At 36.1% G+C, this 72089-nt stretch overlaps 2 protein-coding genes across 4 annotated transcripts in view; one reads left to right on the forward strand and one right to left on the reverse strand.

Moving 5' to 3' along the window:
• Positions 1 to 7705: 7705 nt before the first annotated feature.
• On the forward strand, positions 7706 to 50811 carry WDR17 (WD repeat domain 17). Of its 2 annotated transcripts, XM_009865298.1 has the most exons (30): positions 7706 to 7771; positions 16282 to 16410; positions 17459 to 17642; positions 19392 to 19622; positions 22699 to 22950; positions 23676 to 23798; positions 24138 to 24325; positions 25181 to 25349; positions 27220 to 27311; positions 28483 to 28565; positions 29487 to 29573; positions 30284 to 30448; positions 30749 to 30951; positions 31086 to 31235; positions 31360 to 31490; positions 33425 to 33550; positions 35668 to 35823; positions 36108 to 36172; positions 36563 to 36695; positions 38128 to 38219; positions 39258 to 39357; positions 40462 to 40601; positions 42976 to 42996; positions 44138 to 44270; positions 44960 to 45101; positions 45190 to 45292; positions 46142 to 46243; positions 48614 to 48709; positions 48900 to 49083; positions 50692 to 50811. In XM_009865298.1, exons 1-30 carry the CDS (start codon positions 7706 to 7708, stop codon positions 50809 to 50811), a joined length of 3966 nt encoding a protein of 1321 aa, XP_009863600.1. The 2 variants fall into 2 exon arrangements, with proteins under 2 accessions (XP_009863600.1, XP_009863601.1); XM_009865299.1 differs by lacking the exons at positions 7706 to 7771; positions 42976 to 42996 and having other exon boundaries at positions 16288 to 16410; positions 44159 to 44270.
• Positions 50812 to 60022: 9211 nt separating this feature from the next.
• The window catches only part of ASB5 (ankyrin repeat and SOCS box containing 5), a 28826-nt gene continuing 16759 nt past the window's right edge, over positions 60023 to 72089 (reverse strand). For both annotated transcript variants that reach the window (XM_009865300.1, XM_009865301.1), the window contains exons 2-7: positions 67247 to 67326; positions 66077 to 66184; positions 64508 to 64658; positions 64238 to 64372; positions 62015 to 62206; positions 60023 to 60638 (exon numbers count right to left, since the gene is read on the reverse strand). In XM_009865300.1, the coding sequence (XP_009863602.1) occupies positions 60511 to 60638; positions 62015 to 62206; positions 64238 to 64372; positions 64508 to 64658; positions 66077 to 66184; positions 67247 to 67326 (794 nt within the window). In that variant the 3' untranslated portion in view covers positions 60023 to 60510. The remainder of the gene's footprint in view (positions 60639 to 62014; positions 62207 to 64237; positions 64373 to 64507; positions 64659 to 66076; positions 66185 to 67246; positions 67327 to 72089) is intronic.

Consider the following 72089-nt stretch of genomic DNA (forward strand, 5'->3'; position numbering starts at 1 on the left):
ATCAAGTTAAATACACTTAGAAGTTGTTTTTATTTCTTTTATTTGCCACAGAAATGTACTTAAATATAAAACTGAAATAACAGGTACTGTTACCTTAATATCCAAATCAATAAAATAGCATTTAGAGGTTATTAAAATATTTATTTTAGAAAAATGTTTGTTATCATTCCACATGGGGGTTTGTGCTATTATGATCTAAATTTATTATTTTCTAAAATTTTTCTGAAGAGCGTATTAGGGTGGAATTACTTAGATTTAGATAAATCATATAAGCAGATACAAAAAATACATGCAATATCTTTCTTACCATTTTAACTGTTTTGTTTGCCTATTTTACAGAAACAGGAGCACCTCAGCTTTCAGTACATTCACATTTTACACATACAGTGATTATTAAATTAAGTCAAACATTTCAATAGGGATACTGTTTTGACCAAGGAATTTGAAAATAAAAATTATTTACCTCTCCCTTTTCTTAAATATTATATGTATTCTTCACAGAACTTGAATGGAAGCATCTACTATGCCATAGTAACAATAGTACTGTACATAAAAATGTACTCTTTTTTTTTTTCTTAGGAGATATTAATTTATTTTCCGTAAAAGAAAAAAAGACTATAGATCTAGTTATGGAACATCCTTAGGAAGATGCACGATCAAGTCCAATCCACTGCTATTGTTGGCAGCTAGAGCCTAATCTCTTCCATAAACTGATAAAGCTCAGTCTTAAAAATAGCCATGCTTTTGTCCTTGTACTCTTGTGGGAGGGTTGTTCTAAAGTCTTATCCCAGTGCAGATCTGGTGGTGATGATGGTGTTGCACATGTGTTACTAACAGCTTATTCTAATCACTGTGAGGTGGCCTGACTATCCTGTAAGTCATCTTGCCCTGATAAATCCGTGCAGCTTGGTGGGGAAGTACAAATGTGGGGTGAAATAAAGAGGATAAATATTTAGAGTCCTGCTTATGTTTGTGCCATTAGTAGCTTGAGAATAGTGGAAATCTGATTCTTAACTGACCTCATATGACGTAAGATCACTGAGACCTAGGTTTGCTTTGTCATTATTGTATGATTGCATATTGCACAGCTTTACTGTAAACACTGCATTTTAGGATTTATTTTAGGATATTTAGGACCATCACATGCTTCATATCCTCAGTGTAAATGTTCTTAAAGCACTAATTAATAAATAAAACCTGAGACTTTTTATCGGACTTCTTTACCATAGGTATTGATGTAACGAATATACAAAATGACACAGAAATTAGGGAAGTAAGGAATTTTTATACTCTTGTAATTTAAGGAATTTTAAGGTATTTTTTTCTTGGGAGATTTTGGTGTATAAGTTTTTTTTATGAAGATATTAATTCCTGTAATGAATTTTGTGTCTTCAAAATGTGTTGAATAAGAAAATGCAAAGTTTTAGCATGTTAATCTTCAATATATAGTAATTTGGTAGATAATTTTTAGAGCCATGATGGGACATATGAAATAATGTCTACATGGATTGACAGAGAATGAATTTTGTCACAGGATTGGGTAGAGTGAATCTGGAGACAAGCTTACAAAAATATCAATTTCTATGATGTGTAGATATAACCAATTAATTTAAAATCATTCTTAATTTCAAAATATACTTAATGCTACTCATTTATGGCAAGAATACATCAAATCTGACTTTTAAAGAAATTACACAGACAAATGTCTAAATATTTTTCTATATAAGATTTAAGCATAAACATAAACAGCAGTTAGAAATGTATTTGGAAATAAATGCATGATTGATTTGGTATGTCAACTACAGATTATTAAATAGTAGCAAATTTGGTGGCAAAAGTGGAAGATCAAGTTAGAGAGGTTTCTTACCTCTCTTCCATTTGTGAAGATCTTTCTTCGTAACTTAAATGCATTGCTGACTTCAAGTATTGCCAGATAACATGGGAGAATAGTATCAGTTTGTTCATTCCAGTGGCATGTAAATGATTATTTTCAGATCTTTTATCCTTTGTTTTCTAGGTAAATTATATATGTATGTTCTGTTTAGGTAATTTGTCTAATGTGTAGAGATTGAGACCGCTATGCTCTTTAGTGTATCCTTTCAGACTCCTTTAAGGTCATGCCTTGGTAGAAAGCAAGGAGGTAGCTCACTCTCATAATAAAGATGTCTTTACTGGAGTGTCCAGAAGTAAGATCAACTTTCATATCAAATACAAATAGAAGATAAACATTGATATTTTGTTTGTTTGCTTGCTTGTAATTCTTCAACTTAGTAGTGCCAAACTTTAACCACTTGTAACGTTCTTACTGCAAAGTATCGTAATTTGCAACATCACTTCCACTCAATACATTTGACTCTTTTAAGGTTTTTTTTTGTATTCCTGCCTAGTCAAGCAAACTTCAGGGCCAAGTATTCAGCTGTTTTTTATGAGGTACTGGAAGTAGTAACCTCCACTAACTGTCACTATTCTCAGATTGTACATCCTTCCTTATTACTATATAAGGCAGAATCATTAAAAGCAGTTGGCAAAACCTGATTGCTAGCTTTTTCCTGCTGGATCGTATCATAGAGGAAATCTCATAGTGTTTGGGTCCTGCCTAATGTCCTCACTTTTAAGGTGGTTGAAGGTTGTCATTGTCGATGAAGTAAGCCTTTGCTTGGAATGAAATCCTCTCTCTCATACTTGAGGCTAGAAGAAGTTTCTGATCCTGAAATCCCGTTGAACAGTTCAATGTTCAACTTCTTTGAGAATAATTTGATTTGGGAATTTGAATAAAGTTTAAAAAAACTTGGTGACTGGATTGATCAGTTGCCACTTCACACAGGTCTTTTGTGAATATGTACAGTTTCTGTTATCCTTGATAGATGATGCTCATAAACTTCAGAATAAATTTCCTCTGCAATCTCAGTATCTCTGAGACTAGATATACTACCAACTGGTTTAGTTGAAAAAAAATGATGTATTTTTTTAATGTTTAGCATAGTGTGTAGACCTTTTTTTCCCCACTATCAGCACTTTATGCGAAGGATTCCCAAACTTATTTGTCTAGTCACTATATTCTACAGTGCTACATAGCTCTTTATCATAGCAGATCCTAAAACTGTGCTGGCTACATGCATTACAACCCTTATAGGAGTTATTTGTATGTATAAGTGGAAATACATTATGAACAGCATTACCTTCTGTATGACCTATCAAGCTAATAAAATACATACTCCATACATCTCCTTCATCTGACTAGTTTGTGCTTTTCCTCATTAGTCCCAGTAACTCATGGTTTCAGAGCTCACAGTTGTGGGATACAGTGCCTCTGCCATTTACTTAGTGTTCAGCTGGCAGACTTGGCTCACTGGCAGGCAGCTGTTGGTGTACTCTCGAGCTCCCCATTCTCAGTTGCTCCCCATCTCTGAAGTGTAGCTTTCATCTTAAGAACATCTTTTGTTCCACCTCCGTCTGTCCTACCTGCTCGAACTCACTTGGGGTTGTGAAGTTTATCAAGCAGAGCAATACAGGACAAACCTGAAAAACAGTCTTCTAGAATAATGTTTTCTGTCTTCTGCTGTCATGGTAACAAGATACAGGTTTTCATTCCACTGTTGGAATGGAGGACACCAGAGAGTTAGTGAGCAGAGGAAGTTTTCAGAACCCGTAGCTAGTTGAACATGCTAGATTTTCAGAGGTAAAACTGCCAGCAACAACTGCTTCCCACTACTGAGTGTTATGCTGTGAGAAGATGAAATTGGCTATAGGCATTCAGACTGAGGCTCTTTCTAGATCAGAATGCCACTGTAGAGACCCCTTGTGAGATTACAAGACTCTCTGACCTGATGATGATACGGCATCAAGAGCACTGCTCTGCATGTTCTGTTCCACCAGTGCACCAGTTGGCCTGAGCAGCCCGTAACTCTTGCTCTGCATTCTCCACATTTACCCTCCTTCTTCCCCATACTAGGGGTTTAACAGTCTGTGTGCAAGGACAACGCTGTTGCAGTGCAACTGTCAGACTGCATGAAAACAGTGAAGTTGGGAGCAGGAGCTATACGGAAACCTTGTCTGGGGCCTCCATCCATGCACCTTCTGCCCCTTGGCTCTAGAGCAGCACTGGAGCTCATATCTTTGGCTTAGCCTTTGCCTGAACTATGCTACAGCCACACTGTGCCTGGCCTTAACACCTTGCTCTTCCTGACCTTGCCGTGCTGAATTCCTCCCTTGATCTTGGATTTGCTTTGGCGCCGTGAACTTGTCTGGTAATCACCGGGCTGTGAGCTGCTGGTCTTGAGTACTGAGAGGCTGTGCCCGTCATCAGTGAGGTCAGCCCCCAGCTGTGTTGCTGTCACTTTTGGCTTCTGTCGTTCATACTTTGCAACATAGCCTATTTGTGCTGCTCCCAGTTGGTCTTATCACAGGCAGATGAGAGCCCTGTGTGTAATGGAATGTCTCCCTTGTAGTCCAGGCTGAGAGACAGAGAACAAAAACTTCACAGTTATATGAAGAGAGTCTATGGTCCTAGATTGTCCAGCTCCCTCTGTGAGAGTTGTAGAAGCTGGACTTCTCCTGAGCGCACTGGCTCATTCAGAACCCTTGAGACACAACTCGAGTGTGACAATGAGACTTGGCGAGGGCTGTGGACAGTCTGGACAATGCACTTTAACATATGCTAATATGACCATGGGTGCAGGAGGTGCTGAGCATTGTGAAATGGTGCAGAACAGTGTTAAGTCTGGAATACAATTTTTGTATGTGTTTAGTTGCCTTACTTGGTGTATTTCACTTGCCTTTTAAAATGCACATGGCAGTGTAAAAAAGCTGAAGTGCTGAGCCTGGCAAGTTCTCTTGGGTTTCTCTATAGTTTGTACTCAAAATTGTATGTTTTTCTCTATAATTCTTACATTACAACATTGGTAGCAATTGCTATTTCCACCTGAAGTGATGAGAAGTTTATGCTTGCAAGTGCTTTTTGACTTGTAACATACACTGATAATATTATTCTTGTATATTCTTGTATATACGTACGTATTTGTCATTACATATGCATAACAACTTTAGTATTTAAAATGAAGTTGCTTTACCAGAATTACTCCTTCTAGGAGTTAAGTCCTGACTGTGAACAGTGTAAAATGCTTCTTTCACTTGCAGAAATGAAAGTACCTAGTTCCAAAGGGCAGATTGTGAAATATCTGCAACATAGGCGTGACCATAGAATTGTAGCTGAAATGGAGCCATAAGGACCATCAAGTCCAACTCACTATTCCTCGCAAGACTACCTCATACTAAACCATATGAGTAAGAGCATTGCTCAGATGCTCCTTGAACAGTCACAGGCCTGGTGCCATGACCACTTCCCTGGGGAGTCTGTTGCAGTGACTGACCAACCTCTCAAAGAACAAACTTTTCCTAATGTCCAACCTGAACTTCCCCTTTCCTCATGTTAGCTCAAGAATTAAACAGTTGCTTCTGCATGAAATTAATAGGATCTATTTTATCTTTTTATTCCCTCTGGAGTATTCTGAATACATTTATTGGGCAATCTATTGCAAGACTGTATACACCTTAAAGATGTCTTTATTGGTCTTATCTATTAAAATTCTTTATTAACATTCAACGCTTGAACAAAAATTATTTTTTTTTTACTTTGACATCATAGTACATTTTGATGTCCTTAAAAGCGAGAACAAGGAATACTTAACTAGATGTACCAAGTGGACATTGTGGAATAGCCATATGTGGAAAAAAGAAAAAAAAATTACTGTTGAACTACTTACAATGCTTTGCTAAAGATACTGAATGACACTATGTGCCCTTATAAAGAAACAGAGTAACCTGAAAGCAAAGGCTTTCCTAAATGCCCTAAAATTAATTTATTTGAAACCATGATTTTGGGGTGTAACAAATAGTAATAATGTAGATATGACTTGTTTAACAAATAATAACATTTTTGTTCATAGGAGTGGTACGTCAGTGACATGTTAATCATTTAGTTGTGGACCATGGATGTGGTCAGGCATTATTTCTTCAGCCATATGACTAGAGGTGTCTGAATTAATCCTATATTTCTCATATAATTTATGAGACCATGCAATTTGGTGTACTTTGCATTGTTTATGTTTGAGCTGGAGTCTCAAAGGGCAAATAAATCTGGAAAATTTCAGCTGTACAGTAAGAAGTTCCTCTCCATGTACTTGTACATATATCCATTTATCTGGAGTACTGTATAACTACAAAAAACCTGCTAATCTGGGAATGCTACTTCCCATAAACATAGTGGTGGATGTCTTGATTTAAATTTTTATTATTTTGGATAGGTGGTTTGATTTATTTTTTTTTAAAATATTTTTTCACTTCCTTTAGATGTCATAATTTCCAAGTAAAAGATTGGAAAGCAAAAGTGTTGCTGCTTTTCTTTGTTTCTTTGCTGTATGTTTGAGAATGTAGCTTGTTTATATAGTAGCCTTAATGGAAACTAGGTGTGCTAGAGAGTAGGGCTGGAACGACACTGAATTGCTCCTTGGAAATGGTAAATAAGATTAACCATTAACTCCAGGTTACTATCTGGTACTTTCAGCTGTTCTTTTCCTACTGTGCTGTGTTTATTTCTTGACTGAGCAATTGATTTCCTAGTCTAGTTTTTGCATTTATTATATTAGAGACTTTGCGAAACAGTTTGTTAATCCAGTACAGGAAGGCAGAGGTTGTCTGGGTTCTGAATTTCTTAAGAAACTGGATTTTTTTTAGGTCTCTGTAATCTCTGCTCAGGATTTGATAGTTGCTGCAACCATGCAGTCAGGAAGATTGGTATGATGATGGTTTCTAAACAGCACAGCTGATCAAGTGTGCTGCTGCTGTACTGAATTATGGTGTGAGCAATACAGCTTTTTATTCTTTTTACCTCTTGTTTTTGTTGGTATAATGCACTGTGAAATCTGATGTGAAACTTGGAAGCATACCAGAAAAGAATAACTAGTTGCAGAAGGAATAAATACAGTCAGATAGGTGAAACTCTGTGGAAAGAGAGAAAAGCAGCAGATGGATTTTGATGACTTAGTGAAAATTAGGCTTTTTAAAGTTCCCAGCCAATGCTGGTGGCTGTGACTGAGCCCTTCAGACTCTGCTGGCTGCGAACAATGGAGATGCAGATCTTTCTTTCTTTCTCTTTCTTCCCTTTTTAAAAAAAATGTTAAACATAAGATGTTCGGCACTTGTGATAATCGTGGCCCCTCCTACTGTGCTGGTTGAAACCACTCCCTACATAACCAAAACATATCACTCCCTCTGATTCTGAAGGCATTTTGCATTTCAGTACAAGCTTTTGTGCACTGAACCACACTTCTTACAGACAGTACTTTTGAAAAAAAGGAAAATAATTTTTTGGGAGGCAAATAAGAATGACTCAAACAACATTTTCAGAGCTCAGAAGCACTGTAAAATTGAGCTTGAAGCACTAACTGGCTTTAATTTAAAATACTGGAATATATAATCTGGTGTTGATTTGAATTTTCCAATTTGGAATGCAATACATATAATATTTAAATTGCTGCTAAAAGTATTACAGCTTATGTATTTATGAATATATAGCTTATTACTGTAGAATTATATCACAGAGTTCTGATCTTTGGGTAGCTTTGTGTTGAGTAAATTTTAGCACATGACTTATTGTACTTATATGTGTTCAGGTTCTGTATTTTTTATTTCAACTGTGCCTTCTGTCATGGCTTGGATGACTTATATTTCCCACTGGTTTGATGAAGATGATTGGTATGAAGGACAACAACGAGTAAGAATTGTTTAAATTAATATTTTCTCTTTTAGCTTCTTTATATTTTTCTTCTTTAAGTTGCTGTTTATTATGTTAAGAATACCAAAAATAATATTCCCATAGTGGCATTAAGAAGAGATTTTTGGTAGTTTTAATGAGATTTTGAGTCACAGATAAGCACATCTAAAACGAGTTTTTTGATAATTAATGTTACTAGCTTGATAAATGATACTGGAAGTTTGATGGCCACCTACGTGCATTTTTTTTATGTTGCGTAATTTAATGAATAGTAATTCTTTAATATGTAATAAGATAGCAATCAAACCCTTAATTTGAATTTATTAGGAGGAATTAATATACTGTACATGGAATAAACTAAAATAATTACAGGCAGTAACTGAGTAAAAAAAAGGTATTTGGGATATATTAAATTCACCAAGTGTCATTTCCAAGTTATATCTTGGATATTTGTATATTTTTAATTTACATTTTTCCAAGGAGGAGGAGTTGTTACTATAGCAACATTTGCAGGATATCTTGGATTTTTTTTAATGTTCATTGACTGCATGCCTTGGTCAAGCTTGATCTACTGCTACTTTCATAAATTTATAGTAGGAAGTGAATATGTCACATTTCTTTCACTGTATCAAGCTCCTTTATGTAACCATATATTTCTGTCATTTCTATTTCTGATTTTGATAGTATATTCTTAGCTAATGAATCACAATGCAGGAGATGCTGCTGAAATGTAAGAGCCAGCAGCTGCTTTGAATTTATTATTTTGTATTGATAATGCCAGTTACATGCTCATAAGTATTAAAAACTAACAGATTTTAAAATTCCAGTATTTTTCCACTCATTTTACATGTTACTCATTATACGAATATTTTGGATGTGGAGTTATCTTTTAATAGCTGCTCATCAGGGATTCAGGTGTAACAATATTAGGAGGTAACTATCTGAAATCAGAAGTGTCTTGGCAGTTTGTCAGCAGAAAAGCAATCGTCTGGTGATTATGGTGCTTCCGGGTTAGAAGATGAGAACGAAATTCTAATGGAGGCTCTCACATGCTTTCTACTGAGATCAGACATGGTTGTATGTATTTTTTTGTATTATGTACAGTATCTGAGGACTAGATTCTGGTACCATATGACTAATCAATGTTCTAGAGATGATGATTTTGTTAGCACTGCTAGATATGACATCTCAGGTTGATGAGGTGATGTATTGTTAGAAAGACCAGCACTTCTCCATGCGCTGTTTTAAACTTTGGGATTGCTCTTTAGATTATCTTGGTAGCGTCGCACAATAAAGGATTCTAGTTCAACTGTACAAGTAGTCTAGTCAAGACAATCAGAAATACTCCTTTGTCAGACATCACACAGAATCACAGAATGTCAGGGGTTGGAAGGGACCTCAAAAGATCATCTAGTCCAGCCCCCCTTCCAGAGCAGGATCACCTGCAGTAGGTCGCACAGGAACGTGTCCAGACGGCGTTTGAATGTCTCCAGAGAAGGAGACTCCACAACATCCCTGGGCAGCCTGTGCCAGTGCTCTGTCACCCTCAGAGTGAAAAAGTTTTTTCTAATATTTTCATGGAACCTCCTATGTTCCAGCTTAAACCCATTGCCCCTTGTCCTGTCATTGGACGTCACAGAGAAGAGCCTGGCTCCGTCCTCCTGACACTCCCCCTTGACGTATTTTATAAACATTTATGAGGTCACCCCTCAGCCTCCTTTTCTCCAAACTAAAGAGACCCAGCTCCTTCAGCCTTTCCTCATAAGGGAGATGTTCCACTCCCTTCATCATCTCTGTGGCTCTGTGCTGGACTCTCTCAAGCAGTTCCCTGTCTCTCTTGAGCTGAGGGGCCCAGCACTGGACACAATATTCCAGATGTGGCCTCTCCAGGGCAGAGTAGAGGGGCAGGAGGACCTCTCTTGACTTACTAGCTACTCCCCTTCTAATACACCCCAGGATGCCATTGGCCTTCTTGGCCACAAGGGCACATTGCTGGCTCATGGTCATCCTGCTGTCCTCTAGAACCCCAGATTATAATTTTTTTAATGTTAAATTGTTGGCCTTAGGTTTTCTAAGCAGGATATCTATCTTGGATTGATATATTTGTGTTTAATTTCAAATAACCATTTGTTTCTATAAAATACAGACTCAGGCTGTGATTTCAAACCCAAACTTTTCCCAAGCTTCAGTGAGAGATCCACGTCTTCTTCCCTTGTAGAATTTTTAAAACATACTAACTTCCTAAATGTTCCTTCCAGAAACATTGAAGTCTGTGAAAATTTCATTGCTCTATTTGGTCTTAGTAAATTTAATTTGCCTATTGGCTTTTAAGCTGCATATGTGCCAGAGAATTTCTAATTGTCCTTTATTTGATGGGTCTGGACATAATAATCAGAATTTAATCTATTAACATGATTTTAGTGTGCTCAGTGTTTTCCAGTCCCAATGGAAGAAGGCTAGTACTACTTATGCATGTTCTTACTTGAGATGCTGTGCTACTGAGGCAGGCGCCGTCAGGAAGAAATTGGTTTCTGCTATGTCTTGCAGACACACAGAAGTTTTTTAGTTGAAGACCTTCACGTTTTTGACAAGATAAGTTCATTATCTATTTTCTGGTGCTCCAGACTGATCCCATTGGATATGGCAATTTGAAACTCTGGTTGACAGGTCACATTTTAACCTCAAATGTATTTTCCCACAAAGATGTGTAAATATACCCAGTACCTTTAAGGAGACATCATTTTTATGTCACTAAAGAGGATCTGTCTTTGTTATATTATCATTGACGTATGGAGAAAATTACTGATAGCTGAGGATAGTAGTCTCAATGAGATTTGAGAGTTTTTCTATGTCAAACATACAGGAGTGCCAGCCAGCTTTCCACGTAAGAAAGCATACAGACTTAATTGGAAGACAGTGCCAATAGAATGAACAGAAGCAGAGGACACCCACACTTTACGGCACATATGTGTTTCGAAACCAGGGGGTTTTATATGCAGGAGCATATTGATTAACGTAAGGCTACTGTCTGTTTTCTGTTGTGTACATGCCATATTGCACATCTACTCATTTGGACAGGTCATAAACCATGTGGACCACAATCATTAACAACATAAGCACGTTATTGGTTGTCCTTGTTGGTTATAAATTTATGAATACTTTTAACATGCAAGCACCCCTCTTGATAATTGAAGGGTACTAAGCAATGGATTTAAGGAGCCATTATTATTGTGTAAAAATCGTTGTAGTACAATTTGGGAAGTAAAACGAGCAGTGAACTGCATTTAGTAGCCAAAGCAGAGAAAGAGGAGTTAGGTTGAAATTAAAATGGTGCCTGTTAAAGAGCTGCAGTTGCCAGGCTACTGACACTGCCGTTTTGTCTCTGTGGTGCGACACAGTGCTCAGTCTTTTCTCCTGCATCCTCTAGTAACTGCATTTTTCTGTGAACATCAAGGTTCAGTTCCTTCATCTGTCAAGTAAAGTGATTTAATTCAACAACTAGAGCAAGATTTTGTGGCTTTGGAAGCAGCAAGTTATTAGAATGAACATGGAAATACTTAAGTGGTTTACAAAAAAATGATACCTATTGCAAGGTAGGGATTTTTAGGCATTTACCTTTATTGATATATAGCCATGTCTATGTATCTAGTCCATTCAGTTATTATTTTAAAATAATATTAACTCTGTGGTATATAACATTTCAGTTTAGTGGATTGTTTCCTCCATTTAGCAACGAGGAAGGACTTAATGTTGTTGCTCATGGCAGGTGAAAAGAAAGGGTTTTTTTGTTGTCCTCTGTCTTCCTTTCATCTCCTTGGAAACTGGGCATCCTTTGATACCTTTCCCAGTGTGGTATACATTTTTTACATGCACATTTTTTTTCAGTATATATTTAGGAGTCCCATATAATTACTTGTATGAAAAATCTGCACTGTATAAAAATACAGCATGTGTGAAATCATACATATATGTTTATTCAGTTAGACTACATTTCTAGTTTTCTGCCATTTTATTCAGGCTGTTCTGATGAATTGCTACTTTCTCACATGCCCTATAAGTATGCTCAACAGAGATTTATAATGCGTTTAAAAGATCTGCAGGAAACTGCTTTAATGCATGATACTTAGAGGAGAATAACAGTATGCCACACAAATATAATTTCTTCCTCTAGATATTATTGTTTTGAATTTCAAAGGAAATGCTTCTTAATTACTTGTTTTTGTAAAACAGTGTATAACTCATTACAAGGAGCAGGAATTATTAATAAGTTTAAACAAGCAAATAATAGTGAATAAAATACAAATTACTTTCTGTAATACAGCTCAATATATTTTACATATGTAATTTTATACATATATAGGAAAAATTATATGAATAATCAAAGTTTAATGCTTCTTAAGCATCAGTTATTCATACAGTGAAATAATATATCAAAAAGCAACATTTTTTATCTAAATGTTGATTCATTTAGAAGAAAATTTCAGTTGATTATCAGGCTTTAAAGAAGATAGTACATTATAAAAAATGTATTGGTTTAAATTAAACTTGTGACTGAGGCTTCTGTTAGTCAATTTCTTCAAAAAACAAACTAAACTTGCCTTTTGTCTTTAATGTAAATGTAGAACAACGAGAAGACAAATGTGTTCTATTTGAAATACAGTAGTTAATATGACATATCCAGTAATGTCACAGACTTACATTTAGAAAGATAGTCATTTTTGGTCGTGATTAATCTAGCCTGAATTCTCATCAGTGACATATGGATTTGGAAATCATCAAAATACCCCAAACTAAACAGATGTTCTGCATGAAAAAAAATACATTAAAGCCTCTTCATTGTTAATCAGCTGCATGGAAAAGATGGAAGTAATAGAGCTAGTAGTGAAACTGTCTGCAAACCCAAAGCACTAGTCTTTTTTTTTGTGATCATGGTAATTGTAAAACCAGCGTAGAGGTCCTTTGTTGTTTTGTTCTAGATTTCGGCACTTAGCCTTGGAATTCTCCATGTTCCCAGGCACTTAGAATGGTATTTTCCTATAGTCTAGATTTCATGTAATCAGGAATAACTTCTCCATGTCAGATCAAGGCAAAAATGAAGATCTATCAAATATATGTCTATCAAAGATATTAACAGGTTTATTTATATATATATATATATACAGGTTACTGCAGAATCTTAAAAGACAAATCTGCTGTTACTCTGAAAGAAACATTTGTGGAATTGTGTTTTAGCATCTGTAAGAGATCATAACTTTACAGTTGATTTTGCTTGTAATTAACATGCAAATTAACCAAGATTTAAGATAATATTTTCTTACAGATTAAACTTCTTCAAATCAGGAACCTTAGCTCCAATATGAGAATGTAAAACGAGGATCTGTAGGAAATGAGAGAAATCTGTTATTGCTATGAAATTAATATTTGTGCATTCTTAGTATCTAAAGAGATGTTAACTTTTAATCAATCTTACAGGTGGTAAAACTACAAACTAAACTTATAATTAGCCAGTATTGTACATCTAATTCTCTTCTGCTTCACCATGACTGGTTTAATGGTCCTTATTTGATCATTGACACATCTAGTATTTTAACCATCATTTTCCCTGGAATCAAGAGCAGAACCCATAGTTCCAGCTATTATTCTATATTTTAGTAAACTGTTATGTAGTCAACTCAGTGACTTTATTTTTGAAAAAAGTTGGTTTTAATGGTGCGGTTTTTTTTTCATTGTGACTAGGAAAATGTCTACGTTGTGTTTCTGAATGCCTCAAATTCAAATATTTCTTAATACATGTGGTTGATACTTTAATTGCACAGAATGGACTTCTGGAATTTGCAGTTTTACTAAACAGTAAAAGGAGACTAAATGGAAAAATCAGAAATTTGGAGTCTATTTTTGGTGGCTTTATGGTGATGATGATGATTCTTTAAATAATAAGATAAATTTCTTAATATGGGACTCGCCATTTGTGGATTCCAAATGAACTGAAAGGTGATGCGATTTATTAAACTGTTCTCTCTAGAATCTCTAATTGCTGCAGAAGTCACAAGTAATATTGTTGGTAGAGCTGAAAAGGAAGTCTAGTAGCCAAAATGTTAGTCTGCAGCAGAGCTGTATCCTGTAATTTGTTTTTCTGTGTATTTCTCTTCGCTTGTTGTACAGTGTCCTTTCCCAAAATTTTCATAGGTTAAACATGAGTACTTCATTTTCTTTAGATACTTAGAACTCAGTCAAAACCTTTAAGCACTGTAACTAGTCAGTGATATCCTTGAGATGATTAGTCTTAAACATACCATCTGATCCAGATCTTTTGCTAAAGAAGCACCCACAATAGGTCTCTCTTTTTCTTTCACGCTTTCCAAAGTGAAAGCGAGAGACTTGTAATCTCATGGAGATTCCTTCTTATATTTTAGCATTAGTATTTATCTGCCAAGTAGATAACCCAAACAGATAAGAAAAATGGACGGTGGAATTGATAATTCAACTTTGTATTTGTCCCCTGTATATATGCATTACAGTTACATTTTGTAATATTTATATAGTCTTTTCATCAATATAGACTGATAGGCTCCCTTGGCTAGTATAGGCTGCTGTTACCATACCTATACGAAGTGTTTTCCTTATTCACCTTAATGCTATTCGTCCTCCTTACAGTTGCTATCAAGTAGGTGAAGAGTGATCTGCAGACAACATACCTCTCCTAAAGCTGTTACTCGGCAATGCACTGGACACTTAATCAACAGTTGTTCCCTCAAAACACCTGATTGTGTTCGGAGTCTTCTTTTTTTCTTTTTAATTCCATTGCCTTTGTGGATCTTGGAAATGTACCTAACGCTTGGCAAATTGAACATAACTCTCCTTATTTTTATAGTCTCAGCTCTTTGACCTAGAGATTCCATCCTCCATACTCTGTGTAACATTTTTCCACACAATGTCCCTCAGTCCGTTAATCCATCCAGAGTATGAATGTGTCCTTAAATAAGGCATTCTATAAAATAGTTGGAGAAGTAAATTTTTGTGTCTGGACCTTATGTTAGCCCTTACTGAAGCACTCGGTGGTATCACAGAATGAGTTGGATTGGAAGGGATCTTTAAAGGTCATCTAGTCCAACCCCTCTGCAGTAAGCAGGGACATCTTTAACTAGATTAGTCTGGTCGAACTTGGCAGAGTTGTCCACTTCACCAGTCTGCACAGAGCCTTGTTTGGATTGATTTAATTTCCCTGCAGAAATGGTGAAACCTTTTTGCAGATATTTGGACCTTGTTCTGCCTCTTGCAAGCTGTGATCCACCTAGTCACCCTTGTCAACCTCAGTTGGCAGTTGTTTTGCTACTGGAGCCTTCCATAGAGGTGGTAAAGCCACAATTATTTCTGCAGGTTGATGCAGCAGACATCACATCAGTTGACAGTTGGCTTGAACCTGGGACGTTTGTATCACATGAAGACTGTTTTCTAACTGAATTCATGGATTCTGTAAAAACTGATGGCCTTACCTATTTGTCTGCTCTAAATAAATGCAACAAGGCTCATTCTGAATGTTTTCTTTATCACAGAACAATTGAGGTTGGAAGGGACCTCTGGAGGTCGTCTTGCACAACTCACTCAAGAGTTAAGTTTTAACAATACCTTTGCAAATGTGTGCATTATTGGTTATAGTAGAGTATGTAAATGGATCATATAAAACTGGCCTTGCTTATGTGCTCCAAGAAACATTTTGACATTATTGTGAATCCAATGTGGTCTAGGTGGATAATTGGACTGGCCCACCAAAGCACTTCTTGTGGGTTTTGTGCTGCAGTCAGCTATTGCCTCATTCTGAGCAGAGCTGGAAGTTTGAGACTTGTTCTGGGCCGTGAAGGCATAGTTTGCTATACAGTAATGGTACACTAAACTCTTCTTTTTGTTTTCCACAGTTTACTGCAGCTTTTTTATTAAACAGTGATTACTAAGAAAATTTAGAAAGCTTCTCCAAAAGGGATGATGATAATAAGTAACCCAGGGTTGTTCTATGCAAGTAGTTTGAAGAACTTTTTAGACACATTGCTTAACCTACTTAAAGTAAAAGTATTAGCATATGGTTTACTTTGTCCAGCTGTCTTGGGAGGGGAGCGAGGGGAGAGGATAAAGGGAAGAAGAGAGCAAAGAGGGCATTACATTGTAAAACAGAGAAGTTCTGAACTAGACTCCAGAAGAAAATGAAAATTATGAAAACCAGCTTCAGCTAGTATGAATCAAGAACTATTCAAGTTTTCATGTGCTGTCCCCTCCCTTTTTTCTTCCAAATGGATTCCAGTGAGTGGTTTTAAAATCCCTTTCCTGTGTAGCATGGAAGACTCTGAACATCTGCTTGGCTTTATTTCAGATATATTAATTTGTATGTCATAAACACAAGATATCGCTGTTAAAACATAAAGGGTAGATACATATGTGTACATTACGGGAACAAAAATGTAGTATTCTGTTCTTTAATATTCTGCCTTTTTGTAGTCTAATGAATTTCTGTTTTAAAGGCAAAAATGTCACAGGTTAAACAAGTGGGACTTTTAGCTGCTGGATGTCAGCCATGGAACAAGGATGTATGTGCTGCCAGTGGGGACAGATTTGCCTACTGTGCTACCCTCGCTGTTTATATATATCAGGTAAGATTATTTTTGTTTAACAGACTAATCTGATTTCTACATTGCTGTCTGCCTCACTCTGAACCCTTTCAATAAATCTTTCTGTGATGCTTTTGGAAGTATGATTGCTGCTGAGGTGTCTATGTAAAGCTCAATCTTCCATTCAAGATAGCGCTTCCAGACTATTTTTTCTCCTTGCTACATCTGGTGCAAAAGATTGATGTAAACTTCATATTTAAAGTTGTACATGTCAGGTATTATCCTTAAAAGACAGATTCGCAATCCAGCAGATACTTGAGATGAATGAAGTGCAGTGGTAGAAGAACAAGTTTTGAGAGAGAAATGAAGCAATTCCATGGCCTCGTTTGAAGCTGTAGAATAAAAGTAGTCTTCTGAAGTTCTTTAATTCATTGTGCAAGGTTGGGATTCAGTGGCCTACCTTTCTTTGATATGGACCAAGTTATTACTTTATTAATTTCTAAACTGCTCAGCACCATGGTCTTCTGAAGTTCACAGTTGCTATACAGCAACATCTAACAAAAAAGTAGAAGTGCTGTGATGTGGAATTTTTGGACTGAGAAATAGATCAAGAAATAAAGGATACACTTATTTTAACTTCAGGAGTTATACCTCTCGTAGGATTAAAATAAAAAAAAATAATGCGGCAGGGTTGGGGTTTGTTTTTTTTTTTCCTCAATTTTGATTTAAGAAATGAGAAGGATTTCAGATTCTGTGTTCTATTGTGTTTAACCACTTGCAGATTACTAAATGTTTGTTAACATGCCTATAAATAAAACATTTTACAATTTTATTTGAGTGCAGTTATTAATGGAATATGGTCGTTTATAAGTGACAGGAGGATAGGCTATATTATTGCCGATTGGGCTAATTGAATATTTCATCCAAGTCAAGTGTATAAGAGTTTAATTTATTAGAGATATCAGATACTGACAATTGTTAAATCCATTGTAAGTTCATCTGTAAGTGTAATGCTATTCTTCAGCCCCACAGTACTTTAAGTGAGTTTCTGCAATATGTGTTTCTAAAATTAATTTCACTTTTTATTTAGCTGGATCACCGATACAATGAATTCAAGCTCCGGGCAATTATGTCTGAGCATAAGAAGACAATCACAGCCATATCTTGGTGTCCCCACAATCGTGACATTTTTGCAAGTGCCAGTGCAGATAGCTTAGTGATTATTTGGAATGTGACTGAGCAGAAAGTTGTGGCCAAGCTGGACAATACAAAAGGTATTTCAGACATGGATATCTGTTTGATCCATACAGCTTTTTCATCCACAGGTATTGGCAGCACTTGGTATAGTAAATACTTGATAGAGTAAAATCTAAGCAGTTGGTAGGCCAGAGGATTAACAATTGCATAACAACATTCTTGTCAGACTTGTTGCGCAATACATTTTACAAAAAAAACCTAGTAGGTTTTTGTAAATTGCTCTGAACAATCTGGTAATTGGTAAATAAAGAGATTATTCTTTTTTCTAAAGTATCTGACCAAGAATTTACTTTGCTGTTGATTTCTTTTCGAGCAGGAAAAAAGCCATTTTTTTCCATCACTGTATAAAAGGATAAACAATTAAATTTTAAGCCTTGGTTTTTTTCCTACAATAAATTAACAGAAGTGAAAGCAAGTAAAATATAGCTTTCAACAGATTCAAAAATCAATTATCCATGAATCTGAAAAACTGTTTTTGTTTGAATGCCAATGCTTGTCTATCTGAATCTTCTCTCAGGACTTGAAACTACTAATAATAAAAGTCTGAGGGATTAAAAGTCTGTCTGCCACCTTTCCCTGCCCAGTTCTGATGCGTTCCCTTCAGTTAAAACCAATACCTGTAGTCAGGTACTTGCAGTCATTCTCTATCAGGTGTCCTTGACTCCCACATTTGCATTCTTGGAAAACAGGTGCAACCCAAGAACAGTCAGTATCTCAGGATCTCATAAGACATTTCAGGAGCCCTTACTCTGTTCTTTCCAGTGCACTGAGAGTATCTGTGAAAATCTTGTATGTCTTGCATGTACTGCAAAAGGAATAGGTAGGAAAAAAAGCGCACTGATTTGATCTGTTATAAAAGGAATATTGTACCAGTTTACACATGATTATAAAGACTGAAACTTAATTTTCAGTATGTTGCTGAAAAAAAGTAATTCTGTCAATGGCTACATGTGAAAGAAGTGTTATTATTTTAAACTTTTTAAAAGCTAATTTACTTTTAGGATAATATGATTAAACCTACTATTAATGCTGCTTTTAGTTTCTTTGATACTGCCATATTAAAATGTCTGAATACAAACAGTTTTGAATTTTTGGCTTGAAAAGTTTGTCCTGCTGTCATTTGTTCCTTCAGACATATATTATTAAGTTATGGGGATAATGAGGGTTGGAGATGGTAAAGTCAAAATCCTGAAAAACCTACAGTTAGGTGTTAGGCAATTGAACTAAAATTGTCATATATCCAGAACGAAGCTACCAGGAGTTAGCTTTGATTACAGAGCTAGCTTTCCAGTTTTGTCACTACACCTCTGTTATATTTGTCCCTAAATTAAATTTCACTGTGTTTTGCAAAAATGGACTTTTACAAGTTTTTTAATATTTTACCAGCTTAGTAGCAAATAGGTTACAGTAAAAAAATAATGGTGAGTGGAATTTTGAATGAATGGAAGTATTGTTTGCAGGATCAGGCTTATCCTCTTTTCATGTGTGATTGTCTTTGGAGCTAAAGAAGCGTAGGTATCCTAAAATACAGCCCATCAAAGTAACATTGAAATAATGTGGGAAATAATTCTACTTCTGCTTATGAATATGTGTAGTTTACTTTTATACAGTAAGATATTCAAACAGTTGTCTACATTTCAGTCTAATCATTTCTATGTACACTAAATATTTCTGCAGTTTTTCCAGACAATTGCTGATACTGGGTGAAGTAGAATAACGCTGAATTTCATGTGCTGGTTCTTACAAGGTTTACCTGTATGTTTCAGGAATTCCTGCATCACTTAGCTGGTGCTGGAATGCAGGAGATGCAGTTGCATTTGTGTCCCACAGAGGTCCTTTGTACATTTGGACTATCTCAGGACCTGACAGCGGGGTCACCGTACATAGAGAAGCACATAGCTTCTTGTCAGATATCAGTCTGTTTAGATGGCATCCAAAGAAAAAAGGAAAAGTAGTCTTTGGACATACTGATGGAAGCCTGTCTATTTTTCAGCCAGGTAAAAACTGATATGGTAAAATACTTATTTTTACATATATGTAGCTCTTGTCTCTATATGCATGTAATTCTGCACTTTTTTCATTCAGGCTTTGTAATTTAGGTACATGTATAAAATCTGTTATTAGCTCGTAGCGTTCTTACTCTTTCTTAGATAAAGTGTGTAGAGCATTTCCTTTGTATCTCCTCCCTTTTGTGACCAAAATAACACTGCAATTTTCCACAAGTACAATGAACTTTTTTTTTAGGGAATGGTGACAGATACGTTGTTCTACTGGACTATATTTCCCAGCAAGTTCATTCTTTTGAATGGGCTGACTTGAATGTTTTCCTTAGTCCCTTACATTTGTTCTAAAGTCCTCTGCTTTGTATTTGAGAGTCCTCTGCACTTTTGTGGGTAGAATGTCATGTCACACTTTGTATTATCTTCATGATTCTGTTTTGTCAAAGACTATGTGGGAAAATACTTACCTCTTTCCATCTAAAATCCAACAAGCACATTTGTGCATACTTTATAAATTATACAGCACTCTTCTAATGAAGATGTCTTGTTGATAAGCTCATTTGAAGCTAAAATTTAGCGCTCTTTCATACATAGTTTTCTGCAAAGACAAATATCTGTATTGGATGGACTACTTTTTTCCTCCAGTAAAAATTGATTTTCAACTTTGGAAAAATTGTTCTTTATAAAAAAAAATGCAGTAATTTTACATAGTGTTATGCTTCAACAGCCATGCAAAATTTATTCCACTTTGGTTCACTCTAATAAATTGTCACTCAGGACATCACAGAAAATAGATTTCCTTGCTTATGTAGTACTGACTGAATTAATATTGGCATTGGGAGAAGAAAATCTATTTTAATATAACCTCTAAATATGTATCAAACAGACTTTTCATGAAGTTTGCCTAGAATAATTTTAATAAGAAAATATAAGTAATAGGAAATGGATTTACAATGTCAAAATTATGTTCTGCAAATGTAATATTGACTAAAGAATACATCAGCAGTGACAGTTTTGTGTGTTCCACAACTGAAGTTGCTATAAAAATTTGTTTATTAAAAGTTATTCTTTACTGCATCAGCTTGAAATTGAGTTTAGATTATCAAAAAATTTTGCCTGTCTTTGTATTTAGGATTCTTTTTGTTATTATTGTATAAGATATCCTACTAAACATTATTTTGAGAGAACTTGAACATACATGAGTTCCTTTTAATGGCTTGAAAGGTCAATGTGATTGACTTGTTGAAGACTCTAGTCTTTCCATTTAAGTGTGAGTAGCTGCCATGTAATTAGCAGACTACACAACTTTTTCATTATCTATTTATTTTTTTCTCTTGTGCTGTATTTCTTACTAACTCCAGACTGTCTGTTAATGTAGCTGAACATTTAGTGTGAAGAAAAAGTATGCAAGGATATATTCTTAAATACAGTGCAGTCATACAGAGCCAAATATTCTGAACTACTTACTTTTTATTTGTACTCAAAGTAAACACAGCTCACTTAACATGACCTGTGACTCAGTTGCACGATTCAGAATGCTGATGTCTTCTTTTAATAGAAAATATAATTTAAGAGTTATGGTTTCCATGAGCTTTGCTTCTGGACTCTTCCGTGAAGCACAGGTAAAACTGAATAGCTCTTAGATACCCATAGTCTCTCCCCAGTTGATTGTGCTTTCTCAAGACTGAAGTGCTTGAACGCAACTGGCTTTGATCACTCGAGGAGCCTCTGCCTTTAGTTTGGGTAAAGCTAACTGAAGAAACATAGTTCTGCTTTGCTGTCAGTTCTTGGTTTTCATTTGAATATTTATTTTCATTCAACAAAAACCCAACTGAAACGTAAGCAGAGGTCATTGCTAAAGAAAGTGGGATTCTCAAAGGTTTTGGGACATTTAAAGGAGTTATCTGATGATGTTATTCCTGTTATTATTCCTGACACTTCAAAAGAGAGAACTGCACCTTTGCAGTTTTATTATGTACAAACATAAATGGAATGGAGAAATCAGTTTATGCTATTAATTGTTGTGCAGTCTTAAATTATTTCCACCATTTCTGTTGTTTGATTTAAAAGGCTGCCCTAGATATAATATTCTTTGATAGCATTTTCCGTAGAAAATCATAATGAGTTATTTTAATATTCAGAATGTTCCCCAGTGAACAAAAACTTTTAAATATTTTTTTTTAGTATGTATAAGAATAGACTTTGTTTCACATCAATCATTAAGTACTATAGATAGGTCTTGGAATCATATGACAAAATAACTGTATTCTTCATTATCAAAATTTAAAATTAGATTAAAAACTGAATAATTGAAGATGTCAATTCCTTATTCCTAGCAAAGAGGTATGGAACTAATTTTTTTTTTTTAATATAAGTTCACAACTTCAGAAATACAGGTTTATGTTGTTCCTTATTCATTAGGACTGTACACTATCTTAGAAAAGTAAGAGCCAGCTCTCTGTGAAAACAAAAAATGAGAAATGACAATGGTGTTGAAAATTGTGGTTCTCGATAACGTGGATACCAGGTGAAATAAGTCTTCTGTTTTGTGGGTGTCAAAATAAATAGTTAGTGGCCTGTTCTGGCTTCAAAATTCATGAACACTTCATAATTGCATACATAGTTATGAAAAGGAAACAAATCTAAATGCAATTGGTCATAAAAAATTTTTTTTACAGTCATACTGCTTTTATTTTGCCTCTATTTGCTACGGCACACGGATTTTCTTGAACAACTTTTGTTTTAGGCGGTGAGGTAGGCCTTTACTCATGGAAATTGTTAGGTCAATGTATATGATTTAGTATATTTTTCCTTAGTATAAAATTACAATAATAAAACTGACAGCTGTTTGTATTTCTGCTGTATTAAAAACAAAGTTGCGTCTGATGAGCCAGAACTACTTTAAGTGAAATATTACGAAGCCAGCTTCATTGATTTCACGGGTGCAGACAGTCGAGCAGCCTCCTAAAAAATTCAGGGAGAGATAAAAATGACATTCGCAAACCTTGTAACTATTGAAGTGATATACTTGATTTGATTTTGAAACAATCTGCTTTTTCTTGTGCTCTTAAAGGTTCTAAAAATCAGAAGCATGTCTTAAGACCAGAATCTCTTGAAGGAACAGATGAAGAGGATCCAGTTACAGCGCTGGAGTGGGACCCTTTGTCAACCGACTACCTTCTTGTTGCTAATTTACATAATGGTATTCGACTAGTTGATTCTGAATCTCTGTCCTGTGTCACAACTTTTCGTTTTCCTAGTGCAGCAGCATCTGTTCAGTGTTTAGCCTGGGTTTCTAGTGCACCCGGAATGTTTATAACTGGAGGTAAGCCTTTTATTACCTGATTTATATAAAGATAATAAATACAGAGCTGAGTCTTCAAAACTGATACTTCAAGTCTGATCTTTCATTTTCTTAACATTTCTACAAAAAAAAGCATACATGCATTATACAAAAAAATACGTAGAACTGTAGAAAAGAACAGAAAACTACACTGAGCAGATTTTACTTATTTTGTAATGCTGGATACATAAGCAACTGACTTTAAACTATTTTTTGTACTAAATAATATTTTCCTCATGCACACTTTAGCCACAAATATAAGAGTTACCTTGGGAATAGGAATAAAAATGCATTGTCCTCCTGGATGTCACTTCTTGATTCCCTGCTTTTCTTGCTCTAATTTCAGAAGAATTAAAAAAAAAAAAATCTATTTCTTGCCTCTTTTCTACACCATAGATGTTACTGCTCAGGTTGAACTAAGGTGTAAGGAAAGTTAGACTGTGAGAGTATTTTATAATGAGAGGCTCCATAGAATTTTTCTACTGAAGTTTAAATAACTAATGTTAACAATTATTGTTGTTAATAGTGTTGTTACGATGAAGAAGACAGTGCCTGCTTATAAACTTCTCCTTAGGATTCTAAGTTTAATTCATTGTTGTTTTTTTGCCTGAATCAGTCCTTAAACTATATACCACTGTGTACAGTAAAAAAAAGTAAATGAAAAAAAAATGTTTATGTATGGTTTGTTGTTTTTGTTTAAACCTCAGATTCTCAGGTTGGTGTGTTACGTATTTGGAATGTTTCACGTACAACACCTATAGATAATTTTAAATTGAAGAAAACTGGTTTCCATGGTTTGCATGTGCTAAGTTCTCCTCCAAAGAAAAAACGTAAGTGTAATTTTGATTGTTATTCATTGCAATGGCTGCAAGTTAAGAAAATATTGTTTGTGAATCTTGTTATATCTGAGTTGATCTCTGTAAGGTTGTGTTGGCTCTCTAGTGCTGAATTAAACAAAATACCCTCTGGTGCCAGTGGACTAGGTGGAAGTGTAAAGGTTCAAGCACTTTGTAAGATCCTTCTCTATTTAGGCGGGACTTCTCCATTTCTTTTGGTTTTGATCTCATTGGAATACAAAACATTTCACTCGCTATAATTATTACTTAATATTAAATGAAAAAATAAAATATAATCTTATTTGTCAATATCTTTTGCTTTATTTTGTTAAGCACGTTCATCACAGTATCCTACTAAAAATCACCATACATCCTCAACAAGTGAGGCAGTTCCTCCTCCAACTTTAACTCAAAACCAAGCATTTTCACTTCCTCCTGGTCATGCTGTCTGTTGCTTCATGGACGGTGGAGTGGGGCTTTATGACATGGGAGCCAGAAAGTGGGATTTCCTGAGAGATATGGTAGGTTTCGTCTCCATCTTTGGAATGAGATTTATTTTTTTTTTGCTTATATACTTTCTTTTAATAGCAAAAGCTCTTTGCAGTACTGTTAAACAGTTTCTATCATTTAAGAGTTTTAAATTTCTAGGAAACACAAGGACGGTTCTGAAGTTGAAAGTAATTCTTTATTGCAAATGACTGAGTCCTGCCATAAGTATTCTGGCAGTTTGTTTTCATCCAGAAATAAAGATTTAAGGACTTGTGTTCTCGGGTTTTTTAACTGAAAATTTAATTTGATGGCATTCTCAGAAATAGTATCTGGATGGTTTTCTGTAATTCAGAATGAAAGTTCAAGTCAAATCAGAGAGAAAAATATATGCAAGTCAGATGGTGAAGTCACTCAGTTTAAAAGGACAAAGACTGAATTATTAAATCATCTTTGAGTTTAACACATATTAGACGAGATTATTCTTCAATGGGCTTTTGGTTATTCTTCAGGATTTTTCTCTTTTCCTCCTTCCACATTCACTTTTCATTGGAAAAACTTAAATAATTTTCGGCTGTACTCCCATACATGTTTGAATAGAGGCTGCTGGTTGGCGTTCTTTTTTCATTTTTAGGGCCCTGTCTTTGCATTACCTGTTATTTCAGGGCAGAATTTTTGTCATTGATAGTGATCTGAAGGGAGAAGTGTTATAGTCCAAGCTATTTTATGACTTTTAGTTTTGAATCTGAGCCATTGCATAATGGATTTTTGGAACTCATAATTGACCTGACAGGTTATAATACAATGTATTTTAGAGTTTGATCTAGAGTTGGACTTCTGAAAAAAAATCAAATGTAATAAAAATGGATTAAATATTTGTTTCATTTAAGGGACATGTTGAGACCATCTTTGATTGCAAATTCAAACCTGATAACCCTGATCTTCTTGCTACAGCTTCATTTGATGGCACAATAAAAGTTTGGGACATAAATACTTTAACAGCGGTTTACACATCTCCTGGTAATGAGGGGGTTATTTATTCCCTTTCTTGGGCTCCAGGTAAGAATATTTTGCTTTAGGTCTAAATATTCTTTGAATTAGCATTGACCTGCGGAATTTTTGTTATGAAAGAGTTATAGATAGAAGGATATCTCGCAAGCTTTAAACATAACTGAACTATTACCTTGAACCTGCCAAATACAATCCTTTAGACCTTGTTGAGTCTTACCCTTGTGAGGAATGATCTCAGTATTTCATACTGACTCAGGAGGGAGGAAAGTGCTGAGAACCTCTCTAGCATTACATGATGCAACTATGAAAAGGCTTTCTTTGCATGGGAAGCTGCTACTTCAAGGAATTCAGATTCTATTTTGAGCTGAAAAAGTGGAGCACGTGTGTTTAGTTCTTTATCTTCCTTTTCCATGTAAGATTCTAATCCCTAACGAGCTCTGCTTTTGCTTTATTAGACTATGGTATACCTTTTCTGCAAAGCATCTACTTTTTCTTAGAGAAGTCATTGAAGTGGGAAATTTTCATTTTAAAACTGTTCTGCAACCCACTTAGGTGAACTTGGGAGTACATTCTGATAGTTGCTAATATCAATAGTTGATGGTAGGAAGGCTTTCTTATTGTGTTCTATTTCTTTGGACAGCAGATGCATATTTTTTTTAAAGTCTAAATAATTCAGTTCACTGCCTTTTTCTCCCATGTTTTTAAACTCTAAGAAACAGTAGCTAACAAGAGAAAAAAGTTCTGATGGGAAGCTTAATGTAGTCTGTGTATGTGAAATTAATTTGCATTTTTTCATTTCAGAGAGTCTCTTGCACCTTATTCGTTCTCACAGATAATTTATCTGGCTCTGTGGAAAATATGACAATATGAAATATGTTTTTTTCTTTTTTTGTTATTTTGTTTTGAAATTTAAATCTAACTTGTAGTGATTAGAGTTGTTCGTTCACTGGGGGAGGGGATGCTTTTCAAGTTTTATATTCTGGGGTGGGTTTTTTGTTGTTTTTTTTTTTAAAAAAGTATATTTAAGGTAGTTAAAAGCACCTGCTTCAGCTTCCATTCCTTATCATCCTGTCCAAAAATTCCTGTCCATGCCAGATAGAACTTTTTGTGCTTCTTTCACATGCCTTAGTCCTAGAGAGTTCCTCTTTGCCTTGTACCTTATTCCTAATATATAATCCAGTGCCTGCCACCACGTTTTTTTTTCTTATCATTCTCCTACCTGATTCTCTTTCAGTCTTGTTTATGTACCTTTCTAGACTCCTCCTGCATAGACTGCCTTTTCTGCCTCTGAAGTGTGGTGTAAAATAACAGTCAAAATTTTATATAAATGTGCCATGTAGCTACTTAAGAAACATATAGCTGTATTGGGATAGGAGGTCGCTGTGTTGAGGGGAATTTGGATGCTTTTGGATTAGGCCTGAATTTAATTTTCAGATTCTCACTGTGGAGTCATATATTCAGATTTTCTGCCCTGTGGAGTGTGGTTACAGATTCAGATGGTTTTAAATGCTGTCGTGGTGCAATATTAAGAAAACAAAGTACTGTTCTTAGTAAGTAGGGAGCTTTAAAAGAAAATCCTCTGGTTGCTACAACTTTAAGCTTGAAACACTGAGAATGTATCTCTCTGTCAGTTTGAGTCATATGTACTACTTTCTTGTCACCTTAAGACTTTCAGCAGGCATTGAGAGTGCTTTTTACAACAGTGCAACTTTCATTTTGCCCTTTGCTCATAATAGCAGGTCAGGCTTTGTTGAAATTGGTATTTGTGACTTAGTATGAAATGCTGGCCTTAAACTGTGAAAAACTCTTGTGAGTCATTGATGTCTTCTGTTCATAGTACGTTTCTTGAATTTAAAGTAGAAACACTTAAGTAGGTCTTATATTTATTGTGAGATCTTACAAATATCTTTCTCTAAAGGAGATCTGAACTGCATAGCAGGTGCAACATCCCGAAATGGTGGCTTCATCTGGGATGTACTAAAAGGCAAAATGATAACCAGATTCAGTGAGGTAAGATGAGATTACTTTTTTTTTATCTGTATGGAATGTTAGTCATACCCTCTAGTGTCAACACAGAAAGATGGATCGAAATTCATACCTTTTGAACAGGTTCTATAATATAAAAATCTACAGAAAAAATTACGTGTATGCCAGTTTATCTCTGAGGCAGAAGTGTTTTTACTTCCACAGACTGAGTTTGTGACATGAGAAGGATAAAACATCAGATGGTCTCCATTTTCGTAAAATCAGTTCTGTAGTGATACACAGCAAAAGCATAGCTGATTCTTTTTAAAATGTGTAGCCATATAAGGACATATAGACTTTAAACTGGTTATCAAAATATAAAATTATGTTCTGTATTTTCAGATGTAAGGCCCAGGAACAATTTTCAGTCCTTGAGGTCTAGACCAATAGACCTCAATTTCACAGCACACTAAACAGTGTGTCTTATTTCGAACCTTGCCTGGGATTACCTGAAATCTATGCAGGCATTTGCAAGTTCTGAAACAGTAGCATACTTGTTACTGGGAGAAGGAGCTATTTAATACTATGTTGTAGTATTCCACACAATAGTGTATTTTGTGGTTTTTTGCTTGTATAGCTGTAATCTTCAGATTATACAGACATAATTAACTGTGGCATCTGCATCAGAAGACAAGAGATGCTCTTTAAGAAGTCAGAAAAGGACGGAGGCAGGAGAAAACAAATATACATATGTACATTCAGGAGTTCCCAAATTCTAGGACTCATAAGATTTGCACTTGTGCTACTAAACTTCTTTTTTCAAACACCTGTCCTGATACACTTCCCAATTAACTTTTTGTGTACCATAATTATTCATGCCCACCGACTTCATTGTTCCAACAAGTAGCTAAACTTTATTCAAGCTTCTGGTTTATTTAGTTATGGGTTGCTCATTCTTCAACTTGACCCACTTTTTTCTCTTGGATCCTGGAAAGTATGGTGGTTTTACTGTCTCTTCTCAGTCTCAGGTTTTTGGACTTGTATTCTCTAATATCCCAGCTGTATTTGGGTCTCATAATCAGTTTTGTACAGTATACTTTACTGGGAGAAAAGGGCTGAAGCCCACAGGAGAATAAAATAAAAAAAGGTGAGTCAATAGATGAGAAAAAAAGGGGTGAATTATTTCTTATTGATAGGTATTTTGCATTTTTTGAAGCATGGAAAGAATGGAATCTTCTGCATTGCCTGGAGTCATAAAGATTCCAAAAGAATAGCAACCTGCAGCAGTGATGGATTTTGGTGAGTGTTATTGGAAGAAAAAAAAGTGCTAAATGCAGTTCTCAAGTCAGTGAACTTTGACTGTACTAGCAGTGACTAGTTTTAAAACTTTTCTTACTGGACAAAACTTGGATTATATTAATCTCTTGTATTTGTTAAGATATATTTTTCATGATTTTAAGAAAAAAAAATAAAGAAATGCTTGCAAAAGGAATAGTGTCTAAGACACTCCAGTAGTGAAACTCAATATTAATTTTTATTTTGTCAAGAATATTCTTTGAGGTTTTCTATCTATAGATATGAGGGATGCTTTTCAAAAGCTGTGCCACTTTAGTTGTCCTTCTCTTTTTATTTTTTTTTGAAGTTTGATATTTTAAAGACTAGAAGTCACAATTTTAGAACAAAGTAATTGCAATTGTACTATTGCAAGAATATAATAGCTTATTCGTAAAAACTTGTAAAAGCCCATTGAGAGCAATTTTGCATATATTGTGTTTCAGTACATTTTTTTAATCCTTGCTCATTCCTTTCCTTTGCTACTTATGTTATATCAGCTCAAACATGATGAACATGAATTTTAGAAAACAATTGCGTTTTTTTCCAATTATTTTTTTTAAAATCCCTAAACATCTATTTATACCTTAAAGTCATAGGTACAACTTAAATTCTGGGCTATGAAGACCCCTTCAGGGAGGGAGATACCACAGTGAACATCTTTACAGCCTCTCTGAAGGATCATGGACTCTGAAGCCCAGTTAAATATTCTGTTGGAGATTGTATAGTGAGCCTTGTAGTTGACAGGCTGTAGGAGTAAAGATTTCTCATATTCCTTCATGGTTTCTTGCTATCTGGCTTACTTGCTCAGAGTCAAACATACTTTTGCAGATCCCACTCAGAATGCTTTGTTTTTTCCTCATCATATTATATTGTAATTGATTTCAGTATTATTCGAACCATTGATGGCAAGATTCTTCACAAATACAGACATCCAGCTGCAGTGTTTGGCTGTGATTGGAGTCAAAACAATAAGTAAGTAAAAATTAACCCGAAGATTTGATAATATTTAGTATTTAAATTGATGTCCAATAAAGTAACACAAATTTATTTAGAATGCAATATTTACTGTGATATTAGAGCACTGATATTGTTTTTGTTCCACAGTGGGATATGTCTGTAGCAGCTCTATATGCCCAGTAGTGTATTTCATTGCCTAGCATGAACTTAGTTAACTTTCAGAAGAAGATCTTTTAATTTTGATGAGAAAAAAAAAAAATTTCTACCTGAATATATAATGGAGGAAAAAAAGCAGACATTGAATGTGAGGAAATAGAGGTTCAGGCTGGCTTCCTTTTAATAACTACTAAGTTGAAGATGCAGCAAGCAACTAAATATACTGTGGTATAAGTTAATTTTGCAGATAAATCCTAATAACATGAAAACTTTTTGTTAAAAATCAATTATACAGTAATTCAATATACTAATAATTGTGTCTTGGGTGCTTGGTCAGACTGTAGTGCAAATGGCATTCCCGGTTGGAACTAACAGATCTTGATCTTTTTTTTTAGTATATTTAATTGGGTTATCAATAATTATACCATGAAGAGACAAAGGAGAAGCAAAAATAGACTATTTTTTGAAGTAAATTTCAAAATACACATCACGTTTGTTTTTTAAATAAAAAAACATAAGTCCTTCTGATGATCCTTGTGACCTAGGATTTTACTGTTTTTGTTTTGCAGAGATATGATAGCTACTGGTTGTGAGGATAAAAATGTCCGAGTTTACTACTTGGCGACCAGCTCTGATCAGCCACTGAAGGTTTTTACAGGGCACACTGCAAAGGTGTTTCATGTACGGTGGTCTCCTCTGAGAGAAGGAATCCTCTGCAGTGGCTCTGATGATGGGTGCGTATTTCTGAACTATTATAAAACTTAGAACCTCAAGCAGGACTGTTAAACTTAAGATCTTTAGCTGTACTGGTGCTAGCACCTTCAAAAATCCTGTGAGTAATATAATAATCTAAATCCCGTCTTGTTAAGATTCAGATTGTAGCTCTACTGGTCGCTTAGCACAGTACCTATAATTGCCACAAGTGCTGTAGCAGTGCAGCTTCCCAAGTGCTTCCCCAAGCAGTGACTGACACCTGTTACTCCCAGGACTGATGAAAGGAACATGCCACAAGCTTACCTTATGTCCTTTTCCAGTACTGTTCGAATATGGGATTATACACAGGATGCCTGTATAAATGTTCTGAGTGGACATACAGCTCCAGTACGGGGACTGATGTGGAATCCTGAAATTCCTTACCTTCTAATATCCGGCAGTTGGGACTATACAATTCGAGTCTGGGATACGAGAGATGGAACATGTTTGGACACAGTTTGTGATCATGGTGCAGATGTATATGGTAACATTTTTAAATTTTATTTCTGCATTGAAATGTATTTTAAAATATTTTAAAGGGTATAAAATAATTTAATTGATCTGGTTATTTGGTAAACTTAATTGTTTGACTACGTTTCTAAATGCCCTCTCTGCTAGGATTAACATGTCATCCTAGTCGTCCGTTTACCATGGCGTCTTGCTCTCGTGACTCCACTGTGAGACTCTGGTCATTGACACCTTTTATAAACCCTCTACAAATAAGTATTTTGGCAGATAGATGTTGGGATGAGATTATTGGTAATACAGGTAAGTAAATTGTACATACGATTGTTTTAATTTTCTGTATGTTACTACACTCTTTTGGGTTTCTTTACTTTTTTTTCTTGGTTTTTTTTTTTAATCTTCATGTTTAAATCATTGTGTGTGTTAGATCGTGCTGTGGAATCTGGTGCTCCTCCTTTACTGTGTGGCAAAGTTTCCAGGGATATTAAACAAGAAGTGGAGAAAATGACAGGAAATCCTCGAGGAAAAAAACTAAGATGGTTTTCAGAATGTTTTTCGGTAAGTATTCTTCAAACTTAAGGATGTTGTCAGTATGTATGACTTTCTTTTCTGGTCTCAAAACCAGAAATTTATTTCTTCTCAACTATTTCTTTTTCTTAAAGGGAGTTCAAAAAAAAAAGCACAAATTAATTCTGTCTATTCACAGTTCTACATGTAAAAATGTCCATAACTGAATTGTTTCAGTTGTGAACACCAATTTTTCACTAAGTGAAATAAGCGGAATAATTTAAATTTCCATAGAAAAGATCAGATTTTACAAGAATTTTGTGTTGAAGAAAATGATATGGTTTTTATCAAACTTCATTGCAGTTTTTAATTTTAATCCATCAAAGGAACACCCTCATTACAGATGAGGTTTGAACTGCCCAAGCATCAGTGCCAACGCTGCTGTGTTACCTTCTAGCAGCTGTAGATCTGGATCACCCATTCCCTAGTGTCACCCTATTGCATTTGCTCCATTGCACAGTAGTACTTCCTATAAGTTGCTGCAGCCTCTCTGTGTAATTGAGTTAAAAATATAAACGACCGAGTCCCTGTGAGTTCTTACCTGTGTAGGGGCTGAACTTGAGGTAGGACAAGGACAAAAAATGACCTGGAACTCCACCTTGTGTCAAGCACTTTTGTAATTTAAGTCAGGACAGTGATTTACAAAGACCTTGTTTATCCAAAATATTTGGTTTGATTTCTGCTAAACTGAACTGAGTGATTTAGAAATGCTGAAAAAATCTTCCTCAGTTACAAATCTTGAAATTTGCTGTTTTATTAAACATATATTTTAATGGAATTCCTTGTTTTACAGAAGTTATAATTTTTTTTGATCAACTGTGTTCAGTGCTTTTTGAGTCCAGAAAATAGAATTGTGCTTAAACTATGGGGAGTCGAGTAAGAGCTCTAAAGGATTAAGAAAAGAGGGAATAGTATTGGGTTTTTGTTATTTATTTTATTTTTTTTTCTTTTAGTAGGATCTTCTGGTTTTTAACAGCTCAGAAATAATTGGGCTTCTAGACTTCTAACCCTGTTATTCTCAGAAAAGCTACTTGAGGTCGACGGGTTAACGATTTTTTTTAAAGCTTTTAATTCCTCACTCTCTTCTCGACCTCATTCAATGTTAAATCATTGTCCTAGTTCTACAGAAGGCTTGATTCAAATGTTAGACAAATTAAAAAAATGCTTAAAATTTAAGAAGATTCACCTTGTTGGCTTGCACGATTTTGTGCATGTACAGTTATACCATATGTGTCCTTTTTAAGATTTAATATTGGAATGGTAAACCAGATTGCAGCAACAGAGCCTCGAAGTTATTTTTTTATCTTGGCCCAACCTTTGCTTTATAGAAAATGATAAACAAGTACTGGGGCAGCTCCTGCATCCCAGCAGCTGCTGTTTTCTGGCAGCAGTAGCCACCAGGTCGCCTGCATATTCTTCTATGAGCAAAAGGGAAAACTCCAGTGGTGAGCCCTCAGCTACACCCACACACAATCAAATACTTAGGTTCATGGATCTTACTGTATCTTCACAGTCTTCAAGAAGACTCACGTTGAACCGGGGGAGGTTTAGATTGGATATTAGGAGAAAATTCTTTAATGAAAGAGTGGTGAGGTATTGGAACAGGCTGCCCAGGGAGGTGATGGAGTCACCATCCCTGGAGGTGTTCAAAAATGTGTAAACATGGCACTGCAGCATATAGTTTAGGAGTTGTGGTAGTATTGGGTTGACAGTTGGACCAGATGATCTTAGAGATCTTTTCCAACCTTAATGATTCTATGATTCTAAGACTGAAGGGGTTGTAGTATCTTGAACTGATTCATGTCTTCATAGTAAACCTTCTCATATTGAAATGGTCTGAAATTTTATTTCTTGCAATTGACTGATAAATGTTTTCCAGTGGCTTTATAAGTTCAACTGATACAACTCTTCCTGAACATTTTTAGCCTCCAGGAGGCAGCAAAAATTTATGGGATTTGGTTGCTGTAATAAAAGGACAGGACGACAGTTTGCTTCCACAGAACTACTGCAAAGGAATTATGCATATGAAACATCTCATTAGATTTAGAATGGTAAGTGAAACATAAACGATATGTGAAAATCGTGGTTAATCCGTATAGTATTTCACTCTTTAAAAATAACATTTAATGCTTTACAGAAGAGTCACAATTTATTTAATGTCCAAAGATACTTGTGCAATATCAGTCCTCTGTGCAGTACTAATCTGTTGGAACAACACCACCTAGCTACGTCTGCATGACTTCATGCATACTCAGTGCGAGGTTACAGTTACTAACTAGTGAAGAAGTTTTCAAAATAATGAGAAGAAATTGCAAAGCAAGCATAGCTACAGCTTGTGCTATGAAGCCAGTTTGCCTTCCCTATTATTTACATTGTCCAGTAAGGGCAAATTTGGTTGTATAAACATGAAGTTTATATTTCTGTTCAGATACAGGGATGTGGGAATTCATGTCCGAAAGTGGAGGAGAGTCTGCAGGAATGTGCTTTGTAGCAGATTGGAAGACGGAGTAGACAGACAAGAACCTGTCATTAATGCAGATATGCAGCTGAAGAGTGACTCAGACGTGAATGTGAAATTCAACTCCTAGGCCATAAATTTATTAGTAACTGCGTATATGAGTAGGCAACCAGACATATAATTTGTGCAGAATGTGGGGATACGTGATTCTGTTGGGGACTTAGGGATACTAAAGAATCCCATACTCTGGGTTGGAAATAGAGGAAAGACTATCTATAGGTATGGATCAGGAAACGTATAATTCCCCACTTGCCACCCCAAGGGCTTGAACGCCTGCCTGTATCGCTTGTTGTTTGCTCTTGCAGGCTGTCTCTTCTGCAAAACCAGACTCCTACAGTGCCCTACAGTGTAGTACTATAGTGTCCTACAAACTGTGTGACTCTAAAGTGAAGGAAAGGTTTATTTATTGGTAATGTTAACTGGAATAATAGCAGCTGCTCTGCTAATGTTATGAAGCTGTGTGTGTCTGTCTCCAAAACTTCGTTTTCTCAGCCAGTTAGCCTGAGAAGAAGACATTAATTCTTGACTCATGCAATGCAAGCAATCTGTTTTTCCCTGCAACATTATTTAATGCATTTATAACTTGGGTGACCTAGAATAACTACTGTAGTTTCTGATCATTCTGTTGATCTGAATTAAGCATTCACATTGGTTAAAAGCATTTTTTTCCCTTTTTGCTGGCTCAGAATCTTGCTTGAGAGCTTTGAGAGTAAATACAGTTAGGGTGATGCTGGCTGCTTGTGTATAGCTGCTAATACCATTTTTTTTCATTAGGAAGGTGGACAATAGCATTGCAGCATGTACACATTTGAGGATGAAGTAGGAACCTACTTCAAGTGTGTGGTTTTCTTCTATTTCTAGCAGAGAGAATACATTGGAGACTCTGGCATGAAAATGATAAAAAAGATAGATGTGCCAAGTAAAAAAAGTAACATAGTTTACATATCCTTTGCCTTCTGTAGCAGCTGCCAGTGGTCTACATTGTAGTGTACTTTGGTGAAGAGTGTTCTAAATTTGTTCTATATCCTCTGTGTATTATATAGCCATGAACAGCCAAACGCTGGTTCACATGAATTGATGATAGACTGAGAATTCCTGAAATATAAATTGAAGCTCTTTTTGCCTTTACCTGCCCTTTAAATGTTAAATATGATTCTGTTGCAGCTTGTTTCTGAAACTCTGCAAGATGGAGAAATTTGTCTTATCTCTTCAACTAATATGAAAATCGTAGTAGTTGGGAATATAAATCATTTACTGGGCATAAGATTAATGGAGTATGACAGTTCAGGACACAGGTTGAGCCTACTGTCTTAATGTTTTCTTTATGTGGGCATCATTATAATGGCAATAAGTACAATTTCCAGCTCTGGTTTATGTTCACAAACAATTTTTTGAAGCTAATTGAAGAAAATGTATGTGTGCAACAAAATACTAAGCCAGTTACTTTAACAATGTAAATAGTTCACTGCAATCTTATTTTAATCTCTCACAATTAGTCTTTTCTCAAACGAATTTTTTTCTTAAATGACAGCCTTTATATTCCGCTGTAAAGTTTGACACTAATTTAGTCTTAAGAAAACTTGTTTTCATCACAGAAAACTATACTTTTTAAAAACCTTTTTTTTAATTTTTCTCTTTTTCCCCCCTCAGTCCAAGGCACAAGAACTGACAACAGTAAAAATGTCCAAGTTTGGAGGTGGCATTGGTGCACCAAGCAAAGAGGACAGGCTTAAAGAAGCTGCAGAAATACATTTAAGATTAGGACAAATTCAGCGATATTGTGAACTAATGGTAGAACTTGGAGAGGTAAAATATCAGAATATTATTGAAGAACAATAAAATATAAAGGATTCTGAAAACCAGCTGCCCTAGCAAAGATGGAGAAACAACAAAATGAGTCACAAGTCCAGAAAAGAGTAATCTTGCTCCAGTTACATTATTTTTAAAATACGCAGTCTAATGCATAGATCATTCCTTATTTAACTTCTTGACAATGTTATTTTTAATGAAAGAAATGTGGAACTAGTTAAAAGTACAGCTGTTTCTTAAAAGAAAATGGTCAGGTTAAATATATTGCTGCTTTCTTCTAGTGGGACAAAGCGCTCTCAGTTGCACCTGGTGTATCGATGAAATACTGGAAGAAGTTAATGCAAAGGTAAAGTAATAAAATTATGAAGCTGATTTGTAGCTTCTGTCCACAGAAGGACACAGACAAGTAGGAAGGATGGATACGAATATCAGTTATAGTTGGCTTTTGTTACAGCATTCTAGTAGTGTTACTTATTGTTCAGTAAGCTGATAGGTGGAACTGTGGAGTATTTCAACACCAATTTTGTGTACAGGAGCCAGAGGATTGAACATGAATTGCAAGTTTAACTAGAAACACTTTGGTGCACTATCCACAGTTTCTAAGTCTTCTGAGGTCTGGGAAGGCAAATGAGTTTCAGTGAATTTTTATGTGGCTTTATCTAACACCTACACAGTAGAGATAAGTTTATCGATCAATTATACATGTAGATGTTTGTTTGTTTGTTTGTTTAATTAGGAGAGCTGATCAGTTAATTCAGGAAGAAAATGATGACGTCATCCCATACTGTATAGCTGTCGGAGATGTGAAGAAACTAGTTTCTTTCTTTACTTCAAGAGGCCAGCTTAAAGAAGCTCTTCTTGTTGCACAGGTATTTTTACATGTAACAGTGTGGGAGATTTATTTGGCTATTTGGTTCTAACTCTGAAGATGACAAACATACTTAAAGGGCTAGCTCAGTATTGCAAAATGGCTAAATAATGATACCCTACTCTTTCATATTATATTGATCAGTTTTATGAAGAAATCATAGAAATATATCTCATGTTTACAGATTTTAAGCCTGATTCTTTTAAATTGCGATCAAATGCCCATAATGAAAACCTGATATATTCATTTTTGTTTGAAGTAGAAAATTAACCCGATTTTTTTAGCAGTCGGTGTTACCCTTAACATCAAAGACATGTAGGATTGTTCTTCCATTTCTACTGAGCTGTTGGTTATACTACTTCCTATAGAATCTTTGGGTGAAACTGCTCAGTTGGAGTAGTAGTCAATATAGGAAATCAGACTTTCAAATTAATGCAAAAAACATGGTACAAGAGCATGTATGTCTCTCCTGCTTCCTAATGTAAACACAAGTTAGAGGGGCCACAAAATGTGAGATTGATAATTTATTTCAGTCTTTCTCACCATTCCCATATTCATTTTGAGTGATTTCTGCACATTAGTATAGTTTGTTAAATAAGCTGTCAAGCTTTGTCCCGTGTATATTACCTCATGCCTACCTGTCCTTGAACCTTCAGTTCCCTCAGAGATAAGAACTTTATAATGCACATAACTTTGTCCTTTAGAAATTATCTATCTGTGTGTTGCTATTCTTCTAATAGTAGCTGACGGGAACTTAGAGGTATGCTTAAATTTAACAGCAGCTTAAGCTTAAAGCACCTTAAAGATTTAGGCATTGCAAGGGTTGCTTTTATTACAGTTCATAGAATAGTCTTCTTCTCAAAAGTTTAATCGAGTAATATCAAGCAATAAAACGCTAGTACTTTCTTTCCTTTTAAAGTCAGGCCTCAGTTTTAATGTTGTTATCCCAGCTACACCTTAAAGCACATGAAAGAACTTCCTTTTAAACCACACTGATGTCTTCTCATTTAATGTTAGAAATCATTTATTTCCAGACACAGAAAAGGTTCAGCTTATGCCACTACATAAACCTTTCTAGATTTGTGCTGTTATACCTACTGAGAAGTATCTATGAGTGCATTCTTCACTCACAGCCAATTACTCCTTGGAGTGTAAAAATCAAGGTTGTAGTCCTCACTGTCCATTTTAAGTGTGTTCAAACACTGGAAAAATGCATAGGCAGAAAGAGATCTCTTGTTTCTGCTGAATTTCTTGTATGGCTGAATAAAACTAGGCTAAGATTTAGCTATGAATACGTTCATTGGTTTATACATTTTCTTTGTCAGAACTGGAGTTTAGAAGGACTTTTATAGATTGTAGATTTTGTTGTTGAAAAATCACGTTTCATATTCAGTTTGATGCATTAATTAATCCATTATTTTATTCACTTGTAGGCAGCTTGTGAGGGAAATATACCGATGTCACCACTCTCCACAACAAGTGGGTCTTCAACTTCTGGTGGAAACAACTCAGATGATTATAATGAGTAAGTTGTTCTAGTTTATATCTAAAGCCTCATTTTATTGCAGAGTGTGTAGGCATCAAGGGAGATGAACCTTAGTGATTTAATTTAGCATCAGCAGTGTAGAATTCTGCACGATATTATGTCTTCTATTTGATAAACTTACTAATGCTGTACTGAACAATTCCTCCATTGTGTCTTCTGGCACCAAATGGATTTTTCCATATTTATTATAGTGATATATTATTTATTATAGTGATAAATACCCTGTTCATTTGCTTGACATTTCAGGTGCATTCCTATGCACTTAAATATGTTTAAATATCTAGTGTATTAATGTAGAACTTTTGATTAAATAAAGATTTAGCATTAACAGACATCTGTGAGACCTTGTGTTTTATGCATCTTCTCCTGTAGCTTTGCTGTTGTATTTTCATCAGTGAAGTTTCCAACAAAGTACATTAATGACTCTATTGTCGTTGTACGTGCCCATAAAAGAAACGATCCATCCCCTCATGTTTAGAAATATACTCAAAAACCTGAACTGTGTTATCAAGTTATGTGTGTAGTGACAAAAGCAGCATGGAGACTGTGTAGTTTCTTCATTTAAATACGCTGATTTTGAGCAATCAGATATTTTTGCAGAGTTCACAGGTATAGAAGAAGTATTTAAATATTTGATTTTTCTTCTGTCAATGTGAAGAGACATTTCCATACCAATACATGGTTTGGGAAACTGACCTCCCTGAATATACACCAACATAATTGGTCATGGAAGCTCAAACTGATTGCATTTTGAAAGCTAGTGGTGTTAGTAGAAATTATCTATCTGTGTGTTGTTATTCTTCTAATAGTAGCTGACTGGAACTTAGAGGTATGCTTAAATTTCGCAGCAGCTTAAGCTTAAAGCACCTCAAAGATTTAGGCATTGCAGGGGTTGCTGTAAGCCAAATATAGACGTTTTAGGGTACAGAAGCGAATGTGGTGACTTATACCTAAATGGAGTGCCAAGGAACTCCAGACTTGAAGTGACCTTGCAGAATTCATGTTTTGTTCTTCCAGGCTCCTGCACAAGGTCAGTAAAGAACTGGCTGAATGGTATTTCCAGGATGGCCATGCAGTGCTCGCAGCATGTTGCCATCTGGCCGTTGAAAATATAGAGGTAATTATTTTTTTCTCTTTAACTGTGGAAAGGCTAACATTGACTTTTTACATCTCCACATGTTAACTGTTTTTTAAAATGTGTGCACCACATTCTAAAATGTGTCAGTTGCACTTGGTATTTGCTTTGTATATACTTAGAGAGAGTTTGATCCTTACAGTATTAAAGGTCATAGCAAAATGCACTTAATCTATTAAATCCAGGATTTCTCTCATGAACAGAAAGCCGTATGTTATTATTTAATTGTGTTTTCACATATGCAGTGTCTTGTATTGGAAAATATAAGGTACCTCAGTACCTTGCATATACACATAATTACAATTTTGTGCTGTTTATACCTCGAAGATTTGCAGTCTAAGTGTTGAAGTAAATAGGAGAAAAACCCTACCCCTCAGTACAAAAAGAGGGATGATATGTAGGAAACATTTTATTAGATTTTTTATTTTATTTGTAGTTTTACAAATTGGATTTTTTCCTCATTGTCTCTGGATTTTGTTGTTGCTACCTCAACATGTTTTTCCTCCTCTGTCCTCCAAAATGAGTAAAATTTCATCTTGATGAGCTGTTCAGAGAGAAAGCAATAATCAGTTAATGCCTGTATTTCAAAATAGACGTATTTCAAGTTGTTGTGTAGTCTCTTACTGTTTAATATTCTGCTATGCCTGTCAGCAACTCCAGTTGCCCAGAGAGAGAAAGAGCAAGAGAGTCCTTCCTCGTTTGTTGGTTTGGTTTGGGTTTGATTTTTTTTGTGAGTCCACTTTCATTAAAAGAGAAGGGCAATACATACTCTGAAATCTAAAGTCCTTATTTAAAACTGAAAGGAATTGCTATTATGCTTTTTAGATATGATATCATGTAGTTTCTTGGGTTAAATAAAGGAAGATTCTACTAAAGGAAATCTGTTTGGTTCTTAAAAAATACAACCCATGGTGCATGATTATTTACTCATTCAGGAGACCCAAACTATATATAAAGTTGCTTAAACTGATGCATATGTTGTCCTTCTGTAAAAAGCCGTCTCATAGATTAATGTCATATGCTCGACATGATGAATCCCCAGAAATGCTCGTGTCTGTTAATGATGTAATTTTTTCATTGAGCAAGCTTGCGATGGCAAACCTGATTCGTGGAAATGAACTGGAGTTGGCAATCAGTGTGGGTACTGTCTTAGGAGAAAGTGCAGCACAAGCAACACATTATGCCCTAGAATTACTAGCAAGAAAATGTATGACAGTAACAACATGGTAAGAATTTCTTAATCCAAAGAAGAATTTTTTAATTTTTTTTTCCCCTGACAATGATAAAGGTGTTTCAGTCTAAAACCTTTACAGACACCAAACCACCATGGGTAGGTAGAATAAGAATTGCTACCTGAATAGGAATTGCTATATGAGACCTTTGAAGTACAGGACATGCAAATGTTCTGCTTTGATCTCAAAATAGATTGTATTTTATACATTTATACACTATAAATGAAAGAAGAGTCATTGTCAAACAGAGTATGAAACCCACTGAAAAAAACCCTAGGTTCTTGGGTAATAGGTAGCATAGTAAGTCCTAGTCTGTACTGAATAAAAATGACTGCTTCAGACAACGGCTAGGATTGAATTATAAAGTCAAGATGAACAGAAGCTTAAGTAGGATGCATGAAGTGATTTTTAAAGTGCTTGCTTGAAAAATATAAAAAATAAGAGGCTGAGGAATTATTTTATATTGGCATTGGGAATACAAGGCAGCTGACAAGATTTAAGGATGAAACAGGTTTAATATTTAATTCTGCAGAAGTCATTCTGTATTGCATACAGGGAAGGCTTTATCTCTGCTAAATATTCTTTTTCTCCTTGTATTGGTTTTACTTTGAAGGATACCGTTTTCGTCTGGTTTTGTCTACCACTGAAAGGCAGGTATATCTGGCAGTTGTACAGGTGTTTCAGAATTAACATTCCATAGAAAACGTGCTTAAAACAGATACTGCAATTAAGCATCGTATTTTTTGCTACAGTTGGTAACTGCTTAAGTATCGAGAGGTAGCCTGAGAGAGACATAGCAGAACTCCTTTCTGCAGAGCATTTAGCCTGCCTTAGACGATGAAGTGTTTTAGAGAAAGATAAAATAAGAGATGGATGTCTTGCTGCTTTGAGTCTGCAATGATGTAGCATGTCTGCATTGCACCACTTCTAACAGGGTTGTTTTGGCAACTCCATCTGCAGCTTTTGCAGTGTCTGAAGCTCTTTCTCTGATCTCCCTACTTTCACTGTGAAGTGTGATTATTGTGCAGCCCTGATAGGAAGAACTGGACATTAAGAAAAACTGTGTATGTTTTTTCCAGTTCCATAACAACAGCTTGTTCCGATTGTGTGTATGTACAGAAATCTTCTGCAAATTTGCAGCATGTGTGCACTGAAGCCTCCATGAGTATATATGATAAAATTTTAAATTGGTGGACTGCATATTGCCTGAGTAATCTGGATTTGTCAGTGGGTTTCATACGCTATACTGAACACCTATTACAGTGGCACCCTGCAATCCCAGATTCTGATTTGCAGCGGTTACAGCATATTTTCCTGTTCTGTAAGAAAAGATCAGAAATTCCTGAATCTCTTCATGTTTTGTAATAATGAGATACTGGCACAGCACAATAACCCTGCATGTGTAAGATCGTGTATGGGGAAGCTGGAGCTCAGGGGCATCCGGTATTTGAAGGGCTCCCTTTTTGGTTTTGCTGGCTGTTATGCTTAGGGGTGTCCATCGGTTGGAAACATTGTATTCTCAAGACACTTCAAGGAATACTGAAACGACCTTGATGGGATAATAATGAAATCAGTTATTGGTGGAATGTTTTGGGGGAGGGTTTAGTTGGGCTTTTGTTGTTGTTGGTTTTGTTTTGGTTTGGATTTTTTTTGGTTAAGAGTGCTCTAAAACATAAAATCAAAACAAAGTCAAAACTAAACATTCATTCCCTTCCCCATCCTTCCAAATCTTGGGAAAATGTGAGTTTTAAGAACACCATTTTCATTTTACTTGTGTTTAGCACCCAAATACTGTTAAAAGAGACCTTTTGCTATTCAGAAGTCTGCATATGCAGACTCAGCCACCTGGTTTAGTTCTTTTTACTGAGAGTGTTTCCAGTATCAAACACAATCACTGTTTCATTCTTAAAAAAACATTCCGGGTAAAACCCTTTGTAGGCCGTTATATGTGGGCTTCTTTGGATTTTCTTAAATTAACATTTGATTTCACTTTTTTGCCTATGCAATTTCTGATCAATTTGAAATAATACTTAAATTGCCTATAAAGATGAGTACATGTGCATAGATTTTCTAGAAAGTAGCTCAAGAATTTGTGATATATCCTGTATTCTGAAGAGCCATTTTGTAGCTTGGAGAAGTGACTATTGCTTGCTAATAGCACAACCAATTTTCCAAAGACCTTTTAGCATTATCATTGTAGGTTGTTAAAAGGCATTGGAAAGTTTTTGTTGTTGAAGTTTTTGTTGTTGAAGCTGGCTAATCTGACCCCTAAATTGTAGTTTAATTATTTTCTGTTAGATTTTTTCCCTGTAAAGTAAGAATACAAAACAAGGTTTTGTTTATTACTGTTTCAATGTCTTTCTTTTAGCTTTCCATCACTTGGATACAGGTATTCTGCTTGTTTATAGCAAGATTTGAGAAGTGTGTGACTACTAATGCTAAAAATAAGCTAAAACTATGTTCTATTTTTTTAAATTGTGATCAATACATTAAAATGGGTTAGAAAGCAGTTGCAAATATTGGACAGTAGCTTGCTTGAACATTTTTTAGCCAAGGACCACATTCTAAAAATCCAAGGGAATTCTAGGAGTTTTTGACTTACTCAGGTGCAAGGTAGTCTTATGGCTCACAGGGAAAGTGATATCTACAGGAATAGAGGAGTCACAGAACAACCAGAATAATCAGTTATTCAAAACTCAACAGAAAAATTGTTTCAAAATAATTTCTTATTATTTACATGTGTACCCTCCAGGGTCTTCTTGTGTTAAGGAGGGAGTAACACATCTAAAAGGTTAGGAATATTTCAGAAATATTAGTGCACCAAACCCCATTTTTCCTTTCAGAAGGATGAAAATAGGTTCTTTTTTGGGGGTGAGGCGGGGGGAGCAGGGTTGTTACAGTCTCTTTATAGTGTCACAGAAGTGCTAGCCATATAGGGCACCGGTTAGCTCAGTCAGTTGAGCGTGGCGCTAACAATACTAAGGTCGCGGGTTCGATTCCCATTCGGTCCCCATGTGTTGCCTGATCTAGTCGAGAGGTGGCGTCCCTGGCGGCAGGGAGGCTGGATTCAAATGATCTCTAAGGTCCCTTCCAGCTTAGGCCATTCTATGATTCTGGAGGACTGAGAAGTGCCTTATGACGATGTCACCGAGCTTTAGAAGCCTGGTTGAGGATGGTTTTGTGACACAGAGCCTCATTAACATCTTTCTTTCTTTCAAATTAGATAGGTCATACTCTCCCCACCCCTGCTTACGTATTCTTACATCTCACTTTGAGGTAGTTCTGATGCTTTAGGATTGCACAGCTGTTTAAATTCAATCAACTAGAGCAACAGAAGTTACCACACAACTTCCCAAAAAGAGATGAATAGATTAAGCCTCATTTGTTGTAACAAAATAGTCTTAGCGACTGAGGTTGCTTCTGCTTTTCTTTGGAAATAGTATTATTTTAAGTAAACTTTTCTTTATAAAATGAACGTAAAAGAGAAGACAAGATTTTTCTCCTGTTACAAACCATCAAGCGTAACTACATGTCGTCTTTTGTTTGTGCAGGGATTTAGCAGCTGATCTTCTTAGGATGATTCCTGATAATAAACTACAGTTAGCGAAGCTATGTGCTTTTTATCCTGGATGCACAGCAGAAATAAATGACCTACACGAAAAGGTACAATGAAAAGGAATTTACCTTAATGCTAACAAGAGGTTATGTATTGATTTGTTTACTAAACACAGAAATCTTAAGGCCAAATAAATCTATAGAATGTATTTTTCAATAAAAGTCTTATACGTTACATATCCTTTTTTGCTCTCTTAGTCTTCATTGACTTTATTTCCAGTGTTGCTCAAGAGAACTTTAATTCTTCTCTGTGTCTAGTCTTTCCATGACACAGGTAACTTCCAGAAGTAGCTTACGATCTTCAGAATTACCTGTCAGGATGATTTATAACCTCCTCATCACTGAAGTGCAGTCTAATTGTGTCTTGGCAGATCAGCTTTCTATACTATCCTGAACTGGTTTACATCTTAGGTCTCTAATCTCCTTAAATCCCCCCTTTCCTCTTGAGCAGCAGAAGGGGCTGCTCCACTAACCAGTAGTGAAAAGTTCACAAAAGCATTAGCAATAGGAAATGATACTGCTTAAATTAAAGTTACCAAACGTTCTCCTTCTGTGTTGTTCTCTGCTCTCGACGGCTTTATTAATGCACATTATATGCAGAGATGTCCGTCAAACCATGACTTTTCTTTCAGAGAGGGTTTGATCTTACTGTTATGTGCCAACTTCAGTATTTCTGTACATCTTAGAGTATTGTTTGAACGTTACAATAATTCTCGGGCAAAATGTCTATTTTCCAGTGTAATCTTCCTGATGTAGAAGAATGTATGCGGTTGGCAGAGACCATGCAGGCAGATGGGGATATATTCGAAACTATCAAGTACTATCTGTTAAGCACAGAACCTGAGAGGGCTCTCCCTATTGGCATTCAGTATGTGAAAGGTAGGCACTTGGATGAAGGAACCTTTTGAAGCTGGAGTCATTTGTGTAGCTAACCTCTTGAGATACTTGTGTTTCTGTTTTTCAACAGACCAACTTTGTGGCTCAGATTGGACTTTAGATTCAGTCTGTCCCTATCTTGATCTTCTAAGCTACATACGCACTGAACGATTAGTGTTGCATAAATGTAGCGAGTGAGTACATTTTCCTTACTTGTAAAAGTGGAATTTTCATCAAAGGAAACTTTATGACACTGTTGGGATCATTTTTTGTTTGCCAGAAGAGGGGCACAAAAAAATTTCAACAAGCAGACTAATTGCCAATCTGGAGAACAAAATGTAGCGTTTTCCTAAATTTTCAAGATTTAGCAAGAGGAAAAAAGATATTTTACTGCCTCTTTCTCTGTGGGCTATTTACAGTGGGTGAATCCATGTTGGTCTTGTTTGAAGAATCTCACTTTGGTCAGCTCTGGTTTCAGTTTCCTGAAGAAGAGCACTGGTACCATGCATATTATGGGGTTTATGTCAAAGTGTTAAGGATATTTGTCACTCTCAGAATTAATTCTAAAATACTTGAATTGCTGTGATTCACCTTATAACAGATGGTTGAAGCCAGGCCTAGGTGCCTGCACAGGTGTATGTATGAAGAACTAAAAGGAGCAAAAAGCTTAATTCTTACCTGTGGCCTGTGGGGAAACTTGGTGAAACTGAAGTCCAAACTAATATTAAATAAATTATATTTATATTTAGTTTTATCACATTGGAAGGTCTGACTGATGTTGGTTTTGTAAGTTTACAAGATTGTGCTTAATAATACCTGTGATATGTGCTATTTAAAATTTAGTAATCAAGATCAATATGGAGCAGATGGAGTCTGTTTTAGCAATTGCATCACACAGAAAATAAGCATAATCAGCAAACATGTATTCTTCACAAAAGATGGATGGATAAATTAGGTTTTAACCTTATAATCTGAATATGAGTTTGTTGAATGTTTTTGCAAATGCTTGTTATTGTTCATATTTAATACTTGTCCATTTATAGATTCCGGAACGAGTTGCTGATTTTGTGTGGTTACACTGGTGCTTTACTTGCTATCAGAAGACAGTACAATAGCATTGTACCTGCACTTTACGAGTATACAAGGTAATGCTACGTTTTCAGTAACACTGGGAAATCTCAGTCCCTATTATGATGTATGCCATACATTGTCTCCACATCCTCTTTCATCCACCTCCAAAAAAAACCCAAAACAAACAAACAAAAATAAAAAACCAGAAAACAATCCCTGAGTTCCCACTTACTTTGTAAAGTTATAAGGGTATACCCATGCCTACATATAGAACTTTCTTTACAGTCTTTAAGCATTATACACATAGAAGTTTCAGAAGTAATGCAACTAGTTGTGAATGCAGGTTTTTAGTTAAACTTTCAATTCTCCGAGAAAAACAGTTTTTAGAAGTGGTTGGTTATTCAGCATTACTTCCACCTATGATCATATGTGGACAGTAACAGTTCTAATTTTGTATCTGTATGTAGACCATTTGCCAAGACTTGCTCAGTAGTGATAAGGACAAATTTTAAGTTAGAGTTCATGACGGCATTAGCTTGATTTCCACCAAGAAACCTGGCTTGACTTTTTACTCAGTGAGCTGATATTCCCTGACATTGATACAGTCGACTTGACCCACTTGATTCAATCTGGCTTGGTCCTGCCCACGTGGCCCAGGTCAACCCCAGCCAGTGACCTGACTTGACCTGACTAGACTCGACTGACTTGAACCAACTCAGCCTGACCCAATTCATTTGACTTAACCTCACTCACTTCATGTGACCCAGCTTGACCCACTTGATGGGACTGGACTTGGCTTAACTTCACCAGACCCCCGTGACTTTACCAGACTTGGATTTACCTATCCCAGTCCAGCTTGGCCCAACCCACTTGACCCTACTGCACCTGACCCACTTGATTTCACTTGGTGTATTTGAGTTGACCTGATGCCGCTTGTCCCACTTGGACTTGAACCAACCAACTTGGACGTGAAAATAGAAAGATAAAGATTGATAATATTTACCTGATAAGTAAAATAGGCTTACATACAATATTTTAGTATTCTTTCAGAGTATGATGGTGATTTTGTAGTCTTTCTGTCTGATTTGATAATGATACTGCTATCCAGCTGATACATTTCCATTTCTCCCTCGCAGTTTGGGACTGTCACATCCTTTTGGTTTTGTCACCTGACTTGCTGGCTAGCACGGCCAGCTCCAAGATGTCACTGATTTCATAGTGCAAGCTGTTCCCGATGTTCTTCCTCCACTAGCTGCTCTAACCACTGTAGCTTTGCTAAGAATTTCAGCTCTTTTATAATTTCATTAAGAATAAATGTTGCATATGTGTTGTCCAGTCCTTGCACACCTTACTAGAATTGTGAGCTTTCCTGCACCTCTTGATGTTATCAGAATTGCCTGCCAAGGATAATTAAACAACATGAATTTAACCATCATAGAACTGTGTGTTTGCCCCTTTTCTTCAACTTCTTTTGTCAGATGTCTCCGACAGCACTACTTGTCTCTTTGCCATCCACATCTCTGGAATTTGGTGGGAAGACAGGGAAGACATAGGACTGTTTGTTCTTTCGTAAGCCACCAGACATACGTATGGAAAACAAGATGACAAAACCAAAGCTTTTACAGAAGGGCTAGTCTGATATGGAAACTAATAGGCTCGTAACAAGATGACTTTTGAGATTCAGTCTGTGATACTTTGGCTGTCAAGCTTTATGTTTTCCCAGATTTAAAGAACCACAGAACAATACTGCTCTACTTTTTTTTTTTTTTCTCAGATAGCCTCATATTTTCTAGATTTGTAGATTTTTAGATTCCAGCTCATCTTAAAGTGGACACTTGCATGCTTGAGCTGGACATTTTTAAGGTATCCCAATACAAATGGAAGTTTGCTGAATTAGGTCAGGTAATAACTGCCTCTTGTATTATATTTCTATAAATAGAAAAATGCATCCAATGCAAGGGTTTTGAAACTGTTTTCCACGAGTCATCAGGTGAAACAAAGCTGTCCCAAAGCATGTATTGAACTGTGTTACTCTAACTGTGTTTTTATTATACCTACTATAGATAGACAAAATGGGTCCTTAGTTTTAGTAGTTGTCATTATTAAGAAATAAGGAATACTAAATTACTAGGTATAAAAGTATACCTTTTCATTTAAGTCTGATTTTATTTATCCCTATTTACATCTTCTTGTTTAGGCTTGTCTTTAATTAGCTCTAATTGTTTTCTTTGAGACTGTTCTATATTTTAAGGTGCTGTGTGCTCTTATTTCTTAATAAGGTTTAATGTAGTGATTAATGTGAAGGATCAATTTATTTTCATAAAGTTATTTCCATATTCAGTCAAAAATAGTTTTACATTACTACTGCCTGTCTTATTTTTCTTTTAATAACATATTCATTATTAGGATTAATTTAGACCTTAATTACTTGTATCCCTTTTCAGCCAGCTTTTAAAAAGACGGGAAGTATGTGTACCTTTGAAAATTGAGCAGCTTTCTGAGGAACTAGATGCATGGAGAGCTTGTACTCAATTAAACAAGTAGGTAGAAAAATATAAAATTACAATCAATGAGACTATTCGTATTTAACTTTAATTCTAAATACAGTATCTGTTTCCTTTTAGAAATCTGAATAATAATGTAAAAAAAAAAAAAAGAGTATTTTGTGTCTCTTCATTTCTAAGACAAATTAAGATGTATAGTTGAAAAACAAGTGTGTTTTGCTCATAGGCCTGCTGACGACTTGCCGTGCACCCCACCCTCTGAATCTCAGAGAACGGTGTTTTCACTGCTCATGTCGCGAATACAAGAGGAGCCGCTGAAGGGAATGGTTGGGCCAGACTACGTCACCGGGTCAAACCTGCCCAGTCATTCAGATGGTCACATCTCTTGTTTGACAGGTTTAAGGATACAGGTACGGTTTCAGAGGTCCGAGTTGCTCACGTGCTGTGAGGTTGCCAGAAATGTCAGGTCCCTCCTGTCACTTGGGAGGAGAAACGTTTTCCCTGTTGTCACAGTAGCGGAAGTTAAAGAGGACAAGTGCTGACACCTGCTGTATAAGAAAGGCTATATGAAGAATTGTCCAGTCAAATACTTGCTCAGTTTCCCAATACAAAACTTTTTAATTTCCATGGGAAAGACAGGTTTCCTTTGCCAGGTGTTCGGTGTGAAGTGCATGCAGCTTGTGGGATACTACCTCACCACAGACTGAATAAAAGCAATGAAATTATTTATCTTTGGCCACATACTAACATTATTCTGCTGTTAATATTTATCATTATGGAAATGCATTCTGCAAAACTTGTAATTCATGATTAATTAAAGCCAGATACTATAAGACTAAAGATTCAAATAAATGTAGTCATCACTCATGTAGAGCTTTATGATCAAAGCATACTAGTCCTTAAAACACCTCTTTGGTATATGTTGTTATTTCCATAAAGGGAAAACAGAGAGAGCCTGAAACTCCTACTTTTGGGCTCCTGCCTTCAGACAATGCCTCAGTGTGAATCTGCTCTCTCGTATGAGGCTGAGGCTGTTTCCTCTGCCCAGTACAAGAAGCCAGTCTAAGGAGAGACAGGGTTGTTCAGGGATTAAGAGGGATAGTTTTGTGTTGGACATTGGCGGTTGCGAAATACTAGAGGGATTTTTGAGGTAAATAAAATGCACAACTGCACACCACCAAGTAAAAAAAAAATAATAATAATTGCTAGCAACACTTCCACATTAGACTGGTGGTCTCTGGCTGTGGCCGTGCTCTTAGCGTTTGCCAACAGCCATGTAAACGCTGCTGCTCTTACAATCCGTTCAAAACGAATGGCAAGTACGGTGATACCAGCTTGTCAGCTACAATATCCTTATTTCTGGATTAGTGAATATTAGGAGTCATTGCTCTAGGCACACAAATCAGCTCACAAATCTCTTTGTTAATACTAAGATATACTAGCCTAATTGAGTGGGTTTACAAGTTTTAAGTAGCAAATTAGGGGAGCTTTAAGAAGGCACTTAAATTGGATTGCAGCTTTGAGACCGTATTTTGTCTAGTGACAAAACTACTAAATAGCTCTTCTTCTATCAGATAAAGGAGTATTTTGTCCTTTGCATAGTGAACATTTGAAATTATTCGGTAGACTGCATGTAGACTCCATTTTTTCAAACAGTTTGTGGAGGTATTATTTTTATTTTTTTTGTAGATGGGAAGATGACAGCCACAATGAAATATGTACAGTATTCTGAAGGAAAAAATGTTAACTCAGCTTCAAATTCAGGCTAAATTTAACTCGGAAATAATTGACAATTACTAAAAATGAAACTAAAAAGATAAGGATTATGAAATTTGTAATGTGTAACTATTACCAAACTTTAAGTTAGTGGGGTACAACTTTTGTAGAACCACTGATGGTAGGTGTAAATGGGGCTTTCATGTTCTTCTCCGATAAAACTGCTTTCTGTTGTGGTGGCCTTTACACAACATGTGCGTACTTTCTTTTTCTTCCCCTCCCCAAACATTTTTGCTGTACAGGGTCCAGTGTTCTTCCTTGAAGATGGAAAATCTGCTATTTCACTGAACGATGCTTTGATGTGGGCCAAAGTGAATCCTTTTTCACCACTAGGAACAGGAATACGGCTTAACCCATTTTGATGAAGTGTTTTCCTCTGTACTTTGTAGTGCTTAAGGTAATACTCTGGGGTTTAACACTGATTTAACCTAGGTTGTCAGAGGACAGAGAGATGGCAGTTGACTCCTCCTGAAGGGCAATTACTTGGACTCTGAAAATTGTAAAACAAGAACAAGAAAAGGATTTCTATACAAATGTTTGTTGATAATCCAAAGAAAAAGTTATCTGAGAATCCAAAGAAGAAAAAGTCCTAACTTCATAGACAGCCATGTCTTTTTTTAAATAAGAATAGTGTCATCAGCCAATAGAGACAGACGTATTTCAGTCAACTCTGTAAACAGATGCCTTCTAAAGGAAGTAAGGAACTATCTGCACATTATCAGACTATTGCTAACAAACTGTGAAACACGTAAACACACTTTGAAATGCATACTAGAATGACTGCATTGATAACCACTGCAACTTGGTTTTAGAATGGCTGGAATCCTGTGGCTGTTTCACACATTTTGTCCGTCTTTTTAATTTTAACTAACTTTTACACACAGGATTCTATAGCACAAGTAAAATTTTAAAAGTGCTTAGGTGATTTTTTTTCAGCCATGAGTTATTGTGCTTTAATAGCAGTACAAAGGTGTTTACTAATTTTTTGTTTATATAAGTTTGAATATCTAGATTATAAAATTCTATTTTCTAGTAAGTTCATCTTTCGCAACTGTCCCCCTTATACTTTCACTGGATGCTAGAATATATTTATAAAACTTTTTTTTAAAAAACAAAACAAAACAAAACACCAAAGGGTTTATAAGGAACAAACAGCAGATATATTCAAATTATTTAAATATGTACATTTAAAATACTTTTTTCTTTCTACTTTTTGTATTAGTTATACATATGGTATGACAGACCAGGAGTAAATACTTGTGCATATATTTTTATTTACTAAAGCTGTGCTCAAATGAAAAGAAAAATATGGCAATAGAATACTAAGAATATTTAAATTTTAAAGCTGTGTATAGTATGGAATTTAATCATAAGACAAAACTTATTAATAATTATTAATAAATTCTTGTAATCAGAATTACTTACCTGTAGAAAAGATGCCTCAGTTATAATATCCTTTATTGGCTTAATTGATGGCACACAAGCAGAAATCTGCTTTATCTCTTGTTATGTTTTTTGCTGCTGCTTTAAAATAAATTTTAAAATCCTGATAGTCACATAAAATGGAAAGAAGTTGCAATTAAAAATTGGTAGAACTGTTTACAGAAGAGAACTGTTTACAACAGAAACTGTTGTAAAACTGGAAATGACATCAGCTCTTTCTTAGCAGACCCTGTGGAACAAAATCCTCAATACATAGGTAAGCATTGCCCTTGTTAAGCATTGCCCTCGTTTAACTACAAATAACGTCACCATGCTAGAAAGGTGGGATGGAGTTTAGAAATAAAAATTCCCCCCTCTCCCCCCTGTTTAAAAGAATTAAAATTTCATTCTGTCAATGTTCTAGAGTATTATTACAGGGTTTGTGGTGTGAGAATACATTGAGGGGAAGAAAAAAGCTTGCCTGTTTTGTGACCTGTACTAAAACATTTTTGTACATATTTGGGTGCTGGAACAGAATGTTGTACTTTCTGCAGGTATTGTCTGGAAACTGTTACTCTGTGTTTAAGCCTATGGAGCTCGGGGAATGAGAGTTGGATTTCAGAAATAAAAATTCACGGTTTTTGAAAGGGTTTTGCAGCAGTCAGTATCTGATGTGTCGCTTCTGTCAAATGAAAGCCTAGCTGTCCTTTAGCACAGAAATCCTACAGCCTTGTACGTAAAAGTTGTTGACGCGGAGTGTGAGAGCAGAACTGAATGTGCAGCCCTGTGACTGATGATTGGGATCTGAAGGAGTGACTCAGCTGCCACTCTGCTGTATTTAAAATCTTTTGCTGTGTCCTAAGGATTTTTACTGATATGTCACAATCTTGCAACATATAGTATAGCTGCGTCAGTTTGTTGTGCCTTAACATGGCATCTTAGACAGATCTATTCCCTCTTTAAATTAGAGAGTGAGAATTAAGAACTCTCTCATCGCTGAAATACAAAAATTAAGTCAAAGGGAGCTTTTTGTATCAGGAATCCATCAGGTATCAGTTTTTGTGAATAAAATGAGGTTGCATTTTCTTTAAGGTAGTCGTAACCCATGTGGTGAGTGAGGGGAAGCGGCACAAAATGTTATAATTGTGTCCACTGCTACAACTGTGGTTGCAACTGTCAAACTATAGGTCCATCATTTTCAAAAGTAATTTCAGATTGTTTGCTAATGTGTGACTTCATTGTCTGGCACAGCTAGTCAAATACAGATATTTCCCCTTAATATTAAAGAATCCTTTGTCTTCAAACGTTTGTTTGACTCTTCTGTAAAAGTCCTATTTCTATCTGAATGAAGAAATTTATCAAGCTATACAGCTAGTGCTCTCTGATTACTGTTAAATCTCCGTTAAGTTTAACATCACTTTATCCCTACAAAATCAAATTCCTTGTTCTGAATCAGACCAATGTCACTGATGTGTCTATAAGTTTCACAGACTGCAGTCACATATGAGACTTTTATACATGGGTTTCAAAACAATAAAAAAAAACTGTCATGCTATAAACTCTTGCAATTGTAAAGACTACCTCTAAAATGAGATATGGCACATTAAACCCATATTGTTGAATTTCTTCACTGAGTAAAATAATCTAAATTCAGAATTACAACAACTTAAGATGACACTAGCACAAGAAACTTCCTTCATTATTTACACAGAAAAGAAGACAACTAAACTGCTGTATCTAGATACCTTTTTCAGAATAGGCATTAGTTTTAATAAAAAAAAAATCTTGACGTTTGCAGGTATACTTAGGAAGGAAATTAAATCTGGGATTAGTGAAAATTTCACATGCAACAATTAACACCTTGTGGCTTCTGTTCTATCAGTAGCATCTGTGTCAGAAAAGTTCCCCTGTGAAATAGTCAACCAGCTCTAGGAAGAAATGGAGCTGAAAAGGAAGCAAGGCAATGTTACGAAAGAAGTAAATTACAGTACTGCAGAAACTAATAATAACAAAAGCTGTATTTCAGAATATGATTTCAAAGAGGTTTTCAGTTTATTGGCTTTAAAGAGAATTGTTCCCTAACAGACCGTAAACTTAAATTTCTTTTTGTTGATCATGCAGTCCACATTTCTGTGCTCATAAGGGGGTTTGGGTTTCAAGGTTCCATTCTCTGCATGATCCTTCCAGTGGTGCCCTGAGAGGTAGGACGCACCCATCATCACAGGAGCTGATGGCTTGTTTCACCTGGTCTGCTTTAAAGTGAACACCTCCTTTGCCTCTTTCTGAAGAATCTAGATACATGACGGGGGCAGGGGTGGAACTGGGAACAGTGGCTGAATCTTCAAGATTCAGAGTATTAAAACTCCATAATTTAAAAGTTAACTTCTAGTTAAAGTTAGTGTACAGTTTTTTAGCTAAACAGTGAAAGAAGGCACACACAGCCATAGAGCCAAAGCACTACCATCTTCTGAGGGTATGATTATTTGAACCAGTGTGGACAATCGTTGGCAGGAAAAGGGGAAAAATACATACAAAGACCTGAAAAATTGGTCTAATCCATTTGCTACCAGCATCCAATGATACCCATGTACGCAGGGCCCCAGCACGGTTCAGCATCACACCTGCCAACAGGACTCTGACTTGCTACAGAGCTGGATCTCCAGGTCCCCCATTCCCTGTCCCACATCTTCTGTTCCCTACGTGGTGAAAATGTCCGTCAGTGCTGTGGGAATTACTGCTTAGGTAAGGCTGGGAGTGCCTGCCAGGTCACACACTCAGCAACAAAATTAAGATCTCGGTTACATAACTGGAGGGAGGAAAGCTGGTTTTTGTATGGTGAAAGTATCCAGGATAAATCAAAGCTCTGAGGAAACTAATAGAAGCACTCTTGGATGGTAGAATAGTTCCTACAGATACGACACCTGGCAAAAAACTCAATGCAATTTTATGTTACAAAATAAAAAGTACTGGCAACCCCCTTCAAACTTTCTTTGTCTTCAAAGTTTAAACACAAAATCTCTTTGTTGCCTTTATAGCAAAAATAAAATCACATAACATTACAATATGAAAAAAATGAAGACTTAGGAGGTATAAGAAGAAAACCTACGTGATGTGGCAAAGTTTTTCTTTTGGGATGTGAGCTATGTTCTCAGAGGATGTAAAGCAACAGAAATGGCGAACCGCACGTTGTCCCAAACTTGGCTTAGTATTAAACTCCTATTTAAAGCAAAAATCACAAGTTCTTCATTTCAGCAGTATGTTAAGCATCTGATGAGTTAGTTGTACAGTTTCCTAGTTTGTTTGCAGTTACTACCCTTCCCTCCTGCCACTTGACTGACACCCAGAGGATGTTGGCAGATGTATAAAATGAATACTGTGCAGCTCAAAAAATGAAACAAACCCTCTAGAGAGAAGGGTTTTAACAGATTGCATGGTAGAAGTGCACTTTTTTTTTAAACTGAACGTTATGCATACGTTGAAAAAACCTTACATGAGATGGCTTCAGCAATTTGGCCATAACATGCATAAAGCCATATCTAAGCATGAAATAGAATGATCAGAGATTACACAGTATGTCCTGAAACCACACATGCTGAATTTGAACTCTAACTATTCGAAGAGTAAAATCATTAAGTCAGTTAAATATCCCATGTGACAAAGTAGGTCCTATACTGAAGAAAAAGAAAAAACAGCTTCTGACATCCCGTGATCGTACACATCATTCTGATGATCCAGAACAAAGTTTTCATTTGATGTCTGTCAATAGGTATAGTTTATTCTCTTCAGAAATTATAAAGATGCAGCTAAAAGACCAACTGACCTAAAGTTTAATGTCTGCCTTCTGTTTTGCATATGCTTTATTTACTCCTGCAACTTCTGCTGATATCAAGAAGCTGTAAGACCTTGTACAGTGCCAGGACATGCAACGTTACATATCTTAGAAAAACAGAAGACAAGATTTTCTACCTTTGCCTGTGCCATAGAAGGGACTTAGATGGGAATGTCAAGTTCCATATTGGTGACAGCACTTTGAAGAAGGACACAGGACTGCAGAAAAGGGCTCCAAAATGAAGCAAACCAGAGGACTTGATCTCATTTGGGAAACATTATTGATACAGCCATGATGTCTTTTAATTGTGAAAGAAAAGAGTGTCTTCCAAAGAGATGTGCTCTAGTTAACATGCTGGTTAAGAAGCTGAATGTAAGAAAATTCAAGTGAAATGCAGTGGCCTGCAAGCCAGAGGAGATAAAACTAGACAGGCAAATGATCTCCTTAGACCTCAGAGTATCTCAGCTGGTTGCAGTAAGACCGATACACTTGCAAACATTTGGAAGATGGATTGATACAGGAGGGTTTGGTTGTTGTTTTTTTAAAAAAAAAAAGCTCATATATTTTGTCTTACAGAAGAGAGGAGTAACAAAGAACATTAAAATTAACCAAATTATAAATGGTACTTGACTGATTTAAAAAAATATCCTTTTACTCTTGAAGACCACCTGATAATATCACTGACCTGATTCCTAACCCTAATTATCATCATAAGTTAAATTAACTAAATTAGCAGAAGAAGGAAATCACTGCGTTATCACTTCACCTACTTTTAAGGCTGACCAAACCCAATCTCCTCAGCCGCTCCTTGTACATCAGCCCACTGACCACCTTGGTGGCCTTTCCTGGTCTTCCTCTTGTAGATTAATGTATGTTTCGTACTGAGAGGTCCAACACTGGGCACAGTTCTCCAGGTTGGGTTTCACAAGAGCCATAAAGAGGACCAGAATCACTTCCAAAAGTGCTGGTGCGTTACACCCTCCCTAACTAGCACGGCCCAAGATGCTGCTGTCTCTGGCTGTTGCAAGGGCACTGTTCACATGGTTGTCCATCAGGAACCCCCACATCCTCTCCTGCAGACATCCTCTCTAAGCAACTAGTCGCAGCCTGGTGCTGTGCGTGGGTTACTCCATCCCCAGCACCGGACTTTGCCGAGTGCCGTGTCCCGTCAGACCATTTTTCCAGCCTGCTGAAGTCCCTCTGAACCTGGAGGGACCTCCAGCGTGTCAGTCACTCTCCTGCTGTCCTGGGTCCTGCTCCTCCATCCCATTGTCCCGGGTCATGAATAAAGGCATTAAGCAATACTGGCCCAAAAATTGATCCCTGAGAGAAACCACTTGTAACCAGCCATCAGCTGGACATCATCTACAACCCTTTGATCACAGCCCTTTGAATATGACAGTCCAGCCAATTTTCCGTCTTCCTCAACAACGACCTAGCCACTCTCTGGAAGGAAGGCTGCTGCTCACTACCTTCAGTTGCCCTTCTGACCCTTAGTGCTGTAGCTGTGGTAAAACATGACTCCCAAGCTCTGGGTCCCACTCTTCTGCTTTTTAAGAAAATAAAAACCACCAACAGAACCACTTATGTTGATCCTCTTACCTCTCTTGCATTTTCACTCTCACATGCATATTAAAAATGGCATTAACCTTCTATTTATGTTAACGCTGGGCTCCATCGTTGTTTCTCTTAGCCTAATGCTGCTCTTGATAACCTCTGAAATTGTCAGTCTGGCAACCATGTGTGGCCTGATAATAGTAGTCAGTAAAATCAACCTCCTCGTCTTTTTTTAATTCTGAAGAAAAAGAAAAAGTCTTCAAGAACTGATTACATTAAACAAAAATAAATATTAGTTATTTAGTTTTCAGAGTTCTATAACATATAATTATTTTCATTTTGAGAACAGGGGAATTGACATCATCTTAAATAGCCTGGTCAAAGCTCTTTGGTCAAGCTGAGGGGAACCAAGCAGCAGCCACTATCCAGGCCTGTGAGTTCAATCAATCAGCTCAGTTTAAGCTTCTCAAACTCTTTTTCCAGAGTCAAATTTCACTTTAAATCACACTTTTCATTTACAACCAAGCTATTTCTTGCCAAAAGAGGAGAAGATATAAAAAGCAATATCAAGATATCAAGTAATACTAGTACTAAATGCTAGTACCAAACAGCGATGAAACCCACCTGTAGGCATCACCAACTCACCTTCCTTTTTAGTTAGCACCGTGTAGAATTCCCACACCAGAGCTTCTGCTGCTCGTGCAGAGCATGACACTTGTAGGGCTGGGAAAGGTGATGAGGCTGCACCATATACATATGTATGTCTATTCCATATGTTTTCTGTCTAAACAAGAAATCTTTTTTTTTCTTTTTGAAAGGATTTTACCAAATGCTAATGTCAGGTATTTCATTACCATGTATTTCTGGTATGTGGCATTAGCCTGGTGTGATCTGCCAGACCTTGTTCCAGGACATAGTCCTGCCAGGGCAACATCCATTCCCTATTTTGTTTGTTCCTGTTACATAGTAACAGAAGTGAGGCCTCCATCCAGCTTGGCTCAGCTTGCCAAAGTGACTCTATTTTCATATAATTATCTGGTAGCGAAAAGATTAAAGATTATGCCGAGAGCTGCATATTGCCTGAGATAGAAGTCATAATATTACTGTACACTAGCTCTGGATTACTCTTCTGGCTAGTCTACCATGCTATAGAATTAAAGAGAAAGTAGCACCGAATACCTGTAAACTTTGAAGATGGTCTTGTTTGCTCTATGAAGATGATGATTGGTGGGAACGGTGGGAACAGACATTGCAAATGCCAAGGGGGCATGAACACACCTATTTGTGATGAGGTGGCTTGGGCTCTGATGTGAATCTCAGCAGAACTTCTAACACCATCTAGTTCTGTTTCAAACAGGTGTTTTGTCTAATAGCTGTGCTCACTGCCAACCAATCTTATTGCATAGAACAGGAGAGTGCTTTTTAATGACACTTTTCCCGAGTCGAGCTTGAAAAGCGCTGTGCACACCTGAAGGTGGGAGTCTAAATGATCTCATTCTAAGTAGAAAGTGTTTCTTGAGGTAATACACAGTGATGCTGTTGTACACAAACATACACATTACTCATTTCTGGATGAAAACCAAAGCCAACCAACTTGCTCTGTTACCGAGTACGTATGTTACGGACTCCTAAGCAGTTCCTCTTACTTGCACGTAACTTTACAGAGACTCCAGACAGGCACTCACTAGAGTTTTTGTAGGGAACAAAAGCAAATTAAGTTCGCTTTTAACAAGTGCAAGTGTCAAGAGAGCTGCATTTTTATTAGGTGGATATAATCTAGCAACTGAGTAAGCATTCTTCTCTATGAGAACTCCCTCTATAGTTAGCTCCTCACTTAGCATCTTTCCAGTAGGAAAATAAATACTGAAAGGAGTCCCTGCAAAGGAATGGAGGAGGGTGAATCACCGAGGGCAAGCGGTAAATTTTCAGGCGTCTCATGCTTTGGTTTTCAGGAATTGGGGATCAGTCACTGAGGAAGGAATGTGTTCTCAAAGAAAGACCAATGAAAAGGCCGAGAGAAGGAGCGCTGAGTTTCAGTGGTCAGATCATTTTTTCGACCTGACTGGCAGGCGTCCCCATGCAGGGGCATGTGCAAGGCAGAAATCCTCTGGGTTTTCTCATGTGTCCCTGGGGGTGTCAGCATTCCTTCTCTGGCTAGCGGGCTGAGCAACAAAATTTTAACCTGAACACAGAAATTCCTGCTAGAGTATTCTGGGAATCTGCAACAAGATTTCTGGAGCTGAGTAACTGTTTATAAAGTAGACAGCAAGAGAAATAAAGTCCTTTTTCAGAGTGATACCTGTCCTCATACAGGGAACTGATGTATTTCTGGAGCTTTGCATCTGCCTCTGAATTTGAGGTTGAAGATTCAGTATCCACATCCCCACTATGTGCCCTCAGAAACAGCACAGATACTATATAGTAATATATGCATTTCTCTGAGGCAAATAATTACTTAATGTGCCCAGGAGTTGTGATACATCATCATTACAAAAAGATAAGGAAGGACCCCAGGTAATTCTGTTTTACAAGAGGAGATCAGAAGTATCCCAGCATTAAGGGTTTTGAGGAATATTGCTCTGGAATTTTTAAAGTTACGAATAGTACTAATAAACAGAGAATCTATAAACAGAGTGTGGCTGGAAAAAAAAAAAAAGATTATGGTCACAGCAGCATAATCTCAACTCACAGCATAGGCAGTGAGAAAAAACAAAGGACACATCTCACTGTCATTAATGAAAAAGAAAGAAAAAGAAAAAAATTCAATATCTATTTGGTTTATTTTTATGAATGAATATAGTGCACCTATCACTAAGTATTTCTAGGTACACAAAAAATAAAAATTTAAAAACACATAAAATAATGACTCCAAATGGACAAACTTAACAAATAATTATGAAGAAACTCTTTGTGGATCACGTGTGTCAAACAGATTTTAAAAGTATAAATAAAATTGAAATTAACAGCACTACAGCTAATTAGTAAGTGTTAAGCTAAAGCTATATAAACATTTCCCAGAGTATCAGCACACTTAATCAATTCAGCCTTATTAGCACCTTGGTACCAGTTGCTGAATGGCTCCCAATTAGTATTATATACCAACGCCAGGTGTCAAAGGTATTTATTCTTTTAAGTAAAATGCAAAAGGCTTTTCTTCCGCCCAGCAGTTCTTTAGATAGAGTGTACAATAAACAGAAAGAAGAAAAAGTACTCGTTATTCAAGTTTCTAAGATTAATCACTATGTTATCTACGTTATCTATACTGTAAGAAATTCTTCAGTATTGTTGGCAACTGGAGTTGTGGGACAAGATGCAGCCTAGCTCTTCCAATGTAGCTTCGTATACGCAGTCGGCAAAGCTGAGAAAGAGAAGATGGTGTGGCTGCAAACAAAAAAGAAGGCGTTTAATTATACAACTATAAAAGCTGGTGTGTTGTTTTACCACAGTCTTGCACAATAATGGGATTTCTTAAAAGAACCTAACAAACCACAAGTTTGCATTTTGCAAATTTGTCCTTTTCCTTCTTTCCTCCCTTACTTCCTCCCTTCCTTTCCTTTCCTTCATTGCCTTTTTGCCCTCAAACCCTGGGGTGGCTGAAAGCTTATTAATAATCAGGGAAATACACAAAAAAGCAAGGTCAGGTCAGCAAATCATTTCTGTTTTGAAAATGAAAAACCTGCTCCAGGAAAATACCTGATGTCAACAACTTTAAAAACTGCAGGTTTTATTTTTATTCACGGAGCAGGTGAAACACACGCTGTGGCACTATAAGCTGCTCTACCAATGCATCACTGCAAGAGGAACAAGCAGGCAAAATACCCTGAGATCCTCGACCAAGTTTAGCAGTCTTACTAGCTCTGCTGCCCTCAAATGAACAACTTGCTGAATTCTTTGGGCAATAAAACGATATATGTTTCACACAGCTTCATTTTTAAAACTTTGCTATGGCTTTTTAAAAACCTATTAGTTTTGGTAATTTTGTGGTAACTAACTGGTTTTAGAGGGTTTTTTAGCAGCATTCAGACTACAGAGATATTTTGAGGAGGAAAACATTAATCAGTGCTACTCGAGTACACCTCTAAAGACATGCCCACGGTTATTGCGCTAGTTCCTCTGCTTATTTCCCACCTTTCTCTCGTGGCTTATTTTTACACTGAACATGGGCCAGTGTGAAAAAATCTAGTTCCCTTTGGGATATTCTCCCTCTCTCTCTCTAAGGCAACAGACCTTTAAGAGCTTTAAGGGACTCTTAAGTGACAATTCCTATTTTCCAGATACCTACAATTCAGTAAATTTAGAAAATGAAACTTATACTTTTTGCTAACAATCAAAATAAAGTGCTTTATATGCACTTAAAAATATATTTTTAAAAAATATTTGTACAGCTGGCTGAAACTAAATATATTTCTAATCTAAAATTGAAATATTCTGCTTCATTTTAACAAGGTCTGTAACAGCCAATAAAAATGCAGCTTAAATGTCTAATTGTGTAAACACCCAGTAAACATCAGATGATACTTCTTCAGCTTGTATAAATCCTGATGCTGTTTGGTCAAGAGGCTCTGGCCTACAACAAAATATTACTGGGTATTTTTATAGTTAGAAAGGAATTTACCTGAATGTTAATATATTCATTTCATAAAGCACAATGTTTGCTTCTATAACATGGGTTGTTGGGTTATTTTGGGAGGGGGCGGGTTCAGGAGAGAGTGTTAAGAGTATTTATAGTTACAAAACCACACACACACAGCGCTTACCTTCATGGAGGAGCAGCAGTCTCTCCACTAAACTGCTTGGAGCAGCTAAATCAACAGGCCTCTCAAAATCTGTATTTTTGGCATTTATGTCTGCCCCAAATTCAAGGAGTAAGTTTACGATCTCTGTACTAGAATGCTGGGCAGCAGCGTGGAGTGGCGTTTCCAGATGCTTTCCTTTCTGCACATTGGCACCTGGTGGGTAGATGCACATAAAATTGTCTGAGTAAAGATGATGTTAGAAAATGAACAAAAAAGCCCAAACCCACTGCTCTAGAATGCTGCAGTGAATATAGACATTTTATTAATTTTATTGCATAGTGTATAGCTAATCGTATCATTATGGCTTTTTTGAACCTGTAAATTTATCCTAGGTTTTATTATCTAAGCACAAGTAGATTTTAAAAGAAAATACTTGATAAAAAGAAGGAAAAGAAACATCATATTAAGTCATGTGAGCATCATTGTTGCCCTAATTATAAAAAAGTACATTTTGTACATATTTAAAAAAATACACTGCATAGAAACATACTTTCTTTATTTAAGTTTTTAAAAAGAACCACTAAACTGCAGTTTAGTATTTATAGTTTTCTAAGTACAGCAACTCAAGAAGGAATCTAACTTGGATGCTTAATAGTTTTTCATGTTTGAAGCTGGCAAAGGGTTTGAAATTAACTCTTCTTCCAACCTTTATCAGGAATTTTTCTATAAAGGACTTAATTTGAATTAAGGTGGATTACGCAGTCAGGAAAGCTCACAGGAGAAAACTCCAAACCATTCATTCTCCCAATTCACAGAATTGTAATTGTTACAGTTTTGTATTGAGGAGAAATTGCTAATTTATTTTAAATTAAAATGGACTAAATTAATTTGCAATAACAGATTCATATTCAAGAAGAAGTTATCCATACAGGAGTTAAACAAAACTAGCTTGTAGCTTTGGAGACGTTTCCCCTATAGGCAAGCTGTTAATCTCCCTAAAACTGGGTTTGCCCCAACAGTTTTCTAGACTATTACAGCAGAATAAAACCCCAGATTTTTGAGAGTTTTGCTGATTTTGTGAGACAAAAAATTAGCTTCTGTACCAACTTTTCTCCCTTAATCAACCATTTTTGCCTTTTTAATTCCCATTTGATTATAACCCAGTAGTATCAGAAGCCTAGCAATTAGACGTGAAGTCTGACTAACTCACTGTTCTTAGTAATAACAATTTGAGAATGCTTCTAAGGTATCATTCTCTTGCTTATTTCATTGACTATTTGCTTTTGGACTTCTAATACATTCTCATAAACTGATGAAATAGGAAAAAAATCAGATTGACATAAGTAGTTACTTATATTCTCAATTTATGTACTCTTTTCTACTTCAGAGCTCCAGTCACCGTTTTTTAATGTATGATAGTTTTTGAATCCCCAAATCTGCTAATTATACTTCTGTATTATAATTACACTTTCTTAAGCATAAAAATCATGACATAGGATAGTTAATGATACAGGGAGACTGACGAGATGAGAAACAATTTAACTGCTTGCTTAAATTCTAAATAAACTGCAATTAATTAGAAAAACCAGTTCTGGCATGATGATGGCAAATCTCTTATTATTCATATACACATTTTCATTCCTTGTGCTGCAGGACACAAAAGCCCTGTATGTTATCACCTGAAACACAGTAAATGATCCTTTAGCTGTGCTGACTGTGTCCCTGGATTTGTCCTGAAACAGAGTGAGGCTCCAACATCTCTTTCCCATTGATTGAATAAATACTGTGAAATTTTGGATCAAATGCCTTTTACCTTACCGCTTCCCTTTGCAACTCAGCCTCTATGCCTTGTAAAAACATCAATCAGAACATGCCGAAGAACAAAAACGGGTGGCGCTAAAATAGTCCTGTTGAAAGCTCAATGATTACTATATAAAACTCATTTTTTTAACCTTTATTTTTCTTCCAGAAAATGAACATCTACAAAGCTGTAGTAGTTGCTAAAAGTATTGAATACCCATTCTTATTGGTCTTGTTTCCTTTTTCCTTCCTATCCTTGCTATGCCACCAAAAAAATGAAAGACATGGTAAGTTACTGTACGAAAACATGAATAACAGAACAAACTTTGAAGTAGAGCCCTGCAAGCAAAGGTTCTAGTTTCATTGACATAGCACACCTCACTTCAAAGGTGAGTACAGTGTGCTTATTTTACAAACTGGTAACATTTTTAAGTCATTACATACCTGCATAAAGCAGCTTTCGAATGCAATGGATCTGCTGTGCAACACATGCTACATACAGAGGTGTTCCTAAATGAGGAAGCTCTTGGTCAACATCTATACCCCAGGATATCAGCACCTCCAGACAGTCACTGTGACCTGTTGGTACAAAGCACGACAGGGTTTGCTTGGCTTCAGTAAGCTGCCTCACAGACAAAACCAAACACATTTCTTAATGTTATTGTTGAGATATTCGGCAACTGCTCCGTGTTTGTTCAGCGGGTGTTCTCTTACCTCTGCTGGCTGCTTCATGAGTCGGTGATGGAAGACAGGACTCCCACTGAGCTTTGGCACCGTACTCTAGTAGGAGCTCAACACAGGCTGCACTGCCTCTTGAACATGCATTAAATAAAGGTGTCACACCATCAATTGTTGTAGCATTTACCTAGAATATATAAAATCTATTTAAGAACAGAATTGAAAGAAAGGTAAATTTTTAAGCAGGATATAGTAAGAAATGTCATTAAAATACCAAAAATTTTACAGGTTAGAATACCATAGCTTAACTGATTGTTCCTGCTCTACTGTCTTCCTCTCACTAAATCCCTCTGTTGAAATTAGTTTACTATTATTGTTGTTAAACTATGTTGGATAAACCAAAATCTGCAATTCTAAGGAGCACACATTAACATCTGGGCAGTGAATAATTTTCAGAAGTCACTGCACTTTGCTTGTTCCATTGATACGGAAAATCTACAGTTTGTGTAGTAATGGGATAAGGTTGACCTTCTCTCTGCAGCTGTCAAGAATGCAAATTCCATATTAAATGTGAGAATTATTTGCCATTTTGTTCAGTGGTTTTAATCTCCCAGTTGGAGTGGTATTTCACAGGGTGGAGACAAAACTAATAGTATAGGCTTGGTGGTTTAATATCAGCCTCACCACCTTACTGGTTAACTGATATTCCCAGTGTAAGAAAAGGAAGAGGGAAACCAGGCAAATTTGTGAGGGCTAATAATACCAAAGGAAGGAGCACAGGTATTAGGAGAGGGTTCCTTCCAGGACTCTGGGCTATCCCCTTCCCTGCACCCCCCAAACCCCTCAAAGCAATTAAAAGTAATAAAAAATCTAATAGGAAACTGAAATTTGTCCTTATAGTTTTGTCTATAGTATCTATAGTTTTGTGTTTTTAGAATGTGCTAGCTGAAGTGGGGAAGAATTGGTTTTGGGAACATCTCTGTATTTTTTTTTCTTTTTCTTTCTCTGTAATAATGTAGATATATTCTACAGAGTTCTCAAAACTGAATTGTAGGGACAATAAATATGTCCATCACAGAGATCAGAGATTTGGGAACCTATGCCTTTGAACTCTAATGCCAGCAGAGATTGTAGTGCAAGTGGTCTGGAAAGTTCCATTTTAGTTTGGGGATAACAGATACGCAGCCTGAGCCAACAATACCAAAAAGAGTCTGATTTTTGTGCTTAGACCAAAGAATCTAAGAGCACACAGGTGCAGTGTGACAGAAGACATTCTGGAGATCAAAAAAACAGTCTTCTGCAAGCCACTCAAAGCAAGAGGAAGCCACTAAAGGAGAGGGACGCATTCTATAACTTAAAAGAGAAATAATGAAATTCTGAGAAGAAATAAGGCTGCTGACATACAATCTTCTGATTCTTTCTAATTCATTACTGTTTCAGTGCCTGCTCATCACTTCCCCAGATCATAATTTACTGTAATTAAATGAGACGAATAGGGTGAGTAAAATATCAATTTATAAAAAAATAAAAATCAAGGAATATATCATTCTCAGTTAAATCAAGGTTAGCACTAGACTTCATATCTCAAAAAAAAAGCTCCCTTACATTTGCTCCTGCTTCAAGAAGGATTCTTGCACATCCTACATGATCTCCCAGGCAGGCTTCATGAAGTGGAGTTACTTGGTCAATTGTTAGTATGTCTACATTGTACCCCTAAACAAGACATGAATGACACAGAAAAAAAAACGTTAAGACTAATTTCTTGACACTACTGTTCATAGGAATAGTCTACAATACTCTAATCAGGCTTAAGACTCTTCAGTCAGCATAAAAAGAATCTTTCACCAATCAAGGTATATAACAATATTAGTAAGTTGCCAGCTCTTTCTGTTTTAAATCAGGAATAGGAATAGGATGTCGAAGGTATAAAGAAGATAGACTGTTGAGATTCACAGTGATAGGACAAAAGGCAACACACACAAGCCAGAACATGGCACATTCCAACTAGTTACGCAGAAAAAAAATTCACTGTGGGGACAGGGAAACCCTGGAACAGGGGTCCAGAGAGGTTGGTCCATCTCCAGTCTTGGTGATCTTTAAAACTCAACAAGGCCCTGAGTCTAAACTATCCTGTGATTCAATGATTCTCTGACTTAATGTCTGAAACAGTCAAGAATTTTAGCAAGAAAAACATGTCTTGGTTGATAAAATCATCAAGGCCTTGAAATTTTCTGTAGCAGATGTTGTTTGATTCTTAAGAACTACTGATTGCATCTATTGGCTTCTATCAAATGTATTCTTTAGTATAATTTTTCAGTGTTGTAGTAGCTAACATGACAATACTGTAATATTAAAATTTAGCGGTTTACAGTCTCTCCCCTTGCTATTAACAACTGAAAAAAAAGATCACCACAACTAAAAAAACCCAGAATCTTTCAGTAATTCTTCCCTTCAGCAAATATATATCTGACTAGCTCTATTTACCTGAGGGCTTAAAGATGTGGAACTGCATTGACTTATACCAGGAAAGAGAGGCAGACAGATACAGATTTAGATATAGCTTTGGAAAAAAACAGGAGGAGTTTTAAAACATACAGAGAAAACGTTTTAAAAATTAACTTATAATCTTGTCATCCAAAAAATAATAAACATGTATTGCTTGAAAAATTGAAATGAAAAAAGCAAAGTAAAGCATAATAAATGTGCATTAATAATCTATGTGGAGAAATTAATTAACATTAAAAATGAAAGTAATTTTAAGAACTCAGCTTTCACCTGTGACAATAAAGTCTTTAGAGAAAGAAGACGTCCTTGACTGGCTGCCTCATGCAGAGGTGAGCGATCTGCCCAAGAACCTATATAACAACAACACTTATTGAGTAAAATATACAAATTAGAAGGATTTTGGAAATCATAGAGCAAAGCAGGAAGTATAATGCACAGAATGAAGTCAATTCTCCCTTGAAATTAATTCATCCTTAGAGACTGTATTTCAAACAATCAGTTTCTAGACAATAAATACTGCTCTATTATTAACAGTAAATAACTCTAATAAATGATTATATGGAACAGAGATCAAAATATTGATATATTGATTTCAGTAATCTAGTCTATTAAATTAAGCAATTGCTATATTTCCCACTTCTATTTTTGCATTGCTCATTTTTCAAAAAAAACCAACCCCAATATAACTTATTTTTGCAGCCGGCATACAGAAACATGTAGCTTAAACAAATTGATATTTGAACTTAAACTAGACATAAACCTGCCTGAAAAAGCCCTTAAAAAGCTGAGGTATATGAAAATCAGTAAGGATATCCTTATCATAGAATCATAGAATGGCCTAGGCTGGAAGGGACCTTAGAGATCATTTAATCCTGTCATGGGCAGGGACACCTCTCAACTAGATCAGGCAACACATGGGGACTGAACGGGGATCGAACCTGTGACCTTGGTGTTATCAGCAGCATGCTCTAACCGACGGAGCTAACTGGCCCCTTATGCATGATGTGATTAATCTGCAGCTACTACACAAGTGCAAGGAGAGGAATCCATGGAGAATCACACAAAAAAATGGCTATAGTAGAAATACGATATCAAGTCTGAGTTATTCTAATAGGCTATTAGGGCTGAAAATAGTTAAAATGTAAAGGTTTGACATATATTTTCATTTATTTATCACCTCCAGGAAAGAAAAGGGGGAGGGGCCCAGAAACCAAATAACAACCCCCACCTTTGCACACATACGCCCTCTTAACTCCCAGCCCAAGTCCCAGAGTCATCCCAGGGCCCCTGACAAAGAACTGGCCTTTTTCTCTAGAAGCCTGGCCACTGACAGGTCCCTTCTAGCCAGGCAGTGTTACAGGCATAGTACCAATTTACTGCATGAATTTTGCAAATCAAGTTCTGAGAGATTGTGCAAGAAAGACTCATCTGCAAAATACGAGTTACTTATATCTATTCCTGTAAAAAAAAAAAAAATTACTGGAACAGTACAATGTGATTGTATCAAAAATCCCGGAAGAAATGTAGAGTGACTTAACTAAGTATGACGAACTGGTGACAGTGGCAAATGAATGTCCAATGCGTAAACGTGTTTGACCTTGTCCGTTGGAATGGACTAGGAGTGCCTGCAGAGCCACTTACGGCCTTTTAGTGACAAGGCAATGAATTTTAAATGAGAAGGCTATTGCTCAATCACTGGCAATCATCAGTCTAAGGTAATTACTCACTAGAAATAAGACTCTGTTTCTGTTCCCTGTTGGACCCCTTCTGCCCATTATCCTGTTTCAGAAATATGCTTTCAGTTACAATAAACAACCCCCTCAAATCACACGAAGATGAATGGAAAAGATTAAGAGTGCTCAATCAATCAGGGCATAGGTAAAAAAATATGAAATAGGGCACAATATGGAAATTGAGATGAATCCTCCATTTTCCTAGAGGTGTTAGTGAACAAAAGTAAAGCTTACTCGGATGTAAGACTGTATCTTCTCACATAACATATAATTACACCCGGAACTCAGTGCTACTAGATGCTACTGAGATCAAAACTGGCAAAACAAAAGCACAACTGACTATTTCAATTATCATGACTATATAAAGCTAATTAAAGAAGATAAAATATAGAAGATTAAAACTTTGTAAACCTAATCCTAAAAATGCATGAATATTTCTATTTTGCCATAATATCCAGTATCCGTGAAGCTCCTTGTACTTTTTCATCTGTAGGAGTAGATGGACCATGGGCAAGATCCAGCTTCCAATACTCTTTCAGAGTTATTTGCACTAAGCTCTGATCATGTGTGTGAACATGTATGCACATACGTGTATGTATGCACAAACATACATGAACATACTTTTCACTTTGGGTTTATTATATGTGCTATTTTGCAATTCTTATTGCAAGTCAGAATAAAGAACATACACAAAGTGATTGGGATCTTAAAGAGTATTATACTATAAAAACCGAGCTTAGAAATCTTAAAGGACTCAATTTTGACAAAACATCGGTATTTCTTCTGTCATCCCAATAAGCTGAAGTGTAATTTATCCTATTGTAGTTTCGATGTGAGCAATCACTATGAGTGTTCTGGCCCAAGTTTTCCTTCTGTAGTGCTATCTGAACCAGCACTCTAGTCAAATGAATCAGATCCATTAAGTAGTTCTGCTGGCAGCTGCAAAGATTTCCTCAAAAATAATTAAAAGCTGTACTTAGAGACTGCTTTTGAAATTTTGTTCCCATCTCTACACATGAGAAGTTCTCTCTCGACAGTCTATCCTACTCCTAAATAACCATTAAAAAAAAAAAAAAAAGACACTATTATACAGAAAAATATCTAACAAAATTGTGTCATGAAGTTTTTATGTCCATTAAACCATTAAATACCCTTTGGACATTTTTGTAGCTGTATATAATTCTAAACAGAACAAAGAAGCAGGTAGGACCTAAAAGCAATATTTTTCCCATCTTTTCTTCATCTCCCCTCTTTGGCTTGCTCAGAAGAATTTCTGTTTATTCTGTTAATGTCATTACCCCAATGACGTTTGAGAACCAAATGACACCGGCTCCTGCTGTGAGCTCTGTTTTGACCTAGAGCCACCTTATATCCCTGTTTTCCTGTAGAGACATCCCCAGCAGGTAGCTGTTTCTGCTGAATCCATTAAATACAAAATGCTTGTATAATCTCTATTGCAAATAAAATCTACAAGCAAAATGCTGCAGAAATATTTTGTGCAAACTATGTTTAGAAGAAAGCTTTCACATTCCAACTAATTTATCGATAAACATAGTAATTAATCATTAAATACCACAGAGAAATAATCATGTAAAATAAACAAACATCAAAGGTGTCTTCACATAAATTCTTTGTCTGGATTGCTGCCTTCTGCTAATCTACAAACTTGCTATGTCTCTCACTTAGAAAGCATTAACAAGAATATAAATGAGGACAATTTTTCATTTATTGTTTTCCATAGCAGCAGTATTAGCAACACAGTCTATTCCAAAACTGTTAATGCATTAATTCCCTGCTGATATAGTCTCTGACAGATGCTGAATACAAAGTATCTCTAACTATATTTAGAAGCCACATGAGTTCCAAGTTCTCTGGTGTACAGTTTACCAGGAAGGGCAGCCTATATTGCTTAGTAAACACTGACAAGAAAGAATAAATATATTCACTGTATTAAAAGGCATAGTTTTTAAAACAAAAAATTACAACGTGTCATACAATACCTAAATCTCCATCTCCCCATGGCACTTCCAGCCAATTGCAATTATAAATCCTACTCATTTCTTTCAATCTGGAAAATAAAAAAAAGTTTAAAAAAACCCCTATTCTTGCTAATTGGGCCTCTTCTTAGTATTCTCCAGCTATGTTTGGAAGGAGATCCTAAGCTCACTGTAATACCAACTTTCAGTAAACACAGCTTTGAAGATATGAGCATATACAAGTAGACAGTTTCTTTTCTGTGTCCTCTCTTTTGTTCATTTTTGACATTTATTGTTTTAACATAACAACTTTCCACAGTGCCAGTACCTGTGCCTTTGCCTTCCAAGGCAGATTAATTGAAATTTCATCATAGGAGAACCTTGAGCCGAATAAGAACTACAGGACAAATTCCTCCTTTTTAATCACGCAATCAAACACACAGTTTTGCATCCTCAAAAATCAATATTAGTACATAGATTTGTAAGGGAAGCTCTGCCAAATGTTCATATGTTACTTTACTACTTATTCATCACATACTTATAAAAGAAACAAGCAGAGATATTCTGAACATGTTTCAAATGCTATTTGATCCACATGCTAAACTTGCCTTTTAGCAGTTCACTATTGCCTCAATTATCTCCTAAACAATTCTTCGGTTGTTAAATTGGGGTCTTAATAACTATTCTCAGCAGTGAAAATCTCCAAAAACAGGGATTTGCATTTCTGTCTTTGATCCATTTCTAAGTCATTAACGTGATTTTCTTCATATTTTCCTACAGACTCCGCTCCTTTATTTCCACCTGCAATTACCTGTAAGTCATTCCTGCAGTTATGATCATAGTAACAAAATAGCATGTAAAAATATCTTCATCATGCTATATTTTGTTTTAAAAGTTTTTGTGTCCAAAACCACATATAAAAAACCCCAACTCTAAAACAATAACAGGTATATTAAAAAGCGGATTTCCAAAACAAGAACAACTGGAAATGAATCAAAGTCTTCTCACTGACAGAGAAGATTTATGCCAGAGCTCAGCAGTTTAGAAAAATACTGCTCTACGGGTAAATAGTGTGCCAGTCCTCAGAAGAAGCAGTATCACCAGAGAAGAACTGAAAATAGAGGCCTACTGCAATTCATTATTGGGAGAGAGAAACACAGACTATTTTGAAAGTGTTGTAGCTAGTATTTATTTCTGCAAAACTAACAAATGTTTTGTATTAAGCTCGTCACTATTACTTTAATTCCTTAATACATATATCGAGTGTTTCAGTTTGTGGCTACTGCAGCAACAGACAGGAAAACTGTAACATAAACAATCTGTACTGCTGTAGTCCCAAGATCAACCAACTCACTTCACTCCAGTTGTTAAAACTGCCTGATATTTCTTATATGTAACTGAGTT

This window comes from Apaloderma vittatum, unplaced genomic scaffold (assembly GCF_000703405.1).
Source record: "Apaloderma vittatum isolate BGI_N311 unplaced genomic scaffold, ASM70340v1 scaffold7772, whole genome shotgun sequence".
In the NCBI taxonomy this organism is placed as follows: domain Eukaryota; kingdom Metazoa; phylum Chordata; class Aves; order Trogoniformes; family Trogonidae; genus Apaloderma; species Apaloderma vittatum.

What these genes read in the sequence shown, in the direction of transcription:
- WDR17 (XM_009865298.1), top strand. Translation starts at nt 7,706, where the DNA reads ATGGCTTGGATGACTTATATTTCCCACTGGTTTGATGAAGATGATTGG. An exon ending in TGATAACCAGATTCAGTGAG is followed by an intron (nt 27,312 to 28,482) that starts GTAAGATGAGAT and finishes CATTTTTTGAAG; the next exon opens with CATGGAAAGAATGGAATCTT. An exon ending in TGACAGGTTTAAGGATACAG is followed by an intron (nt 49,084 to 50,691) that starts GTACGGTTTCAG and finishes TTTGCTGTACAG; the next exon opens with GGTCCAGTGTTCTTCCTTGA.